The sequence below is a fragment of the Pseudophryne corroboree genome, chromosome 10, assembly GCF_028390025.1.
Source record: "Pseudophryne corroboree isolate aPseCor3 chromosome 10, aPseCor3.hap2, whole genome shotgun sequence".
Taxonomy (NCBI): Eukaryota; Metazoa; Chordata; class Amphibia; order Anura; family Myobatrachidae; genus Pseudophryne; species Pseudophryne corroboree.
Window position 1 is genome coordinate 362,473,820 of NC_086453.1, and position 72,089 is coordinate 362,545,908.

Here is a 72,089-nt window from a genome sequence, read left to right on the forward strand (position 1 = left end):
TTGTTGGGTATGCTCTCAAGTACCTCAAGGTCACAGCAAATCAGGGCTAGTGCCATTTCCTTTAACGATAGGGGAGGTACTTGAGTTAAATGGTGGGAGACCGGTGGACAGGAGGTTTAATATCTCCAGCCCTCCTAGTTTGAAGCTCCACCAATACCATGTGGATAGGTCCCTATTATGTTTCAACATCTCCAATCCCAGAAAGCCGGGAAATTGGGAAGTGTCATGGAGTAACCACACCATGACCTTTTCGCATAGAGCAGATAGAATGCCTACAGATACAGAGCTTGTACGCCACATAGCCAGTAGAGGAACATCTTTCCGGTATAGGTACACCTTAGGAAATAAGATTACGAGAGTTGGAGAAGTATCACCAGGATACTGTGCACATATCGTACAACCTGATACGTGTATTAAGCAGATGGAAGAATTAGGGTTAGGAGATTTCACCTGGAAGGTGTGTAATATGGTTATGTCCTTCTCCGTCCCATATGTTCTCCCCGATGATGCATATTTCATATGCGGGAGAAAGGCGTACAAGTGGCTTGCCCCAAACTCTGAAGGATTGTGTTATATTGGAAAAGTATTGCCTGAAGTAATGACTGTAACACATGACAAAATGAAAGACATACACCGTGGTGCCCAAGCTCCTTATACTCACACCCATTACGAGCACGTTGTTAAAAGGCACCTGATAGAGAAGACAGAGCATCCGGCCTCTGATCTGATAAGTGAATCCACCGGGATTCAATTCTTAATCGCGTTAGATTTCACCCGCACCGCTAGAGGAGTGCTAAATTATAAATACATATCGGCGCTCGCAAATTTGTTAGATAATATCACTGAAATGTATGATGACACGTTTAGATATACGGGAAGGGAACTTCAAGCTTATAAAACAGAACTGGTGCAGCATAGAATGGTTCTTAATTACCTCACAGCAGTGACAGGTGGATATTGTGTTACATTGGCAACACAGTACGGCGTGAAATGTTGCACGTATATCACGAATAGCACAGAGGATCCGGTCGAGGTCATAGACCAAAAGATGGACGATATTCTCCAATTGAAGTGGGAATTTCGCCGAAAACACAATCTCACTCTTGCTGCTGTAGGTAATGAGCTGACTGGTTGGGTGTCATGGTTGAACCCGCGAAATTGGTTCTCCGGTTTGGGAGACTGGGCTCAAGGAGTCATAATGGATGTTGGGAAGTTTCTCCTATGTATCTTAGGTGTTATCATAACGATCGGTTTGATATTTAGATGCGGTCAGGCTTTAATGAGGTGCAATCGTCGTACTAAGGTAATGAGTTTAAGGAGTGAGGAAACTGTAATTAACCTGGATTTGATTTATGACCCAATGATAGAAACAATGATGTGATGAAAATGCGATTTCTACGGTCAGTTTCTTTCACCTGTTTTTCTGGTTTTTCTCCAAGATAAAAAGACCCACTTGGACAAGGAAGTTGACGAGACGCTATACAGACAACAGATAGACCAAAGAAGAAGTTTTGACCACTTGAGATATGGACATTTGATGAACTTTGCCATGGATCCCCAGTTTCCCTAGAATTCTTAAACTTACGCTAGCCCAACATTTTTTGTAAATCTAATGGCATTGACAAAGCTTTTGCTCACACCTAATGGGCAACACAGCGCAAAGAAGACGACTTTCAACTGATACCGAACAAAACTTCAACCGACAGATGTACATTAACCTGACATAGAATACCACCGCATTTACCGTAATTATGTCTTTTCTTCATTTCTACAACCCTCAGGTAATGACACACATAGTATAGGGAATACAGGCACAGATATCAGCAATCACATATTCCCCCATTCATGTATCATCAACTAAAATGTGCTCCCCATTTTGTTCAAAACCCGAAAAGAGCTCGGTAAAGTTTGACAGCCCATCCACAGACCCGTACCACGGGATAAGAAGGAATTCAAATGTATACTTCGCAATACCTCGAAGCTTGATTTACAACACGTACGGCACGATGATACATGACCCCCCCCAAACATGGACTCATACACACATGCTTCTGCTATCTCACTAGGTCATACCCTCTTCCCACCTACTCCTCTCTCCTCCCTTACCCAACCATGGAAATTAATTAACCCCTAACATATATTTTTCTCCTTTTGAAATGTTTTCAGGAAGTGGCAGTTATTATTGACTGCCAAAGGGTGGACTGTCAAAGTCAGAAAAATATCTCTATGCACACTACCATATTTGCACCTCACACAGGTCCGTGCTGCGCATGCGTACGCTCTCCCGTACGTGCGCATACTCACAGTCGCGGGCACCCGCAGGCGCATGGTATGCGTATTTACGGTAGAGTTTATGCGATTGTAGCGTGCGACTCAATCGTAACATATTTTCAGTAATAATGTATTTTGTAGATCATGGTCCCTTTGATAGATTCTGAAAGTTTGGTTAATATAGAATGTTTATGAACAGAGGAATCCCTCTTTGTTTGATACGAAGGGTCAGACAGGAGTAATACAGTGGTGTTTAGTATCCATCGGAAGAATATTTAATTAGAAATATTCCGGTGTTGGTTTGAAGCAGATCAATCGCTCGTGCGAATAGTTATGGACATAAGAAGTTTATGAACATTTACTTTATTTGCACTTTATTACCCATGCGGCGGGAAACCCAGTTTCCCTCCCACCTGAGCAGTTGGAAATAGTCACAGCCCACCTGTATGAATCAACCTATGACCTTTTGTTATAATGCGAAGCCGAATTCCTATGTCCAATGAACAATGAGATTGTAGGGACCATTGAATTGTATTGTGTGTGGGGCATAAATAGGCAGGCCGACCGTATCCAGTTCTCTCTCTTCAACGGTTCTCATTGCTGATAATTGGGAGCTGGATATCGAGGCGCATGCGATCGTTCCCCTTGTGCGTAAGTTTTCTCCGTAATCATATTGTCTTACTGTGAGCCATCTCTCTCCATCTCTCTCTCTCTCTATCTCTCTCTCCCTCTCTTCTCTTTCTCTCGTATTTTCCCTTGATTAGACTTAATTGTATTGTATTGTATTTCCTGTGTAGTTATCTGGTTAGTTGGTTTATGTTATATTGTAGTGTATGCTTTGTACTGTGATTCTTTTTGCAAGTATAATAGTCATAATACATATAATAGGTTTCAGACCCTAAGCCCAGGTATCTGTGTATTCTTTTTAGTGTTAAGTATTCTCTGAGCGTCGGTGACGCTCAAGCAGCTTTGTAGTTAATCAGGTTACACCAGGTTGCACTTACACTCTGTCTCTACACTAAGGTATACTGTGTATCTCACTGTTAAAGGTATAGATATAAAGGTTTAAACGTTGTAAGCGTCTGCACCGCTGGTGATCTCCTCGTGGTCCCGAGCGTACGCTACGCTATAGCGAATCATCACGTTAGTCGGCAGCCAATAGCGTGCCTGCCTGTGATCACTGGGCCGTAAGCGAACGTGACGCTTGAGCGTCTCGACTACGGTTGAGCGATCGCTACACAACTTGCGTACCCTTACGGTACTTCTTACGTAGATAGCGTACAGTGTTCTTAGACCTCTTAAGGTGTTTTATATACGATAAATATTCAGCTTTATCATTACTCACAGGGTCTCTGATGTGGAAGATCATATTGGAGAACTTGATTCTTCACATAGGGCACTTCACAACATAGTCATCTTGAAAGCTCAGGAACTCAGGGCCATGCAGAAAAGGTTAGATAACCTTGACTATAGAGGAATCTCCGTTTGCAGGGAATACCGGAAGATGTACAAGGCCCTGGCTTAGTGGATGCTCTCACCTCTGTCTTCAATGAGGTTATGGCGACTGATTCAGACAACATTATACTTTCTGATCGAGCACACCGAGCCCTCTGCCCGAGAGGTGTCCAAACGGACGCTCCTATGAATGGTTACAGGTATGGTTACAGGTAATTTTTTAGGTGCTAGGGGGATACCAAGGGGGGAAAAAGCACCCCCTTTCTGTCTGCTGTCTGTCTAGTATCCCTCCCCCTTTCTAGCACCTGAAATAAGTATCTCCGGGAATGATAGAGCAACTGCCACTGTTTGTCTGCATGTGTGAGAAAGGCATTGCATGGAGCAGTATTTGGAAGGCATGCTGTTCCTTGTAGTGCTAATAGGAGATCATGGGGGTTTCTCCCAGGTAAGTTAGATCTGTGTCTGGATGTATTTTAGTAATAGCCTTTATCATGAGGCCTTATTGTAGACAAATTACATGGCCCTGTGTGGGCACAGCTGTTATGTAGTGTTAGGGCTGCTGATATCTGAGAGGCCTTGGAGCAGCTCAGCAGCTAAACATGTCTTTGCAAACACGTGTGACCAACTCTTTGAAATTCTTTTACCATATACAGATGGGTCCTCCAATATCTTGGCTGACTGAGGCGTTAGTCGCGATCAGGCATATGCAGCATGCCTTGATGAAAGCAGGCGCACCTAGTCGAAGGGAGGCGCACAGAGCCTTTGGCGTTACCTTTGAGTGTAATACCTAAGATCATCCACCAGATGTCACTTTTTTTAAATCACTAATGCGCATGCGTGTGGTCTCCATTAAAATACAATACAGAATTACAGCATAAGAACTACTTCACTGGTGTGTCTCATTATGCTACATTATGCTACAGTATGTCATACAGTCTATAACAGTAAATACAATACAGATGCAAATAGTACAGCATATACAAATGCAAATGAACAAGTTACAGGTACAGTATGGTCTATTGATGTTAGGGATATGTGAGCGTTCAAATCCCGTAGTTTTACGTAAAATGGGGAGAGATTTAAGCTCCTCCCTAAGTTCCTGGATGCCTGTGCGTATAGTTTATACAGACACAAATGGGGTGGTCTTCAGTATGCCGGCTGTCGGGATCCCGGCGCACAGTATACAGGCATCGGGATCCCGACAGCCGGCATACCGACACTTATTCTCCTTCGTGGGGGTCCACAACCCCCCTGGAGGGAGAATAAAATAGTGTGGTGCGCGTAGTGCACCACTGTGCCCATAGCGTGGCGAGCGCAGCGAGCCCGCAAGGGGCTCATTTGCGGTTGCCACACTGTCAGTAAGCCGGCGGTCGGGCTCCCGGCGCCGGTATGCTGGGCGCCGGGAGCCCGCCCTCTGGCATATCGTAGTAAACCCACACAAATGAACAGGTTAAAACACTTGTGTATGCAGACGCAACTAATGTGTGAAAGGAATAATGTAGCTCATTGATTTTACAGTATGTACAGTGCACAAAATGAACTTTCGAATCCCCTAACGTTATAAACGAACACCAATGGGAAGGAATCGCTCTTTGCAGTACATTTACAAATGAACTTGTCAATCTTCTATGCAGTGTTGTGGGCTAGCAATGAATGCTCCCGACTGCCACACTGAGAGTCCCAGGTTCGATTCCCAAAGTGCCAATCTTTTTTTTGTGTTCCCATGACATTCACTTTATTATAATTTTTTTATTCTGTTTTATCCATTGTAAAACATTCAAAGGAAGGGTGCACAAAGGTTTCACACAAATCGTGGAAAATCTGCAGGAGCGACTCATTCGCTATCTAAAATACACAGTGGTAATGAGCACCTATAGACATACCAGTAACTATAAATTAGTGTATTCTGACACAACTAATTGAGCAACACAGTACTGTAGATCGTCGGTGTTAGAGAATCTGTGTTGTACGTTATAAGCTGTTCATGCTAATTAATACACTAATAGATCATACTGCACAGAAAGCTCCCCCTAAGTTCCTGGATGACAAAACACTGTCCTTAGTATTTCTGTACAGTATATTCTACTAGTGTACTAATTAGCATGAACAGCTTGTAATGTACAGCAGCAAGTTTAATCTTTCTATGTATAATGGAGAGAGATAAAAGCTCCTCCCTAAGTTCCTGGATGCCAAATAACCATCCTTAGTATCTCTGTACAGTATTTTCTATTAGAGTATTAATTATCACAAACAGCTAATTAGTACCCTAATAAAACATACTGTACATAGATACTAAGGGTGGTGATTTGGTATCCAGGAACTTAGGGAGGAGTTTTTATCTCTCTCCATTGTAATCTTTCTAAGTAAAGAAGAGAGAGATAAAAGCTCCCCCTAAGTTCCTGGATGCCAAATCACCATCCTTAGTATCTCTGTACAGTATTTTCTATTAGATTACTAATTAGCATGAACAGCTAATTAGTACCCTAATAGAACACACTGCACAGAGATACTATGGACTGTGATCTGGCATCCAGGAACTTAGGAGGCATTTTATCTCTCTCTCTTATACATAGAAATATTAATCTTGCTGCTGTACGTTACAAGCTGTTCGTGCTAATTAGTACACTAATAGAATATACTGTACAGATATACTATAAACAGGAATGCAAAGTAATTAAAAGACTGTTTGGTGAATAGCAGTCTACCGGAAACCAGCTTATGGAAAGAATGCAAATAATGGGTATCATCGCTGTGGTAATTGCTTGATGTGCAAGACCACAACTAGGGCTAATATAGAAAGAAAAATAGTAGAATTTGTCGTTAATGGGAAATATATATATATATATATATATATATATATATATAATGATTTTATTAGTTGCCATTCTTGCAATGTCATCTATTTACTTGAATGTGGATGTGGCCTTATATACATAGGCAAAACTTCCAGACCCCTGAAGAAAATAGCAGCAGAACATGTTTACAACATATGGAATGGGTTAACTACACATCTGCTGTTTGAACATTTTGATGTTAAACATAATAAATGTGAGAGGCAGATTAAAAAGATTCTTAGGGATCCAACAAGTACAGGCAATTTGGAAAAATAGAAATGTGGAAAAAATGTTAGCCCAGCGAGAGATGAAGTGGATTTATGAACTCAATACCCTGAAACCTAATGGTTATAACGTTGATTTTGAAATTAAGTGGTTCTTAGATTAAAAATGATGTAAGGGCATTTTATTAAGGTTTTGTTTTATTGGTACTTTTGTTTATTTTTGTGCCTCTGTTCATTTTAATATATATTTTTTCTTTTTTATTCCACATAATACATTGGAACAAGTGTGAGTAAAAGAGTGGGAACAACCCTGGCTCTAGTTAGGGAAGGACTATGTGGGAATACATAGTACCAAATTAGATAATTCAGAGCCAGGATCAGTACCACTTTTATAAAAAAAGGATCTGTTGAATCATCCATTACATAAGAATCTTACCAAAAGTTTTGTTCATGGTGGATACCTGTTCAAAAATGGCGACTATCATTTAAAGTAAGTTATAAAGGAATCCTTGCCCTAAGTAAAGATGGCTGTCGCTTCAACTATAAAAATAAATTCTAGATATCTGGCATCAGAGATAGGAGGTATGCAGCTCTATATCAAGTGAACAACTCAAATGGATTACACTAAATAAGTGGGTCATACAAGATTCCTTTGAGACACTTCATATAGTCTGGAATCAACTGTGAACGCCATGGAACGCAAATGGAAGTTCCGGGGTAGAACGCATGACGTCACTTACGGTTCTGGCATGGCGATATTGGAATCACTATCTTTTGGAACGTAAATCATTGTAATGTCACGCAAATAGGTAATTTCCTGTGACAATTAAATGGAAATGAGTAATTAAAGTGCTATTAGGTATATCACTACAGGGTACATAAACCCCTGATGTGGACTTCATGTTATCCATTCTTGAAAAAAGTCATCATAACCGAAACGCATTGTGTCACTTTAAAATATGGTACTATGATGATTGAAAATTGTACTAAATACTTGCACAATGTCACTTTACCTTCATAATTTCATTTGTATATTTTTTATGTGAAATTTGACTGTATATAGTCATTGTAACCAAGTTGTGTTGGATTGTTTTTAAATAAAACATTTTTAATATTAATTTCTCTGCATCAAGTTATCTCGGGAAAACCGACGCCTATTTACAGTATGGAAACATTAACCAGAGCAATCAGAGCGAATCATAACATCCATGGCATAAAAGTGGGTGTCCTAGAATATAAATTAGTGCTATATGCTGACGATTTACTGGCTAAACTCTCTAATCCTGTTGTTTCTCTTCTGGCCTCAATGACTGAATTTTCTAGATTCAATGTTTTGTCAAATTTTAAAATAAACTAAGCCAAATCGATTGCTCTGAATATTAATACATCACAGCGAATGATTGAGGGTCGTTCCCATTTCTATGCATCCTTCACATTTGAAATATTTAGAAGATAATTTCTCATAATTCCTCCGATTTATATACACTAATTCTCCTACCCTTACTTCATAAAATTAAAATGGATTTTAATAAGTGGTCATCCCTTAATTTATCATGGTGGGGTAGAATCAATACAATAAAAATTTACATTTTACCTAAAATCTTTTATCTTCTATAGGCACTATCCATTTTAATACCCAACTTTTTTTTAGAGATCTCCAAGCTACGGTAGGTTGTTTTGTCTTGGGTAAGGGTGGTCAAAGGCTAGCACAGTCAATTCTGATTGGTAATCGTACAGAGGGAGGTCTTCAACTCCCCCATTTGATTAGTTATTATCATGCAGTTCACTAAGCCAGGGTTGTTGAAATGTCAAAATCCCCTCCAACAAAACAATAGTCACTTTTTGTGGGGTTCTCAGCTGGCTTAATCCCTCATGTTTTCCTATGGCAGAGAAAAATTCCTCAATTTAGGCATACTACTTTAGAATCAACAATACGTTGTTGGAGCATTTAAGTTTAAGCATTTGCCGATGTTTAGCCCAGGCCCTTCCTTGCCTATGCCCCTCTTACACTATCCTGATCTTCCTCCAAATGCCTTTACACAGTCCTTATTACTTACATGGAACAAGGTGGGCATATTTAGACTTGATGGAAATCCCTCTTTCTCAATATAAGAGATCACTATTACAATATCTGGTGACACGGCTAGGGTCACTATACCATGATTTTTGAGATCTGCTCAACAACCCCCATATCCTGCTGGTTTCAAAGAGTTGACTTTTATATGGCAATTGAAGAACTTTCTACAGACCCACCATCATCCACTTCTCTCTTTACGGCTACCTTGTTTGAGTGGCTTAGATTTAAATAATCTCCCACTTATAAAAACCATATGACTGAGTTTGTTCCTCCTACGTCCTAATGCCACGATGATTAGTTCCCCTCTCTTTCTTCATTTTAATCCTGCCCTCACATTTATACTCTTTTTTCATATCTCCCCTTATGTTATAAGTTACTATTTATCCTCTTTTCTACTCCACTAGGTATTCAGATACTTGGTGATTTGATTGATTTTTCACACATTACCATGTCGCATATATTGAAACATTTTCTAATATTTTATTACGCGTATGTACTATTGTTACATATCTTTTGTATGTTATCAATGGCTGTAAACATTGAAATGATCAATACCATGTATCATTGTATATTACATCTTTCTTTTAACAATTTTTAAATAAGATTGTGGAAAAAAGAAAGACGTAAATGTATGTTGGCTGGAAGAACTGGGGAGTTACTTAGATTGATCAAAGTTCAAAGATTGATCAAAGTTCTACAGCATTTTGACAGTATATACAGTATATTTCAATTGAAAATGTTTTAAGGTTACATTACAGTAATCCACAAACAGTCTCTTGTTCTCTGTGCCATGAATCCTAATTTATTCCTTGTCTCTATGTCAGATATCAGTGGAATAATAAAATTATATGTGGGTTATTGTAGTAACTCTGATTGCAATGATCCCTGGTGGGTGACAGGGGGTCTACTATGATAACCCAGCTGTCGGGATACCGGCAGCGGGATCCCGACCGCCGGAATGCCGGCAGCAGGGTGAGTGCAAAGGAGCCCCTTGCAGGCTCTCTCTGCTTGCCATTCCATGGGCACGTTGGCGCGCTACGCACACCATACTATTTATTCTCCCTTTAGGGGTGTCATGGACACCCCAAGAGGGAGAATAGTTGTCGGTATCCCGGCAGACCGGGATCCCAGCGTCGGTATGCTGAGCGCCAGGATCCTGACAGCCGGGATATTGAATGTTTCCCGGGTGACAGAACCACTCACAAATCACACATGAATCTCAGACTTTTTAATCAAACAGTAAACTGCAAAAAAAATGAATTACTTTATCTGTTGATAAACGCAATACAAATGTACAGTAATATATGTGATTATTTATTATTAAGGTTTAATATTGCAAATTTACAGGAAGATCTGGTGTATTTATGTCTATTTGCATCTCAGATTTAAAGTAGGGGCTTATCTGAGTCACACGCTGTGAGCGCTTCTTTAAGTGTAGTTGCGACTATATGCTTATGCGGGTATAAGCCCTTCCCCTGGTGTACAAGCTGCGTATGACTGTGCCAGGAGTCAGATCTCCGAAAAAATGGCCACCGTGCCATTTTTTCTGAGACTTGCGCATGCGCTGTAGACTCTGGCACTGTGCCAGAGTCTTTAGCGCTCAGACAGAGAACTAACAGCACTGCTACCAGCTACGAGATGGGAGAGAAGCGGGCCCACACCCAGAGACTGCACACAGTTCCCCTCCTCTCTAGATATGCCCCTGGCACACATGGAACCTGTATATGGGCCCCCTCCTCTCTGAAACCACACCTGGAAAAACCCAATGCATTCTCAGTACACTTCTACGTGCGTGTGTCAAAGCTTCATCATCTCTTTACAAACACAATCAGGATGTATGAACAGTGCGATTTAGACACATGTGCAGTACAAAGAAAATGCTCAACTGCACCTGACACAGCATGTGACTCAGAATCAGGCCCTTATTACTCTCTGTGAGCTTTGATAAATATAACTGCCTCATAGTCAATAAGGTCACTCTCTGCTGTTCTTTTCTGGACTGTACAGTGATCAATAATAAACCCTTCAACAGTGAGAACTTTTCTTGCAAAGTTCTCATCATATTTGCACACGTGTACCTTGTCCTGCCCAACCATTATGTAAGTTGTATTTAAAACCCCTATCAATATCAGGTATCCTTCAGGTTTTAGTAGCTTCACAATTTTTCTGAAACTCCTTATATAATCATCTTGGTCTTTGCTGATGGTATCCAACATCCATGTACAGATGACACAGTCTGCTGGTGGGAGCACCTCTGGGTCTATGAGATTCTCATTGTCAATGTCACATTTCATGATGTTTGTTATTGCCGTCTTCAATGTCATGTCTTTGTCCTGACACTGGTCACTGAAATATACAAACACAATAAAGTTCACTGGTATCTAGGACTTGCCATGCCACCACATGAGAAATAGGATATAGTTTTATATGGAGATTCAATGGGTGGGAAGGTATAATTTAGGAAGGCATTGTTTGTTTTCTAGAAGGGTTCCTCGAAAATGGTAGACATTGGGCATTATCCTACATTTTCAGTCAGACACCCCTTTAATCTTTCAGGAGCATTTTATATGGCAGTGGTGGGAAACAGGTGGCCATTGGATAGCTCTATCCGGAACACCCATCTCCTTCCAGCTTTATTCCTTTATGCCTCACACTTATTCTCTGCATAAAACCCATCTAGAATCAATTGTAAAGCAGAGCATAAGACTGAAAAAGATCAGAGCATCAAAAAAAAATGTTTTTGCTTAACCTCATACAATACATGGGGTGTATGTGGATCTCAGAGCATGTTTGACACTTTTGGGTTAATGGAAGAATTTACGGCATGTGGGCTGGTATTTCTTGGCACCCCAGGCAAGATTTACATTACTGCCCTATTTCCCCAATATAATCCTTCAATCCATTTACATAAAATCACACTTAGTCTATGACAATGGGGGCAGAGTTATTTTTCATATGCACATCCATTTATCAACTCACCCTCACAGCACTTATTAACACATTTGTCCACACTGTCAGCACCTCCTATCCTCCCGTTACCCAGCATTTACTCATCCATTCACCCAGAGAACTCATTAAGCCCCTCACAGCACAATTACCTCCTACCCCACACCTTCCAAGCACACATTAGTAATTTTCTCCAAGTATTTATCAACCCCCCTCACAGCAAAAATTACCCTACATTACTCCCAGAACCTATTTATCCTTTCATGCTCAACACCCATTAACCCTGTCACGTAGCACTTATTAATCAATTCACCCGCAGCACTCATTAACTCCCCTTCTCATAGCACCATTAACCTCAATCACACACTAAGAACAATACAAAAATAATACAAAAATAATGAGACTGCGCATCTAACTTTGATGACAATTTTATAAATAATTAAAACATATACAGCACACAGATACCGGCCAGTATCATAAAACTACACATAAAATAATATAAGCACAATATTAACACACTATTGAACCAAGTGAGTCCCTAAACCTTGGCAGCATATATAGAGAACAAAATGGTGGAGGAGTAGGGGGGAGGAATAGAGGAATAGAGCAAACAGCAAGGGTAGTAACATGGGAAATAAAAAGGGTGTAGGAATAACAGTAACCAATGACAATTATGGGTCATCTTTGCTGCAGAAGAATTATGATGTCCCTACCATAAGGAGAAATACACATCTCAATTTTATGTATGTAAATGCTAGAAGCCTTACAGGTAAAAAAGGGGAACTAGAAATCCTCACAGCAAGCAAGGAATATGATATTATAGGCATTACTAAAACGTGGTGGGATGAATCTCACAATTGGACAGTCAATCTAGAGGGTTACACGCTGCACAGGAGAGACAGACTAAATAAATGGGGTGGAAGGGTATGTCTTTACGTAAAGCCATTTCTAAAACCTGGTATACAGGAAGATATTCAAGAAGGGGCTGTAAATACTATTGAGAAGTTATGGGTAAAAATTGCATGCAAGGATAAAGTAATAAAGAAGTTATTATTGGGGTTATGCTACAGGCCACCTGGTATTAATGTGTCTGATGAGAAATTGTTACTGAATCAAATAGAAAGAGCAGCAGGAGTAGGAGATATAGTAGTGATGGGAGACTTTAACTATCCCGAGATAAACAGGAAAATCAATTAATGTGATACTGCTAGGGGCAATATGTTTTTAAACACGCTAAATTATAATTACTTAGTTCAATTAATCGAGGAACCAACTAGGTACAATGCAATCTTAGACCTGGTATTAACTAACAATGGGGAATAGGTATAAAATATTGAAGTAGGAGAGCCCATAGGTAACAGCGACCACAATATGGTCACATTCAATATCAATTTTCATAAGCAGTCCTATACTGGCTCAACTAGGACTCAAAACTTAAGCAAAGCCAACTTTGACATGATGAAGGAAGCATTAAGGGACATTGAATGGGAAATTTTGTTTCAAGGAAAAATACTACAGAGAAATGGGATGTATTAAAATCACTGCTAATTAATAATACTCGTAAATTTATTCCCACCAGCAGCAAAAAAAGGAATAAAAATCCCAAACCAATGTGGTTTAACAAAAATATAAAGGAATTAATGGACAAAAATGACGAGCATTTAAAAAATACAAATCTGAGGGGGATGCAGAGTCATTCCAGCACTATAAGGACTGTAACAAAATATGCAAAAAAGGAATAAGAGCGGATAAAGTAGAAACTTAAAAACTAGTAGCAAAGAAAAGCAAAGCGAATCCCAAAATTTTTTTAAGTACATAAACAGCAAGAGACTAAAGAAGGAGAGTATAGGCCCTTTAAATGACAAGAGGGGAGTCTTAATCAAAAATGATAATGACATAGCAAACAAACTAAGCAAGTTTTTTTCAATGGTATTTACCAGAGAGTACCAAATGCTGGGTCTAACACAAAATCTCAACAAAGATAATGTCCCACTGCTAAATGCTTATTTATGTGAGGAGGTAGTCTGTGACCGATTAAAAAAGTAAAAGATTAATAAGTCACCTGGTCCAGATGAAATTCACCCGAGAGTTCTTATGGAGTTGCACGCTGAACTAGCAAGACCTCTATATTTGATCTTTAAGGATTCGGGTAAATCGAGTATGGTTCCCAAAGACTGGCGTATAGCGGAGGTAGTGCCAATATTCAAAAAGGGGAGAAAAGCTGAACCAGGTAATAATAGACCAGTTATTATTACATCTATAGTGGGGAAAGTATTGGAAGGTATTCTAAGGGACATTATTCAAAAGTTCCTTGAAAAAGGTCATTAAAAGGAACCAACATGGATCAGTAAAGGACATGTCAAACCAACTTACTTGGCTTTTATGAAACAGTAAGTGCGAACCTTGATCAGGGTAAGGAGGTGGATGTAATCTTTTTAGATTTGCCAAAGCTTTCGACACTGTACCACACATGCGTCTTATCTATAAGCTACAAGAAATGGGGCTAAGGAGCACAATGTGCACTTTGGTCAGTAATTGGTTAGATAATAGGGAGCAGCGCATTGTGGTCAATGGATAATTTTCAAATTGGACTAAAGTACTAAGTGGTGTGCCACAAGGGTCTGTACTTGGACCACTTTTGTTCAACATTTTAATCAACGACCTAACAGCAGGTCTAAAGAGCATGGTGTCAATTTTCGCAGACGATACCAAATTGTGTAAGGTTATAAATACGGAGGGGGATGCTGAGTCTCTTCAGAATGACTTAATTAAACTGGAAGCATGGGCAGCAAAATGGAGAATGAGATTCAACACAGACAAGTGTAAGGTAATGCACTGTGGGGGCAAGACCAGAAATTACACCTACATACTAAATGGGGTAATACTAGGGGATTCTGTACTGGAAAAAGATTTAGGAGTTCACATAGATAACAAATTAAGCAGCAGTACCCAAAGTAGGAGTGCAGCAAAGAAGGCTAATAAGATATTATTATGCATTAAATGGGGAATTGATGCAAGGGACGAGAGTATTATACACCCATTATATAAATCACTAGTGAGGCCACATCTTGAATACTGTGTGCAATTTTGGGCATCATATTGCAAAAAGGATATCCTGGAGCTAGAGAAGGTTCAGAGGTTGGCGACCAAACTAATCAAGGGCATGGAGACGCTGGAATACAAGGAAAGGCTTGCAAGGTTAGTCATGTTTACATTGGAAAAGATGAGACTAAGAGGGGACATGGTCAACATCTACAAATATATAAGGGGTGAATACACAGAGCTTGGGAGGGACCTGTTTTCTATAAGATCAGCACAGAGTGGTCACTCGCTTAGGTTAGAGGAGAGGAGTTTCCGCACATTGAGGCAAAAAGTTTTTTTCACAGTAAGGACAATACGTGTTTGGAATTCCCTGCCTGAGAAAGTAGTGATTGCAAACTCAGTCAACACCTTTAAGAATGGGTTAGATAAATTCCTATTGGATAAAGATATTCAGGGTTATGGTGCATAGGCATGCATTATAGTTATTATAACTAGTCCTAACATAAAAATAACTAGTCCTATAATAAGACTGCATAGGTGACCACAAATAGGTTGAACTCGATGGACAATTGTCTTTTTTCAACCTTAGTTACTATGGTAACCCAAGATTTCTCCACAAATAGTTCTTATTAGATCATGTGGCTCCAAACAAGATGTTTAATTAACTCTCAGTCCCAATGAGGCCTCCGCTCAAAATAATTCCGACGTTGAATACATAATTAATAATGGGATAGTGAAGCACAGTTTGTATGGCATGCAGCTTTCTCCAATTATTTAACACTTTAAAACCAGTTAGTAATTCATTTCTGTGCACTCATGCAATGCAGCATACAGGTTATAATAAGATCCAGCAAACATTTAGGATACACCATGTGATACACTCAATTTAATACCTCTGCCCATGGCTGTAGTACCCGGGATCGCACGATGGTGAATGGACTCCTGCTTTTCTCCCCTTAGCACTGGGGTATGGCAGTGAAGACATTGGCCGGCCGGCCGGCTGGCTCAGAGATGTTTACAACAAGCAGATGAATGCTGCAATAGTTGGAATAGTGTCCTGTCCTGTAAGAAACGCATTTCCCTGCCTCCAATCTTGGTGTCAGCGGCTTCCTCATTGTTATAAAATGCAAAGCGAGCAATAGACAGCCCCTTGTAGTATTGCTGTGCTCACCATGATGCGGGCACGGTGTCTTACTGCACTCACCACAGATTTTATTCTACTTCTATGGGTGTTGTGGACACCTACAGAGGGAGAAAAGCCTGTTGTGCCTGTATTCCAGCTACAGCATTTCACCACCTGTTGGGATTCCTGCGTCAGCACTGTGATCTCTGGGATCCTGACAGGCGGTCTCTTGATTGGCTCCAGTTATGAGGGGACCATAACAACATAAGGCGGCCTTTCCCACATATTGGTGAATTGCTAATTCTGCCTAATATCTACCCAGGAAATGCATAGAACTAGAGATGAGCGGGCTCGGTTCCTCGAGATCCGAACCCCCCCCCCGAACATCACCTATTTTACACGGTTCCGAGGCAGCCTCGGATCTTCCCGCCTTGCTCAGTTAACCGGAACGCGCCTGAACATCATCATCCCGCTATCAGATTCTCGCGAGATTCATATTCTATATAAGGAGATGCGCGTCGCCGCCATTTTCACTCATGCTTTGGAGATTGAATGGAGAGGACGTGGCTGCATTCTCTCCCTGAAAAGCTCCGTAATCTGTGCTCAGTGTGCTGAAAATATCTGTGCTCAGTGTGCTGCAAATAACCTGTGCTCAGTGTGCTGAAAATATCTACGTTCTCTGCCTGAAAATGCTCCATATCTGTGCTCAGTGTGCTGCAAATATCTGATCAGTGTGCTGCATTGTGGGGACTGTGGACCACCAGTATATAATATATATACTTTTCTATAGCTTCTATACTGCTTGTCAGGACACATGGTCACAGTTACACCGCTCTGTACTGATATATACAATAATATATATACTTTTCTATAGCCTATATACTGCTTGTCAGGACACACATGTGTCACAGTTACACCGCTCTATACTACTACTGATATACAGTAATACATATACTTTTCTATAGCTTCTATACTGCTTGTCAGGACACATGTGTCACAGTTACACTGCTCTGTACTGATATATATACAATAATATATATACTTTTCTATAGCTTCTATACTGCTTGTCAGGACACATGGATCACAGTTACACCGCTCTGTACTGATATATACAATAATTTTAAATCATTTTCTATAGCTACTATACTGCTTGTCAGGACACACATGTGTCACAGTTACACCACTCTGTACTACTACTGATATGCAGTACTACATATACTTTTCTATAGCTTCTATGCTGCTTGTCAGGACACATGTGTCACAGTTACACTGCTCTGTACTGATATGTATACAATAATATATATACTTTTCTATAGCTTCTAGTATTACAGTGCAGCATTTTGGTGACCAACAGTATACATATATAGTATAGTACAGCAGGCCATTGCTATTGATATGTTACTGCCATATAATTGCACACATTAAAAAATGGAGAAAAAAAATGTGGAGGGTAAAATAGGGAAAGATCAAGATACACTTCCACCCCGTGCTGAAGCTGCTGCCACTAGTCATGGCCGAGATGATGAAATGCCATCAACGTCGTCTGCCAAGGCCGATGCCCAATGTCATAGTAGAGAGTATGTAAAATCCCAAAAACAAAAGTTCAGTAAAATGACCCAAAAATCTAAATTAAAAGCGTCTGATGAGAAGCGTAAACTTGCCAATATGCCATTTACGACACGGAGTGGCAAGGAACGGCTTAGGCCCTGGCCTATGTTCATGGCTAGTGGTTCAGCTTCACATGAGGACAGTCCTTTGCGAGGAAGATTAAATATCACAGCAGTCATTCTGCTGCAAAGCGGATAACTCAGGTCTTGAAACCTGCGGTGGTATTAAACGTGTGTCCTGTATCCACCATTAATTCACAGGGAATAAGATAATTAATTGAGGTACTGTGCCCCTGGTACCAAATACCATCTAGGTTTCATTTCTCTAGGCAGGCGATACCGAGAATGTACATAGACATAAGTAAAAGAGTCACCAGTGTCCTAAAAAATGCAGTTGTACCCAATGTCCACTTGCCCACGGACATGTGGACAAGTGGAGCAGGGCAGGCTCAGGACTATATGACTGTGACAGCCCACTGGGTAGATGTATTGCCTGCCGCAGCAAGAACAGCAGCGGCGGCACCAGTAGCAGCATCTCACAAATGCGAACTCATTCCTAGGCAGTCTGCGCTTTGTATCACCGCTAACCATAAGAGGCATACAGTTGACAACCTCTTACGGAAACTGAGGAACATCATCGCTGATCCACGTGATTTCCGACAAGTTGAATTCCATGACTTGTCGTATAAAAAATCCGGAATTGAATAGGTTGGAACCCCTTTTGACCTGAAAAAGTCGAAAACTGCAGTCTTTCCGACAAGACGGCAGTTTCGACTTAAATTGAATATACCCCATAGTCTCAAATGCATATGCTGCCCCATAGTCATATTTCCCTCTGTCTCTCCCCCCACATTCTTCTGTGTCTCTCTAACCCCCTCACATTACCCTCTGCCTCAGTGACATGGCAACATTCACCTGTCTCTCAGTAACCCCCCTCGACACATTCCCCTCTGTCTCTCAGTGAGTCCCCACATTCCTCTGTCTCAGTGACACCCCCACATTCACCTGTATTTCAATGACCCCCCTCACCTCATTCCCCTGTCTCTCAGTGATAGACCCCACATTCCTCTGTCTCTCAGTGATAGCCCCCACATTCATCTGTTTCAGTGACACCCCCACATTTGCCTGTCTCTTAGTGACCCCCAAAACATTCCCCTCTGTCTCTTGATGACTACCACACACACACTGACATTCCCCTCTGTCTCTCAGTGACCACACAGTCACACATTCCCCTCTGTTTCTCAGTGACACCCCCCCCCCCCCCCCCCCCCCACACACATTCCCTTCTTGGCGGCAGCATTAATACAAATGTCCTCACCAGTGAAAAGAGGGTGGTATTTAGGTTGCCAGCTGTTGGGATCCAGCGCACAGTATACCGGTGACAGAATCCTGACGCCCGGCATACCGACACCTTTTCTCCCTATTGGGGGTCCACAACCCCCCGGAGGGTGAATAGATAGCGTGGCACTCGCACAGCTGTCATTATGCCGGTGGTCGGGATTCTGGTGCCGGTATGCAGGCCGACGGGAGCCCGGACACCGGCATACCGTACCTCACCCATGTGACACACACAAACAACATTTACTGACAAACACACAACTTACATAGGAGGAGAGGAGACCTCAAGGCCTGGTGTGGGCTGTGACTCACATGGTTTTGCATGCCCCCTCAGCTCTGACATCCATGAAACCAGCTGTCCTAAAAGACAGCAGACTCCTCCCCAGACCCTTGAGGCATTTTTCTGTTGTATTGGGAAGCTGCTGTGGGAATGGTAAACTGCAGCATTTAGTTTATATGGGCAAGGGGAGGGGCCTAGTGTTGTATGGGGGCGGGGCTTTGAACGGGACAGGGGTGGAGCTTCGGGTGGACCTTCAGGTGGATACAGGAAAGGAAAGGCAGGTTTAGTCTATGGTAGGGGTGAAAGGGCAGCCGGAGGTAAGGGAGCTGCTTTGTGTGTTGACAGGAAATATTTTTTTTTTCCTGTCAGCACTGGCTGCCTGTACTGCAGGGGATCCTGTGGGCCTATTTTCAATGGGAGGCTTGGAGCTGCAGCTCCATCCACCCCATTGTTATTCCGGCTCTGTGTATGAGGATTGTTGTAACTCCATCTAGACTGACCTTAGTGATCTCCTCTATTGTGAGAATGAGTTATTAAGCATACCCAATTGGAAAATCATGATTTGGGAAAGGAATCAGTTATACCCCTTTTACACTGACAATTTTATCCCGGGATCTTGCACGTGAACGCACATCATCCCGGGATTTTTGTCACTGTAAAAGGGTACACTTACAATTTCCCGGGACGAGCATCCCGGGATTTGAACCCAGGTCTCAGGAAGCTGTGCATTGTGAATGGGTATACCGGGTCAAGGCGACCCGGCACCCGTTTTCTGCATAAGAGGAAGTGGTGCTTGGAGAAGATTATCTCCAAGCACCGCCTCCGGGAGAGTCAGCGGTGACGTCACCGACCCAGCAATATGCCGGGTAGGGTCGCTAATGTAAAAGGGTCATTCCCCGGAATGTGTCCCGGGAATGACCCGAGCCTGCGAATGTAAAAGGGGTATTGCAGAGATACAGTGTAGATTGAGGTAACTTTGAAATATGTTTTTATACTGTTTCTATTTAATAATAGAGAGTCACACTCTGGAACATTATTGTGTGACTTACCTCTGCCACCTTTCCTACAGGTCAGGATTTCTCCTTGCCCTTTCTGCGAACCTAATGTACAGTCATCCCCATATGGGAGCTTGTCACCTGACTGCTCTCCTCCAGTTGGAGTGCTACTGCCTCAGCTGATCCTAGCAGCCAATAAGGGCTTTGCAGTTTCTACATATTCCCTGTGAGGTCTCCCGCTAATGGCCAGAGCAAACTTTTGCTTCCCTAAATTACTCTGCTAATCCTTGGCTTCTGTTTGAATTGCTGAATATCTGGATGCAGATCTGCAGTTTACTACAGTCTTCCTAGATTCCTGTGTCTTCCTTCATTGCTGGGTTTCACTCTGCAAGTCTCACAGAGGGCTGAAGTTGCGGATCCGAAGGCTGCTCGTACACTGGAGGAATGGCTGTGGAAGCAGGGAGGAACTGGGGAGGCCAGATGTAATTCCTTCTCATATAACTCGAGGTTCTAGGATGAGTAACTGAAGAACAAAACGTAGGGCTAGGCTGTAATACTCTGGAAGGAGCTGTAAGAATGTTCACAGAGAGACAAGGCTGGAGAACTAAAAAAAACACTGCTGAAGAATGAATACCGATGAGGCGCGACTGAAGAACACTGAATGTAACTGTTGAAAATTGAATGCTACGATGGTGTGACTGAAGAACACTAAATATAACTGTTGAAGAACGAATGCTGCGAAGCCGTGAATAAAAAGAACACTGAATGTAACTGTTGAAGAATGAATACTGCAGAGGCGTGACTGAATAACATGAAATGTTACTGTAGAAGTTAGAGGGCGGACAGCTGCAGACTGCGGAACAGAGAATCGCCAGCAGAGGTGCAGTGGAAGGTGACAGACAGGCTTGCTCAGTGGAGTTGGAGACCCTTTGGATGATGGGAAACCACAGGAGACACCTGAGGGAGCTCAGAGCTGGAGCTTCTGATCTAGGCAGTAACATAAAGCACTGGCAGCATGCAAGAGTGGGCTGATCCCTTTTGTAAGAGGAAGCTGCCTCCCATTGGACTCAGCATTCCACAGAGCTCAGCGATTGGACACAGAGAACCTTGGTCTCCAACATGGTGGTTCCCAGCGCTGCAGACACACAGGAGCACTCATCTCCCATACTCCAGCAGCCACACCATCACCCTGCCAGCACCATTGTGCCTCACATGGCCATGCAGCACCACCAGCAGCCGGACGGGTAAGCCACGGACAGCGGCTCAGGAGATAAGCCCCGGGACCTGACAGCAAGGATCTGTGCTGTTGAATTTTGTTACAAGTACAGTATAGAAAGTGCTTCCAGAGTGATCATTCAGCTATGACATCATTTGCTTCCTGCTGTCTGACCGAGTGTGGATCATTGCATCAACAGTATCTAGGTCGACAATGTTTGGGTCGACCACTATAGGTATTTATTGATACCCTCGATGTGGAAACATAACAACATATGCATAAAGTTTTCAACAATTATAAACCTTAAAGGATATCCTTGATATATAAATGTACTGTATTATACTTGCACTAGCAAATGCTATGGTGTATAATGTGATATCTAGGATCTAATCTCCTGTCCCCCCATACCCCCCTCCTTTTCTTTACCTTCTGTACGTCTTTATATTGTTTGTTTATGTTTTTGTTCTATTTTAATAATTGTGATTTTTTATAGTCAGATATTGAGATAGTTGGAGCATTGATTCCGATGCTTGTCATCAAAGCTTACTTTTGTCTTTGGATGAAACCTGTTTATATACGGCCATTATTATTGGATGCTTATTACATTTCTGTATATCTGACACCCAAACCTGTTTCATTATAATATCTGACTTTGTACTGTCTGATTTCTTTATTTGTGCTGAAAAAATTTGAATAAAAATTATATTTAAAAAAAAATAAAAAATCTTCTTGCGGCAGCCAGTGCGAATGAAAGGTTCGCTAGAACCTGTGCACAACCACAACAGACTTTGTACCCGTACGTCGAGCGTGCGCATTGCGGTTCATGTGCATGCTCAGAAATGCCGATTTTTAGCCTCAACGCTGCGCTGCGAAAATTCTGTAGTGAGTGAACAACTCAGAATGGCCTCCATGGTGTTGAATGATGGTTACCTTCCCAAAATCCGAAGGGTCTTTACTGATGGCTTTGAACTTTTCCTTGACAACTTGGAGAACTCTTTCTCTCTGTTCAAGTGGGGTGTTTTCATCCCCAATCTGTATGGTCTTCCACCATGCCTCTGTTTCTCGGTTTGAATCAGGCTTTATCATCACACTGCACTGATTTGCACTGAAACTCGGGTCAATAATATCTTGAAAAGTGTTTAACAGTTTAGCAACTGAGCAATTATGAAATAACAAAATATGGTGGTTATGAGGATTCAGAATTTTTAACGGGACTCGTCCATCTTCCACTTGAACTAGTGATCTTGCAACAACTATGTTGTCCTGAAAATTAATCTCATCGGGCTCCACCAAAGCTTTGTAACTCGCGCCCTAGGGTCCACAACATGCCTTGCCCCACACAAATGTTTTGGAATTAGGCTCTAAAATCAGAGGCCTGTAATCTGATACCCGTAGTTATCCTATCTCTACCTACTGATTGGCAAATTTCTGGTGCACCTGAAGGATTTTTATTCTGCATTGCAATTCTCATTGCTCCATAGTCCTCTTCTTGGTAAATGCATTTTTCAGTGCTCCTATCACTTCATCGGAACAATATTGAAGGACATTCATCCATATTATAACAGGGGTAGCACTGACATCATCTATATTAGTAATGATACATCCTTGCTTAGGCAGCTGAACATTGCCAATTTGAATATCATCTTCCCAGTATCCATGCCAAGATATTCCCATTCCATTACTGGCGATTAACTGTAACCATGTTAGTGGTGGAAGGTGAACTGGTTTGGCTCCCCAATACTTCAGGTAAGTCTGTAACTGAATAGTGGTAACCTGGACCCAGTATCAAGCATGGCTGGTATTTCTATGCCACTGTTTAAGATGTTTATAATTGGACACTATCCTATGTACTCTACTGTTACCAGCACCCTTCTGGTGTTAAGTCTGTTATTGCTGGTTCCCTCGAGGGTTGTCCTCAATCCTCGGGGCAGGGCGTTTAAAGATCTGGCTTGACCACAATTTCTCTCAATATGTCTGCTCTGGTTGCACCGACGGCAGATTGGGCACCCCTGTGAATCAAATCTGTCAGTGGGTCGACACCTCATTGAATGTGGAGGATGTCCACCAGTCAGTCTTCACTCTCCTTTGTTTCGGCTGTCACCTTGCCTCTCGAGTTTCCATGGCATGTTTAGCAAAATTCTTTAATTCCTTGCAAATTTCTGCCATGCCAGCTCTTCGTTCCTCTACTCACCCCGTCAATGTTTGTAGCGGATCAGGGAACGACTTCTGTGCACCTTGAGAAACAGCTTCTTTTGTTCGAGAAGACTTTCCCTTGCCCAACTCCTGAAAGCCTGGCAACTCAGGGAAGGTCATTTTGTTACTCCTGTTTGAGCCCATAAATTTAATTGCTTCCTCATTGAAATTCAAGAAGGAACTCTCAGGAAATTGTAGTCTTAACTAAAGATGTGCACTGGATACTTTTCGGGGTTTTGTGTTTTGATTTTGGCTCTGGATCTCCATTCGTGATTTGGATCTGGATTGGTTTTGCCAAAACCACCCTTTTGGGTTTTGGTTTTGGATATGGATTTTTTTTTTAAACATAAACACAGCTAAAATCACATAATTTTTTCCCCTACAATATTATTATCCTTAATGACATTAATGTCCACTCATTTGCAATCTATTCTGAACACCTCATACCTCAGAATATTGTTTATAGACCAAAAGGTTGCACCGAGGTAGCTGGATGAATAAGCTAAGCGACACAAGTGGGTGGTACAAACACGTGGCACATCTTGGAGTGGCAAAGTAGTGGCAGACAGGATGGCAGTTCTAAAAACTAGGCCGCAAAGAGCACATAATGCAAAGAAAAAAAGAGGTGCAAGATTGAATTGTCCTTGGGCTCTCCCACCCATCCTTATGTTGTTTAAACAGGACATGCACAGTTTAATAAACCCATCATTTCAGCAACAGGTGGTCACCCTGGAAGAAGCTCACCAAGTTATCCGAATCATAGCTAGCTACATACATACCACCTCCATATTTTGTGACTTTACACATTATGAGAAGAGGCAAGAGGAAGAGGACAGTGTCAAGAAGGTGATTAAAAATTAGAGAGGCAGAGGCTATCAGGAACAACACACAGTCTTTCACCTCCACTCCTATATTGGTGTGGAATAGAAAGGACTTTAACCAATAAAATATATAATTACCACATTACTGTACAAAATGAAAAACTAGGTGCCAAAACCTCCGAATTTGTACCCCCTCTCCATTTTCAGGGATTACGATAATCTCGGATTTAATGCCGGGATGCAAATAAAACTGCTGTATACCACAGGATCAAGATTAGATATTTCCCCTCCATGGAGTCTGGAGACATTTTGTGAAAATGTCATGGGTTTCTTTTTTCCATTTTTTAATTGCATGTTTATTTACATATTTTGTGGCAGATGCCTTATTTTCATTTTTCACAGTTCCCAGTTACACGCATGTGAGCATACCTGTTTGTCCCAGTTACATGCATATGAGTATACCTGTGTGTCTTGTTTATTTTATTCCTATTTTATTTTAAAATAAAGCAGGCCTTTAGATGTTTTATCAGCCCCTTGTGTGCCCCCAAAGCAGCCCCACAGCGGATCGGGCTAGTTGAGTTTGGGTGGGTTTGGTACAGGTCTAAGCAGGACTGTGCAGTGATTTTTTTGTTATTGAGGCCCTGCCCAGTGGATCTTACCACTATAATCCAAACTCATTTCATATTACAAATAGGACTGTCAGAGGAAGCAATGCTAACCTCTGTGCCACCAGCATGCCTCAGCCTGGCAAGCCAGACATCTTCCTGGCTGTAAGTCACCACGAGACTCCATACTGTGCCCTTAATCAGTAACTGTATGTGCCTCACAGGATCTCCTGGCCCACCTAGTGCTGCAGTGCAATAGAAAGCTGATGCAAGGCAAGATCACTGAAACTCTGTTCTTCTAACACCGCAAGGTCTTGTGATAACCATACGCAGCCCTTACATTGTACAATTATTAAGGAGACAACATTTACAAAATAAAGGAAAAGGACCATCTACAACAAATGTGTAAATAATTCCAAAATATGGAAAATGTATAAATCAAAATTAAGGTTGACTAATTGGAGCCATTAATTTGAGTCCCTAACATGAAATAATTGAGAATAACCTCTCTTATGCTGGGTACACAGTGCACAGTAGAAGATATATCTACTAGAGATGTGCGGCTTCATATACGGCACCCCTGGAATTATATGGCAGCGATATAGACATAGGTGTGTTTGGAAAAAAAATATTTTTCCGGCAGTTGCCAAAGAAAATGTTGCCATGTCATGTTCCACTGGATTATGACTCTTCTGAGTATGACTGAATTTGGCCACAAATGTGGTATCACCCCACTTTATTGGAAAACACTTCTTCAAACTTTGAATTTCCAATTCCACCTTTGCGGCTATATGTTTTCACAAATCTGGTTGTGATGTTGAAGCTTGTTTCCTATTCTGCACTAGGCTGTAATTTAAACTTTAAACCTAGGATAAAATACAGCAGCACCCCTGGAATTATATGGCGGTGCCTCTGGACTTATACAGCAGATAGGCAGCAACCCTATATTTTTACAGCATACAGGACTTGGTCACAGCATTCCTTTATTTTTACAACACCCGTATATTTGTAAAGCATACAGGACAGGGCCACAGTGTTCCATTACTTTTACAGCACCCGACAGGGAGACAGCATTCCTTTATTTTACAGCACCCCTATATTTCTACACAATACAGGACATGGCCACAGCGTTCCTTTATTTTTACAGCACCCTTGTATTTTTACAGCATACAGGACAGGGCCACAGTGTTCCTTTATTTTTACAGCACCCCTGTATTTTTACAACCCCCCTATATTTTTACAGCATACAGGACAGGGCCACAGCACCCCTGTATTTTTACAGCATATAGGAAAGAGCAACAGCAACCCTGTATTTTCACAGCACCCCTGAATTTTTACAGCATACAGGACAGGGCCACAGCACCCTTGTATTTTTACAGCATACAGGACAGGGCCACAGCACCCTTGTATTTTTACAGCATACAGGACAGGGCTACAGAACCCCTGTATTTTTACACCATACAGGATAGGGCCACAGCACCCCTGTATTTTTACTGCACCTGACAGGGCCACAGTATTGCCTCTTTTTTAAAGCACACAGAACAGTGCCCCTGTACAGAACATGACTGCAGCACCCCTGTAAAGCACCTCAAACAGCACAGGACAACCCTGTACAGCAACCCTGTACAGCACAGGACAACAGAACCCCTAACAGCACAGTTTAACAGCACATGACACCACCCCAGAACAGCAGCACTCCTAACTGCAGAGTACACCAGCACAGGACATCAGCTCAGAAGAGCACAGGACAGCAGCACCCCTAACAGCACAGTAGACCAGCACAGGACACCACCCCAGAAGAGCACAGGACAACAGCACCCCTGTACACCATCACCCACAGACAGACAGAGGTCTATCTCCCTCACTCTCCAAGTTCAGAGTGAAAATTGCATTGACACAAGGCTCCTTATATGGAATTCAAAACCAACAAGAATCCAACAGCTGGATGATGATATTTTACCTCGTTTTGGGATCCGAGTCTGGCGGGAAGTATCTAGTTGGACTCAGATCTGGGCTCGGATCATGAAGTCCGGGGGGTTTGGATCTGAGAGATCTGAACCCACTCATTCCTGGTCTTAACAAATGCATTTTTTCACTATCTGCAACTTCTATGACTTTGATAATTAAGGTTTCGCCAACATTTCTTACTTCGATGTTGCCCACCGCTTCTATCTTCCGTAATGTCTCTTGTAGGCTTAGAGCATAGCCATATAGAGATTCCACTGGCTGTTTCCTGGCATAGAATTTAATTTTTAGAACGGAAATGGAACTAATATCAAAGGTATCTGCTAATCTCTGCAGAATTTGATCAATATTCTGTTGTTCTTCTTGTGGCCATGAAGTAACTTCTCGTAATGCAGATGCCTTTAATTGTCCAATTAGAATTTCCATTTGCTGACTATCCATTAAGGGGTAGAGATGAAACATACTTTTCATCTTGTTCTTGAACTCTCTCAGAGAGTAGCCGTCGGAATCTAGATCATCTCCTGTGTAGGTTGGGAGCCATGGGGCCCCAATGTAAAAGAGTAGCGTTATATGGTTCAGTTGTGACATCACCAAATTGTCTTGTCTTTAATGTTAGCTGAATACCTGGAGGTAGAACTAAAGTTAGATGCACCTCCTGTTGGATGCTGGTCCTGTGACATGTTGTCTGATATTAAATGTTCTTAACACTAGGTCCTGGATCCTATTTCTCCTGACGCCAAATTTGAACTGTCACACTCAGGTAGGTACTAGAGGTAGCTGTTGGAAGGTAAGTATGCATTTATAAGTTGCAGGTAAGTACTCGGTCTCTATAGAAGTACCTTGTCTCTTGTTGACTCTACAGGTCTCTTTAAGACTCTACTCTTCACTGATGGGCAAGGATGGTTTCCACAATAAGGACTTCTTGGAAGATTTTGCTACATAGTGTATTTATTAACTGACGTCGTCTATCAAGGACTCCACAACATATAAAACTTGCAATAGCAATATGTAATTTAAACAGAATTGCAATACAACAATGCAGTAAAGTTTGCATACCCAAAATCAATAAATGAGTTTTATTGTTCTGGAACTCTTTGTCACTGTGTCTTCTTCTACCTGGTTCCGCTACAGTATCTCAGGCATAAAGTGCAGTATCTTTTAGATTAACACAATACACCACAACAATTAACACTGATTTAGCTGAGTATATGATAATTTATCAATTTCACAGTACAATAACAATATCAAAGTTGATCGGGGTACCCCTTCTCCCTCATTGGTGCACATGTGAAGAATTATTTGGAATGGTAATAAAGCTTGCTTATGTCTTTATTAAATGAGTCTTGTTTTCCTCTGAAACAGTTCCTGGTTACAAGTCTCTAGATGGTTAAACAACACTAACTAGGCTTCCCCAATGTCTTTTTACTTGTATAAATCCACAGGGATTTTAGGGGTTGATGGGTTCTAGCAATAATAGCAGATGTATCAATATAACCATTTGATAATCCTGCTCTATCTCTGCCTGTTCACTGAGAGAGTAGAAAAGGGAACAGTGAAGCTGTCTCCTGACTAACACCAGTAAGTGCTGCTCCTCACAGGATTATTTGAAGATGAATGGTTTTTTAAGAGTTCAGTGCCTATAACCAGCAACAAGAAGCTGGGGGTAAATGACAGATGCAAATCACATCTGTTAGTGCTGACTGCTGAGGTAATAGATTGGGAATTTGCAGACAATTAATCTATTATAGCCGGTAGTCTGTTAATTACTTCTTCTGCAATATTACTGCTGTTACTGTCTCTGTACTGTTATTGTGTACTGGAGATAGTGTGTCACTTTACTACAGCCTACTTATTAGCTGAGAATATTGAGCCTAATTCAGAGTTGATCGCAGCAGCACATTTGTTAGCAGTTGGGAAAAAACATGGGGGTGATTCCGAGTTGTTCACTCGCTATCTGCTTTTAGCAGCATTGCACACACTAAGCCGCCGCCCTCTTGGAGTGTATCTTAGTTTAGCAGAATAGCAAACGAAAGATTAGCAGAATTGCTAATAGAAATTTCTTAGCAGTTTCTGAGTAGCTCGAGACTTACTCACAAATAGCGATCAGTTCAGTCAGTTTCGTTCCTGGTTTGACGCCACACACACGCCCAGCGTTCGGCCAGCCACTCCCCCGTTTCTCCAGACACTCCCGCGTTTTCCCATGAAACGCCTGCGTTTTTCCGCACACTCACAGAAAACGGCCAGTTTCCGCCCAGAAACACCCACTTCCTGTCAATCACACTACGATCACTTCAACAATGAAAAATCCTCATTCTGGCGTGAGTAAATCTACTAAGTTTTGTGTTAAAATACTAACCACATGCGCACTGCGAACCATGCGCATGCGCATTTTTGCCTTAATCGCTTCGTTGCGAAAATCATCAACGAGCGAACAGCTCGGAATGTCCCCCCATGTGCACTGCAGGGGGCGGGCAGATATGCCATGTGCAGAGAAATTTAGATTTGGGTGGGGTGTGTTCAAACTGAAATCTAAATTACAGTGTAAAAATAAACTAGCCAGTATTTACCCTGCATAGAAACAAAATAACTAGAGATGTGCACCGGACATTTTTCGGGTTTTGTGTTTTGGTTTTGGATTCGGTTCCGCGGTCATGTTTTGGATTCGGAAGCGTTTTGGCAAAACCTACCTTAAGATTTTTTTGTCGGATTCGGGTGTTTTTTTTTTTTTTAAACCTTCAAAAACAGCTTAAATCATAGAATTTGGGGGTAATTTTGATCCTATAGTTTTATTAACCTCAATAACCATAATTCCACTCATTTCCAGTCTATTCTGAACACCTCACAATATTATTATTTAGTACTAAAATTTGCACCGAGGTCGCTGGATGACTAAGCTCAAGTGGGCGGCACAAACACCTGGCCCATCTAGGAGTGGCACTGCAGTGTCAGACAGGATGGCTCTTAAAAAAATAGTCCCCAAACAGCACATGATGCATAGAAAAAAAGAGGTGTACCAAGGTCGCTGGATGGCGGTCACTGGATGGCTAAGCTAAGCGACACAAGTACCTCAATATCACAGGAATTATTTGTTCTAATCAATAGTATTAGTGGTCCAAATCACTAGAAGAAAATCACAAAATCACTGGAATTAAAAGCCATTATCACAGGATTATTTGTTCTAATCAATGGTATTATTGGTCCAAATCACTGGAAGAAACTGACAAAATCACTGAAATTAAATGGCAGTAATGTCGGGAATTATATCAAATTGCAGTACCACTGGACATATACGGAAGTGTCAGACATGATGGCACTTTAAAAAAAACTTTTTTTTTATATGACAGGGACAAACCTACTGTCCTAACAATTGGCAGGGCTGATTAAACAAACAGCCCGGGGGAATCTCCTGATTCCAGTTTCTAACCCTGGGTAATAATTTTTATTACCCGGGATATAATAATAATCACTAAGGCTCCCCTGTAGTGATGTAGATGAGATCCCCCCTGTGAACCTCCACATGGGAGTCCTTCTGCATCACGCTGAGGACACTAAGAGAGTAGAATCCAAGCAGAGTTACATCTTCTCACAGGTGGTGCTGCGGAAGGATTTGTATTCAGAGTGTCCCCAAGTGGTGTCTCACCTGCAAACGGGGGGGGGTCTCTTGGATTCGGCATCTGCATTCCATTGGTGGATCCAGAGACCTCTGCGAGCCGCTACTGCTATGGAGGATGCTCTAGAATTCATCAGCCCAATGTCCCTCATGGCTTTCACCATGAATTTAGCCAAATCCTTTATTTTACCTAGAATAAAGACAACATCATCCCTATGGATTGTATCAAGGTCTGACCGTTTTATTATATCCCTAGCAAACCAAGTGCATGCAATAGTGGGCCTAAGGGCGGCTCCAGTAGCCGTGTAAATGGATTTTAGAGTTGTCTCTATCTTGCGGTCAGTCGGCTCAGTTAACGAGGCCAAGCCTGGTACAGGTAATATAATTACCCCTGATGGCCTAGACACCGAAATGTCCATTATGGGAGGAATCTCCCATCTCCTATCCTCCTCAGGAAAGGGATATGTCTTAAGTACTTTATTGGGGATGTGGAAAACCTCTACTGGGTTTAACCATGATCTTTCAAATAGGGTATTCAACTCTTCCAAAACCAGGAATGTCACTAATGATTTGCAGTTAGCATACAAGAATTTTTCTCTATTTGTATAGGTATTTCTAATACATCCCTAATGGCATTGATTAACTGCTGAATTTTATATTCCAATCTATCATAGTGCCCCCTCTAACTTCTCTGTCGATCCCTGTGTAGGCATCGATGTCTGCGTTGGCCTGCAAGACATGTGTATCAGGAGCTGAGGGGGTCCTAGATGAAATGGAATGATTCATATCTAGAGCATTATTCGTAGCTTTTTTCCAGTAACTTAATAGAGTATGCCCTAATGAACTCTGATGAATCTTATTTCCTAGGCTATCCAGGCATGCTGTCTCCATCCTAATGGGATGAAACTGCTCAAGGCAATCCTGAGTACCTGGTACAGGCTCCTCTGAGGAAGACACCTCCACAACCTACAAAACATTTTGTTCTGACATGACACTGACCAGTGATACTGAGCACTGTTCAGGATACTAGAAGTGACATGGAGCAGCAAGATACAGCAATGGGCTACTGTACTGTACTACTATATACTAGTCACCACAATGCAGCACTGACACTGAGCACATATATTGAGCACTGTTCAGGATACTAAAACTGACACTGGGCAGTGAGAACAGCACTGGACTACTGTACTGTACTACTATAAACGGGTCACCACAATGCAGCAATGAAAATAATGAGCACAGATATTGAGCACTGTTCAGGATAATAGAACTGACACTGGGCAGCGAGAATAGCACTGGACTACTGTACTGTACTACTATATATTGCTCAGTGGTCACCACAATGCAGCAATGATAATAATGAGCACAGATATTGAGCACTGTTCAGGATAATAGAACTGACACTGGGCAGCGAGAACAGCACTGGACTACTGTACTATACTACCATATACTGGTCACCGCAATGTAGCAATGATAATAATGAGCACAGATATTGAGCACTGTTCAGGTTAATAGAACTGACACTGGGCAGTGAGAACAGCACTGTACTACTGTACTGTACTACTATATACTGGTCAGTGGTCACCACAATGCAGCAATGATAATAATGAGCACAGATATTGAGCACTGTTCAGGATAATAGAACTGACACAGAGCAGCAAAATATAGAAATTGACTACTTTACTGTACTACTATATACTGTTCACCACAATGCAGAACTGATACTGAGCACAGATATTGAGCTGATATTTAGCTGATGTTGGACTATTCAGGCAGAGAACTTAGCCATGTGCTCTCCGCTCAATCTACAATGCACAATTGAAAATGGCAGCGACGTGCAGCTCTTTATATGGAATCTAAATCTCGCGAGAATCCGACAGCGGGATGATGATGTTTTCCCCCGTTCAGGTATTGCGTGTAAGGCGGGAAGAACCGAGGCTGCCTCGGACCCGTGTAAACCACGTGAAGTTCGGGGGGGTTCGGATCTCGATGAACCAAACCTGCTCATCTCTAAAAATAACCCACCCAAACGAAACTCTCTGCACATGTTATATCAGCCACACCTGCAGTGCACATGGTTTGGCCCAACTGCTAACAAATTTGCAGCGTTGATAAACTATGAATTACCTCCATTGGGGGTCTTTCCGACCCAATCGCATGCTGCACTTCTTAGCAGCCATGCGATCGGTTCGGAACTACGCATGCGCTGCGGCCGCATTTTGCAGGCGCGCCGTTGCCTGGTGACGGCCGGTGATGGGCAGCGACGACGCTAACGAAGAAAGCAGTTGCAGTGGCGAACGCAAGAAGATTGACAGGAGGAAGGCGCTCCGGGACATCAACTGACCGTTTTCTGGGAGTGGTGTGGTGAACGCAGACATGTCCAGGTGCTTGGAAGGCGGATGACTGATGTCAATTCCGGGAACTAAAACGCTGGAATCATCGCACAGGGTAAGTAAGTTATACCGTGGTCTTGTTTTGCACAAAACTTTATTTGCATAGCAGGGCTGCACAAGCGCCTTGCAATGCAAAAAAAGCACTACCCCATGGCGGTCATTCCGAGTTGTTCGCTCGCTAGCTGTTATCAGCAGCCGTGCAAAGAGGGCGCCACCTTTTCACTGCCTCCTAGTGTGACTACTGCCGGAAACCCGCGCTTCCTCTCTGCCCCACTGGGCAATCACCAGGGTAGCTTCTCACTGCTGCCATCAATCAGGGAAGCCCTGCCTCACTGCCGCCAGAACTGCTCTCTGTCACGCTGCCGGGGAGACACACAAATCCCGCTGCTATGAACCTCATAAACCAGGGGTTACCAGAGCTGCACACTTTGTCCAGCCCGGTCGTTGTTGGTGGAGCACACACCTACACTGCCTTCCCCATTCCAGTGATAAGTGCGTACTTCCCCTAACTGACCTTTCAGGGTGCCATGAATTCCGGTGGGGCTGGCGTGTGTGGATAGTCTACCAGTTTCAATCAAGCACTGGCTCCTTCCCGTCCACTGCCACCATTGTACAGTGCATATAACACAGGTCACACTCCCAGTGATGCAAGTAGAATTTTTTTCTTAGTTGTACTAATAGTAAAAATGGGCGTGGTCACGCATCATATGGGGGCATGGTCACACAAAACTAGGGGAGTGGCTACATGACAATAGAGCATGGCCACATTATGCAAAATACCGTAATGCCCCTTATACATTATGCCAAACACTTATGCCAATTACACATTGTGCCACACACCGGAATGATTATTACACATTATGCCAGACACTGTAACACCCATTACACATTATTCCACACACCATTATGCCCATTAAACATTATGCCACACACTGTATAGCCTTACATATTATACCACACACCATAATGCCTATTACATATTATGCCACACACAGTTATGCCACTGACACCATTTCATGTCCCACACAAAAAAAAATCCCCTTATAAATGATGCCCCAGCTGTGGGCTGGTAATACTGGTTATCACCACCCTATTTCTTAATGGTAATTTGTACCACCCCATACCACCTTATTTTCAGCACTGCAATCTCCTGTGCACTGTCACTAATGTACAAGGAGCACTCTATACATTTGTAAAAATGAATAAATAAATTTACCACAACAACACAAGACAAATATATGAGTACAAATAAGACTTTCCACAGTGAATATGAAAAGGGAAAGTGTTCTTTTGGTGGGGTACCACATATTTCCTGACTGTCCCCTCCATAGCTGCCTCATTTAGAGGTCCATTTATTAACATTATTTTTACTAAAAATAATGTGAAAAAGGCTTTTCTGTTTTCACACCCTTTCACATTATATTAGTATAACCTGAATGTATTAAAGTGCATTTGGGGCAGTCATGAAAAAATTACTCCGAACCCTTTAATTCACTTTTTTTAGTAACTCACATCACATTCCCCATACTTATAATGGGAAATGCGATGTTGCCAAATTTACTAAAAAAAAAAATAATAATAATAAAAAGTTGAAAAAATACTGCAGTGTGCCCTGTGATAATTTTGCCAGCTCAGGCTGGCGAGATTATAGGACAGCACTGTGATAGGCAGTCATTTGGCCAGCTTTCACTGCACTTGGGAGAGAAGGGGCAAAGAATAAAAAAATACCCCGATGATGCTGCAGAGTGTCATTGTAGGGACAGAGCTTGCTCGTAAACAGTGTCCCTGCATGTGATAATTGATACATCCCTGTGATGTAATCAATTATTGCGGTGTGAGTTTGGGTGATTTTATCACATGGCATTCGCACCCAAGGTTGGTGATAAATAGGCCCCTTAGTCCTCCCTGCATATATCCTCAATTTTCTCCTAAAAAGCTTTCTCTTATTACCCCCTCTATAGCTCTCAGTCTCAGTCTGTTCCTTCCATATAACACTGAGCCCCTTGCAGCACTCTCTGACCTCATAGCTCACCCACTGACCCTTTCCCTCACAGTTCACTCACTTGCCGTACAGCACACACTGGCCTCACTGTACCAACAACAGTACTTACTGGCCACCTCAGAGACACCCTCACTGTCCCCTTGCAGCATTCACTTTCTCCTTCACGGTCTATCATGTATCACCCTTGTCTCTTTCAAAGTTCACCTCACAGCCCTCCCCTTTCCTCTACTATCCACTTCACAGCACCTCCCTTTCCCTGGCCCCTTCTAACAATCACACCTCAGCACCACGACCCCTCAATATCCATCTTGCAGTACTCCCATCGGAGCCTTCACTGTCCTTCACAAGCACCCCCACCTTTAATAACTACCTTACAGACCCCCTGGCCCCTACAATGCACACCCCCTGGCACTCACCCTCCTTCAATGCCCACGACAAAGTACCCCTCCCCCTTTTTCTGTCCATCTATCACAGAACTCCCTGTTCACTATCCACCCAACACAGCACCCTCTACAATGTCCATCTCACATCACTCCCTAACTCTTTCACTGTCCACCTCACAGCATCTCCCTTCAATGCAGGGCTGGCTCCACGCATGTTCCATTAGAGCGGCCGCGCAGGGCACCACCCTTAAAGGGTGCCACACGCTAGCACTGTCATAATGGAACCTGACTGGAGCCAGGAGCAGGACAGGTCCTGCAGCACTGCACTGGCTGTGTCTGTGGCAGATGCCGGCGCCGCACAGCACGCATAGAGTAGCTTTGCCTTAGTCCACCTACAGCACTCCCCCTCATCAACACACAGCCACTGATAGGAGCGGGCTGTGGGATGGACGCTGCTGCAGACTCAGTGCAGCTGTTCCATGGCCGAACACATGCGGGGGCATTGTGTATCTGACACTACGGGGGCAAGTATATCTGGCATTCTTGGGACAAGTGTATCTGGCACTCTGCGGCACATGTGTCTGACACTCTGGGAGCACGTATATATGGCACTGTGGTGGGCACATGTAGCTGGCAATGTGGGGGCATTTAAAGTGTATCTGGCACTGTGGGGTCATATAAAGTGTATCTGGCAATGCTGGGGGCATATGATGTTTATCTGGCACTGCTGGAGGCATATAATGTGTATCTGGCACTGTACTGCTGGGGACATATGTGTATCTGCCACTGGTGGGAGCATATAATGTGTATCTGGCACTACTGGGGGTGAATGTGTATTTGGCAATACTGGGGACGTGTATCTGGCACTGCACACTATACTGGAGACATTATGTTTAAAGTTCATTACTATGGGTGTTATGTGTAAGGCTGATAATTGTGTGTGTTGAGGGATGTGAAAATATATTTATAGTCTGATTATCTTGCAAGGCCGAGCGTGCCTTTGGGGCCCACTTTTCCAGCACCACCCTACTTTCAGCACTGCACTCTCCTGTCCACTTTCTCCAATGTTTGAGGGGCACTCTGTATATTAAATAGACCACAACAACTCATAAGACAAATATATGAGTACTAATAAGACATTCCATGGTGAATATGAAAAGGGAAAGTGATCTTTTGTTGGGGTGCCACATATAACCTGACTGTCCCTTCCATAGCTGTCTCATTTAGAGGTCCATTTATTAACATGTCTGCTCAGCTCTTCTTGTCCAATGATAGCAAGCTCCCCAGCAGCAGCACACAGCAGGCCGATGCACATGCATAGTCACACCTGACTGTCAGTGAGAGAGGAGCTCAGGGAGGCGGAGCTGCCCGGCCAGCTACTCTTATTGTGTTATAGTGCAGAGCGGCCAGGCAAGGAGCATCCCCTCTGCCTACCTCCTTCCTGCCTCCCACAGCTGGCCATGTACAAGCAGAGCATGGCTTTAGGTGGCCCAGGAGCTAAGGCAGCAGATGGCACCATGCCCGCCACTGGTTGTATCCCACTTATAAAAGTAGATGCCAGTACTTTAATTGATCTGACTTAATAGTATGCTCATTCATTGACCACAAGAGGTCAATAACGAACACCCAACAGAATGGTTTCCCATACTGCAGTCAGACTCATGATGGTTTTGTGCTTTAAGGCTCCTTTTAATTCATGTCTGTATTCTGCAAAGAGCAACTTCATGTCCCTCAGTAAAGGGATTTTTATTTTTACCTATTGCTCTCCTTCAGGAGAGAAGAGAAGAAGAATCCATATGGATTTAGGTGATGAATGAAATAGAAACCCAGGGATTTGGGCAAGTTGTTTATTTCAAATGAAAGAGTTACACAGTAATGGGATTAGTAAAATTATCTAAGTCTGGTGAAATACATATAACAGGAGACCATGGAGGTCATTCATATCTGATCGCTGGGCTGCGTTTTTTGCTGTCCTGTGATCAGATTGTCGCCACCTACAGGGGGAGTGTATTTTTGCTGTGCAAGTGTGCGATGCTATGTGTACGCCGAGCTGCTAACATTCTGTGTGTGCCGTCTCTGCGCAGCCCAGAACTTACTCTTCCACTGCGATTGAATCTGGCTGATTAGGGCCAGAGCTGACGTCAGACACCCTCCCTGAAAATGATTGGGAATGCCTGCTTTTTCCAGAACACTCTCAGTAAACGGTCAGTAACCACCCACAAACTGCTTCCTCCTATCAATCACCTTGCGTACGCCCATGCAAATGGATTTTTTGCACCATCCCGTCGCTAATCGACATTGTTGTTGTCTAACACGCATGCACATTGCAGTGCATATGCATGTGCAGTTAGGATCTGATCACCCGCTGTGCAAAAACGCACATCAGCTATCAGATCTGAGTTACCCCCAATGGCATGAGCTGTACAACAGATATTTCTTTCATCCCAGGCAGAGCCGGCCCTAACCAATATGATGCCCTAGGCAAGATTTTGGCTGGTGCCCCCTAGCACCACCGCTGGTTCTGCCTCTGACCTTGCACCTCTTTCCCAGCACCATCACCCCTCACCCATAGCAGTCCTTATTCTCCCTATATTTTAAATAGGAACAGTTTGCACATTTGATGCACAGCCCAAAAAGGGGCATCTTCTTGCTGGCAAGGGGCATGGCCACACAATAGTAACCCCAATTCCAATTACGCCACACAGCACTGCAACTTTATTCACATTTTATCTTGCGATCGTGTCCATAATTCACATTACATCCCACAGTAGTATCACTTTACCTTATAAACGTTACTCCTCACAGTAGAGCCCCTTATTCACATTACATCACACTGAATTGCTCCTTATTAACATTACACCACACCTTATTGTTCTTTATTCACATTAGATGACACAGTAGTGCCCTTTCTATATGCAACACCACATAGTAGAGCACCTTATACACATAATGCCTGACATTAGTAATGCATTTATACACAATTCCACACAGTAATGCCCCTTACACATATGAGACACATTAATGTCTTTATAAACATAATGAGCCTTACACATTATGACAACCTTTATTAATGCCCTTTTACACATAATGTACCTTACACATATGGTGCACATAATTAATGCCCTTATACACATAATGACACACATATTGCCCCCTACACATTTGCTGCACATTATTAGTGCCCCTATACACATAATGACACACATACAGTAGTACCCTGTTACACATATGCCGCACATTATTAATGCCCTCATACACATAATGACACACATAGTGGCCCTTTACACATATGTTGCACATTATTAATGCATTTTTACATGACACACATAATGCTCCTTACACATATTCTGAACACTACTGCACAACCAACCCACTCACATGCCCACAGCACTCACACTTCCACTAACACTGTGACCTCTACCTCTGCTTGGATACAGATGTGTCCTCACAAATCTTGCATCAATGCTAACGTTGGGCACCTTTTCTTTATGAAAATGCATCTTATTTGCATTGCTATGTGGCTAGGATGCACAAGCAGCTTCTGCTGATTAAACTGATATGCAGCATGCCTATATACTGTGTGAGACTGTGGCTGTATCTGCATATGAAATGCTACATACAGAATATAGGCATGCCGCATATCATTTTAATCAGCAGAAGCTGCTGATGCCCCTAGGCATATCAAATGCCCTAGGCAATTGCCTAGTTTGCCTATGCCTATGGCCGGCTCTGATCCCAGGCTTAAAGCATTTGGAAAAGTTTACTGAGTACTGACACTGGGTTTACGCTTGATAGATGTTTTGGAAAATATGTTTTCTTACCTGTTTCCTTCTGTACATGTAATATATGGCATTATGTGAGACCAATCAAATGCTCCGGTATGTGTGTTAATCCATTTGTTCACCTCCATAATACATCGCTCAGAGCACTTCAGCACAAGGATCTGTTTGAAATATCCACTGGCTGTATACAGATGATGAATGAAGGATCCAGTACTGATGTCAATCAAAAGGTCTCCCTTAATGTGACCTGCAGGGAAATATCCCAGTGATTACAAAGTGTAATATAATATATAGCATCTACAGTACTCTACTATGCATCATTCTGTAATGTCACATTACAGGTAGAGATCTGAGGAATCGGATGTACCCTTTTTTTTTTGCCAAATTTATTTCACACTCGGATTTATCCAGATTTATCTTATTGGTTTATCCAAAACACGTGAGAACCCGCACATCACTAGATACAGGTAAGACACTTCCTCACAATACACCTGTTGCTGCTTCCCTGTAATGTATGAGGTATGTAAGTACTTCTCTGATCAGCATTTCCAGTAACTGGAGCCACTTTTCCTTCATATACACAAGACATTTACAGACCTCAGAAGCAGACCTGGCGCTACCCGCTCAGCAAAGGGATGCAAAGCAGGTAGGTGCCAGGCAGGAGAGCCGCTCTCCCTGCTTTGCATTCCTGTGTTGTGCCTGGGACCCTACTGCTGCCAACTGCTCTGCCTGTCAGCCTGTCACCCCGTTTGACAGGCAGCGGCGCCAGCAGCTTGAAGCCCCCCCCCCCCCTGCAGTGTCCTGGCCGAAAAAGGGGTGGCGCTACACTGCACAAAGGGGCGGAGCTACATGGGACCAAGCTGCAGTGCACAGGAGGATAGAAACTGCTAGTGGCAGTTCTATTACAGATACGGCCAGCCACATGGTATGTTGAGGTAGAGAGTGAGTGAGAAAGTGTATGTGTGTGTGTGTATCTACAGTATGTATGTGTATGTTTGTGTGTATCTACAATATGTGTGTATATCTATTTGTGTGTGTGCGTGTCTATGTGTGTATGGCTGGATTATGCAGATGGGAGCCCAGGACAAGACCCAGGGATGTATTAACCTACATTGCTGCCCCTCGACGCCCTTCGCAGCGATGTAGATCACATACTGTATGTACTAACATATGCAATCAACATTGCAATGCTGTGATACCTGTGAGAGGGTGTGCAGGGGGTCTCCATCACCTTCCAGGGCTCTGTACACTCCTCACTGGCTACGAAGCAGCAGCAGCAGGCTGTCCCCGGCACCTCCTCCTCCTCCCTGCAGTGGGAAGGACCTACGGTTGCGTTGCATGGGGGAGGAGGAGTTTACCTTCTGGGTCCAGGCTTCCTGGAGGAAGATGTCGTAGTCGAAAATATTATACCCACATGCATCACGTGTAAACATCACACAGAGTGGCCTCCGTGTGTGTGCTTGTTCGGGTGGTCTTCATTATGCTGACTGTCGGGATCCTGGCGCAACCGGCGCTGGAATCCAGACAGCCAACATACCTACAGATATTCTCTCTCGTGGGGGTTCACGACCCCCTGGAGGGAGAATAAAATAGCGTGGCGCACGTAGCACGCCACAGTGCCCGCAAGGGTCTCATTTGTGCTCGCCATGCTGTCGGTATACTGGTGGTCGGGCTCCCGGCATCGGTATGCTGGTCGCCGGAAGCCCGGCCGCTGGCATACCACACTACACCGCTTGTTTTGCTGTGCGTACGCATACCTGCACGCTGCGTACATTGGCTCACGAAGCCCTGTGTATTAGCGCGTGGTAAGAGTAAATACGGTAGCATACACATTCGCATGGAAAAGCCACAAAGTCATATCAGCTATTTAATCCACATAGTGCATAATTTACACATAGTCTACATGCACCACGCCAGCAAGTTACATTTATTTCAGGAAAGGAACAATAGAGATATTCAACTTTACAGTATATGAGGGGACAGAATTAGGTTAGGAGGTGGTGTTTGGTATCCAGATATACTGTATTTCAAGGGCAATATTCTGATCGCAGGTTGCAGAATGTAGCATGCTCCTGCACATAGATATGCGCAGGAGTACAATATTAATAACTCACTGTATTTACTGTACTCCTGATATTCGGCTGGAACCCAGTGGAGGACACCTGCAAGTGCACCTGGACCAGGCATCGCCAACCTATTCAAGCCGACCTATGACCCCTCATGTACTGTAAATGACCAACCCTCTGACCTATGAAAGAAGAGCTTACAGTTTCCTTTGTACTATGTTTCGACAAATGTATAAAATCCTAGCCTTCTGACCGGTCCCAGTCTAATTCTCTGTAGGTCATCTTTCTAGACTTACTGAGGACCGGATCCGGGTGGCGCAGGCGAACAAACGTATGTAATGTAGAAATAAAAAAGCGCTTGTTATATATAATTATGTGTATGCGCAAAACCTGTAAAAAAGAAAGATTAGTAAAAATGTTTACAGCCCCTTTTGGACTATATAAGATTGGATTGCAAATCAGCAAATAAAGGGATCTGGATAAATATCTATCCCTCTCTAAATGTTGATCAGTCCATATGATGTTGAAAAACTGGTATGTATATAAGGAGTTTCTTACCCCTATATAGCAGAAGTCCAGATATTCATAGCGCTCGTTGCTGTTTTCCACTGGTAGCAGTGATCTTGCTGCTGTTTAATTAGCAGCTGAACGGCTGGCGGCCGGCTGGCGGCTGGCGGCTTTGATTAGCTGCCAGCTAACTGATGTCTCCCCGTCCGTGCTGCTAAAGGATGGATAGCGGCTGGCTGGCGGCTGGCGGCTTTGATTAGCTGCCAGCTGACTGATGTCTTCCGTGCAAACTAGGGGTTCCTGTGTAGACCAACGCGTTTCAGGCATAAGCCCTTCATCTAGGGGAACCAGCAAGTCAGCCAGCCGGCAATTACAACCGCCAGCCGCTATCCATCCTTTAGCAGCACGGACGGGGAGACATCAGTTAGCTGGCAGCTAATCAAAGCCGCCAGCCGTTCAGCTGCTAATTAAACAGCAGCAAGATCACTGCTACCAGTGGAAAACAGCAACGAGCGCTATGAATATCTGGACTTCTGCTATATAGGGGTAAGAAACTCCTTATATACATACCAGTTTTTCAACATCATATGGACTGATCAACATTTAGAGAGGGATAGATATTTATCCAGATTCCTTTATTGGCTGATTTGCAATCCAATCTTATATAGTCCAAAAGGGGCTGTAAACATTTTTACTAATCTTTCTTTTTTACAGGTTTTGCGCATACACATAATTATATATAACAAGCGCTTTTTTATTTCTACATTATATGATAAATTATTTAATTGAGCTGCTATCAAATCCCTTTCAAAGCGCAATTTAGTACTCTTTTTACGAACAAACGTATGTACTCTTGGTTGTAACTGTTCTTTTGTATTATTGTTGTATTTCTCTGTGAACCCCCTTTTAAGTAAATATTTGTTGCTGCGTTGGACCACAACATAACATATAACTACTGGTGTCGCATTCCATTCCTGTTAGGGATTTAAAGTGTATTCAGCCGCACGTGTAGCTACATTGTGCTCACAGCGTGTCGGCATGCTTATGCAACGTGTATGCATTCATAGAGGTTTATCCCACACACTTAGCGGCCGCAGCGGCCCGAACACTTGTAAAATAAGGTATTTATTTTTCCTTGAAAGTTAAACGTACTTAACAAAGGTATGCCAGGGGGAGGAGGGTCGGCGTCAGTGGCGGGGAGGCAGCAGAGGGAGCGGCCGGTGATAAGATGCCCAAAGGCTTCTATAGGGTATCGCCATCCAAAGATGGCGATACCCTCATGGGTGGAAACATGGTGGCCAGGTGTTAGTATATCCGAAAATGTGATAAACCCCCCAGAAAATGGGGGATTTATTGCATTTTCCCTTTAGTACAGTACATCCTACCCTGAGTGTGAAGGAGGTAGCACCGCCCTGCCAGATCCTTATTGCCGGGAGAGGTGGGAGCGCTCAGTGCCACATTATTCAGCAGCAGGAGAGTGAGATGAGCGGCGCTGCTGTCACTGCTGCCAGGGAGAAGCCACCGCTGCTGCAGCAGGATACACTGATATAGAGGGAGCAGGCAGGCAGCCAGGGACGGCACTCTCCTCTACACAGGACTCTTATATGACAAGCGGGACACTGGGACAAGCGGAGGGAAACTCCTCCGATTCCAAATGCGCTGTGTGTTTGTGCCCCTGGACGGTTGCCACTGTCACCTTTCCCTTAATCCGGCCATGTGTGTATGTATCTATTTATGTGTGTGTGTGTGGGAAGGGGGGGCATAATTTGTATAAATGGCACTTCTGAGGGCATTATATGTAATCAACACTACTACAGGGGCTATTATGTGTATAAACTGCACTACTACAGGTGCTATTGTGTGAATATGCGGCACTACTACAGGGGCTATTATGTGTATAAGCAGTGCTACTACAGGGGCTATTATGTGTATAAGTGGTGCTACTACAGGGGCTAGTATGTGTATAAGCTGCACTACTACAGGGACTATTATGTCTATAAGCTGCACTATTACAGGGGCTAGTATGTGTATAATTGGTGTTACTACAGGGGCTATCATGTGTATAAGCAGTGCTACTACAGGGGCTAGTATGTGTATAAGCTGCACTACTACGGGGGCTATTATGTCTATAAGCTGCACTACTACAGGGGCTAGTATGTGTAAAATTGGTGCTACTACAGGGGCTATTATGTGTATAAGCAGTGCTACTACAGGGGATAGTATGTGTATAAGCTGCACTACTACAGGTGCTATTGTGTGTATAAGTGGTGCTACTACAGGGGCTAGTATGTGTATAAGCTGCACTACTACAGGGGCTATTATGTCAATAAGCTGCACTATTACAGGGGCTAGTATATGTATAATTGGTGCTACTACAGGGGCTATTATGTGTATAAGCTGCACTACTACATGTGCTATTGTGTGTATAAGTGGTGCTACTACAGGGGCTATTACGTGTATAAGTGGTGATATTACAGGGGCTATTATGTGTATAAGCAGTGCTACTACAGGGGATAGTATGTGTATAATCGGTGGTACAACAGGGGTTATTATGTATATAAGCGGTGCTACTACAGGGGCTATTATGTGTATAAGCAGTGCTACTAGAGGGGCTAGTATGTGTATAAGCTGCACTACTACAGGGGCTATTATGTCTATAAACTGCACTATTACAGGGGCTAGTATGTGTATAATTGGTGCTACTACAGGGGCTATTATGTGTATAAGCAGTGCTGCTACAGGGGCTATTATGTGTATAAGCTGCACTACTACAGGTGCTATTGTGTGTATAAGTGGTGCTACTACAGGGGCTATTATGTGTATAAGTGGTGATATTACAGGGGCTATTATGTGTATAAGCAGTGCTACTACAGGGGATAGTATGTGTATAATCGGTGCTACAACAGGGGCTATTATGTATATAAGCGGTGCTACTACAGGGGCTATTATGTGTATAAGCAGTGCTACTACAGGGTCTAATATGTGTATAAGTGGTGCTACTACAGGGGCTGTTATGTGTATAAGTGTCACTACTACAGGGGCTATTATGTGTATAAGTGGCACTACTCCAGTGGCTATTATGTGTATAAACAGCACTTCTATGCGCGGGGTAATGTGAATAAGATTGTGCTACTGTGTGGCATAATTTGAAATGGGAGTACTAATGTGTGGCACTGCCGCCTCCTTGTGAGAGGTTGCAAATTTCTAGTTTGCAGAAGGGCGCCGAACACCCTAGCACTGGCCCTGCTCAGAAGTGTCCATAATGCAGCGGTGCAAGTGGGCGGGTACATGTGGGTATGGCGTACACTTAAGAATTTAGACGTAGGTAAACCGTAGCCACCGCCGCCGGGCTGCCGCTCCCTCACTCCACTGCTGCTGCTTTCCGCGCCGCTGCTGCTTGAGGGGAGGAGAGTGCAGAATGCGCCTCTCCTGCCTCTCAGTGTCTACTTTTAATTCAATCAGAACTCGCGGACCGGCAGTCAAGGCTCCTGATTGGCTGCCGGACCGCGAGCTTTGATTGATACCTGCACCGCCGCCAGAGACTGAGGGGCAGGAGAGGAGCATGATGCACTCTCCTCCCCTCACACACAAGAACAGGTAAGCAGCAGGGGAAGGGGGGGGGGCATGTGTACCTGGCACTGGGGGCATATCTGGCACTGAGGGGACATGAGTATCTGACACTGGGGGCATATCTGGCACTGGGGCATCTCTGTATCTGGTACTGGGGGCATATCTGGCACTGGGGGCATATCTGGCACTGTGGGGGCATTTCTGAAATAGGCACTGGGGGGACATGTGTATCTGGCACTGGGGCATTTCTGGCACAGGGGGCATCTCTGTATCTGGCACTGGGAGCATATCTGACACTGTGGGGGCATTTCTGTATCTGGCACTAGGGGCATATCTGACACTGTGGGGACATGTGTATCTGGCACTGGGGGCATTTCTGTATCTGGCACTGTGGGCATACTTGGCACTGTGGGCATATATATATATCTGGCACTGGGGGCATATCTTGCACTGTGGGGGCATTTCTGTATCTGGCACTGGGGGGCAATGTATATCTGACACAGTGGGGGCATTTGTGTATCCGGCACTGTGAGGCAATGTATATCTGGCACTCTGGAGGCATTTGCGTATCTGTCACTGTGAGGAAATGTGTATCTGACACTGTGAGGCAATGTAGATCTGGCACTCTGGGGGCATTTGTGTATCTGGCACTGTGGGGCAATGTGTATCTGGCATTGTGGGGCAATGTGTATCTGGCACTGTGAGGCAATGTATATCTGGCACTCTGGGGGTATATGTGTATCTGGCACTGTGGAGCAATGTGTATCTGGCACTGTGTGGCAATGTGTATCTGGCACTGTGGGGCAATATAGCCTCTTAGGTAACATGCACACTTAGAAATCACTGACGCCTGGTGGGTGTGAGTTACCAGTTCCCTCTGCTAGTGTCTATTACAATACAATGCACCTAACCCGTACCAGGAGAGTGTGCTGATTAATATAATATGTAACACTGTATATCTGTTATGCACACCAGTGCCTGCAGGAATGTACTGGTGTCTGAACTGTTATGCACACCAGTGCCTGCAGGAATGTACTGATGTCTGATCTGTTATGCACACCAGTGCCTGCAGGAATGTACCGGTGTCTGAACGGATAGGGATGCAAAACAAATGAACTCACAGACAGACTGGGGAATATGACATTACATACACAGAAGGTGATAGGGTAACAAAATAAACACAAAGTGAACAGAGAAGCCCAGAGGCTAAGAAACTGGGTGTCTCCCTAGTAATAGGAATGCACAGATGGAAAAAGCAAGATGTTGTGTTTTAATACGTAGAGAACCCGAAATGCTGTTGCTAAGGGCAACAGCAAAACCCTAAAGGGTTACCAACGGGTGTGGCAGTAAACTCCTTGGTCAGAGATGGAATGATAGACACAAGGAGAGTCTCCACAATCCTAATCCTCACTTGCAGTGCACAGGTTCAGCTTACTGCCACTAAACTGACACCTGACACCTTGCACAGTGAGAAAGGATTTAGGCAGGCAAGTCTGAGAATACAGCCGCAAACTTGCTAAGTTCACAGAGTAGCAAAAGAACCCCAGCAAGTTAAACGACTGACTCCAGTCTTACTGCTAGGTCTGGATTGGCAGAGTGTAGTACCAAACCCCCAGGCCTATTTGCAGTAAGCAACAACAAATACAAAGCTACACAGTACTGGCTAACTTTCAGGAACTAACTAACCAACAAAGATTCAGTAGCATCTGCTTAACCTGAGAAGAGGGTTTATAAAGCAGGTGCTGTCCACGCCCCACTCAGACCTCACAGACTGTGAGCACAAAAACCAGCACCGAATCCCCTGCCGTGCACAGAGCCTGTAACCACTGCACAGCAAAAGACCCGAACCGGAGTATCGGCTGCGCTTAGGTTACTCCGCTAGCACTTGTCTCCCGGTTGCCATGACGACGTGGCAGCACAGGGCAGGAGACCCTAACAGTACCCCCCCTCTGACGAGGGGTCAAAGAACCCCTACCACCGGGTTTATCGGGGAACTGCGAGAAGAAAGAGCGTATCAGTCTGGGGGCATGAAGATCACAACTGCGCACCCACGACCGCTCCTCCGGGCCATACCCCTTCCAGTGCACCAAAAACGACAGCCGACCCCGAACCATCTTGGAGTCAAGAATCCTTTCAACAACAAACTCCCTCTGGCCACGTATCAGAAGAGGGGAAGGTCTTCCACTGGAAGAAGGATTACTAATCGCCCGTTTTAAAAGGGAACAATGAAATGTTTTATTGATACCCAAAGAACGGGGCAGATCTAACTGAAATGCCACCGGATTGATAACCCTGGTGATCTTATAAGGGCCGATGAACTGGGGGCCTAACTTATGAGATGGCTGTCTCAACTTCAAATTCTTGGTAGACAACCAGACAAAGTCTCCTAATTTGAAGCTGCAGGGTCTTTTCCGCTTATCAAAAACCCTTTTGGTCACTAATGACACAGACACAAGGGCTTTCTTCACTTTCCTCCAAATACCTCTAAGGAACGAAACCACAGAGGAACCACCAGGCGTGGAGTCCAGGGGGTCAAAAGAATTGGCCTTAGGATGATGCCCATACACACAAAGGAAGGGAGAGATCCCTGTAGCAGAGAGAGCCGCGTTGTTATAGGCAAACTCCGCCATGGACAAATGAGCAACCCAGTCAGTCTGACACTTGGAGACATAACACCTGAGGAACTGCTCCAAGGACTGGTTCACCCTTTCAGTCTGCCCATTAGACTGCGGATGGTAGCCTGACGACAAGCTGACAGAAATCTGGAGATCGGAACAAAATGCCCTCCAGAATTTGGCCACAAACTGGGATCCGCGGTCAGAGACCACATCAAGTGGCAACCCGTGGAGACGCACAACATGCAGCATAAATAATTCAGACAGGCGTCTGGCCGATGGCAGCCCAACCAGTGGAATGAAGTGCGCCATCTTCGAAAACCTGTCAACGACAACCCAGATGGCTGTCATCCCCGAGGATTTGGGCAAGTCCACCACAAAATCCATTGAAATGTGGGTCCACGGCTTAGATGGAATAGAGAGTGGATGTAATGGGCCAACAGGAACCCCTCTAGGAGTCTTATTTCGGGCACAGATGTCACATGCCCGAACCCACTGATCCACATCCTTAGCCACGAGGGCCACCACACCGCCCTAGATAGCAACTCCCGAGTTCTGGCAATACCCGGGTGACCTGCCGACTTCTTGGCATGGAATTCCAGGAACACTCGCTGTCTTAACCTAAGAGGCACAAACAAAAGACCTACCGGAAGGTCTGGAGGAGCCTGCTCCTGTGCTCTAAGGACTAATGACAAGAGGTCCTGGGTAATGCCCACTTTAATACATGATGGGGACACAATGGGCAACGGCTCCTCGGTGGTCTCCTGGATAGGAGCAAAACTCAGCGAGAGCGCATCAGCCTTGATGTTTTTTGACCCAGGGCGATATGTTATCAAAAAATTAAAGCGAGCAAAAAACAAAGCCCATCGTGCCTGCCTGGCATTGAGACGCTTCGCTGACTCTAAATATGCCAGATTCTTATGGTCGGTGAGAATTGAGACCACAAACTTAGCCCCCTCAAGCCAGTGTCTCCACTCCTTGAGTGCATCCTTAATAGCCAACAATTCCCGGTTACCCACGTCATAATTCATCTCGGCAGGCGAAAATTTACGGGAAAAGTAAGCACAGGGATGAAGGCGATTATCAGACACTCCCATCTAAGAGAGCACTGCCCCAATACCCATCTCAGAGGCATCCACCTCTACCACAAAAGGACGCTCTGGATCTGGGTGTCGCAGCACCTTGGCCTAGACAAATGCCCTTTTGAGATGGGCAAAAGCCGCTTTAGCCTCACAAGACCAGTGAGCAACATCCGCCCCTTTCTTAGTGAGTGCCACCAAGGGCGCCACTATAGACGAAAATCCAGCGATAAATCGTCTATAAAAATTCGCAAAGCCCAGGAAACGCTGAAGCGCCTTCAAACTAGTGGGCTGCACCCAATCCAGCACTGCCTGTACCTTGGAACCCTCCATTTGGAAACCTTCTGGGGAGATAATATATCCTAGAAATGCGATTTGCTGAACTTCAAATTTGCACTTCTCCAGCTTCGCCCCAAGCCGGTGGTCTCTGAGTTTCTGGAGGACTAAGCGTACATGCTTCCGATGTTCCTCCAGGGAATGGGAGAAGATTAGGATGTCATCTAAGTATACAACTAAGAATCTATCCAAATATTCCCTGAGTACATCGTTCATGAAATCCTGAAAGACTGCCGGGGCATTACAGAGCCTAAAAGGCATCACCAAATATTCATAATGCCCTGAGTGGGTATTAAAGGCAGTCTTCCATTCATCCCCCTCTCTTATTCGGATTAGATTGTACGCCCCGCGTAGGTCAATCTTAGAAAAAATGGTGGCAGTACGAAGCTGGTCAAACAAGACCGAAATGAGAGGCAGTGGGTATGAGTTTTTAATCGTGATACGGTTCAATTCCCTGAAGTCGATGCAGGGTCGCAACGAACCGTCCTTTTTACCCACGAAAAAGAACCCCGACCCGACTGGAGACTGTGAAGGTCTGATAAATCCCTTAGCCAAGTTCTCCTGAATGTACTCTGCCATAGCCTGAGTCTCAGGACGTGACAGGGAGTACAACCTGCTCTTGGGAAGCTTAGCATTCGGCAACAAAACAATCGCACAGTCATAGGGGCGATGGGGAGGTAGTACCTCTGCAACTTTTTTGGAGAACACGTCCGCAAAATCTGCATAACACCCTGGCAATCCTGGCAAACTTAACTGCGAGAGCCTGACTGGAAGGCTCAAGCAACTCCTGAAACAATCAGTACCCCAACTAAGAATCTCCCCAGAGACCCAGTCAAATTGAGGATTGTGGGCCCTTAACCAGGATAACCCCAACTCCAATGGGGCAAAAGTACAGACAGTCACATAAAAGGACAATTTTTCAGAGTGTGTGGCTCCAATAAACAAAGAAATCTGGCTAGTGCAAGAGGTAATTTTACCTTGGGATAATGGTTCCCCGTTTAACCCACAAATCTCAATTTCCAATGCCAAGGGTACTAAGGGAACAGAGTGTTTCAGGGCGAATTGGCGGTCCATAAAAACCCTGTCGGCCCCACTGTCCACAAAGGCCTCAGTCTTGACAGTTTGACCGAGGATCTTCAAGGTCACCGGAATGATAAAAGTCTTCTTGGGAAATTCTGACTTCTGGCCTGACAGGATATTTCCCATCACCTTCAGGCCCTGAAGTTTTCCGGCTTTTCTGGGCATGATACTACCACATGACCTTTATTTCCACAGTACAAACACAACCCCTGCTGTCTCCTCCGCGTCTTCTCACGCGAGGAGAGGCGGGTAGCCCCAATCTGCATAGGCTCCTCGGAAAATTCCTCAGAGTCTGAGGTTCCCTTGGGAAAGAAGGAAACCTCGGTCTCCCTTTCAAGCCTATGCTCTCTCAGCCGTCTATCCACCCGGATCGATAACTGCATGAGCTGATCCAAGCTATCAGGCAAGGGATATTGTACCAGTTGGTCTTTTATCTGGTTAGAAAGACCTCTTCGGTACTGGTGTCTCAGGGCTGGGTCATTCCACTGGGTATCATGGGCCAACCTCCGAAACTCCGTACAGTAAACCTCAACTGGCCTTCGCCCTTGCTTAAGGATCGAAATCTGAGCCTCGGCTGAGGCCGTCTTGTCAGGATCATTATACAACATGCCCAGTGCCGTAAAAAAAGCATCAACACTTTTAAGCGACGGACAGTCAGGCTGCAACCCATATGCCCAGACCTGTGGGTCTCCTTGTAGCAAGGAAATCACTATGCCCACCCGCTGAATCTCCGACCCAGAAGACTGAGGCCTAAGCCGGAAGTATAGCTTGCAGCTCTCCTTGAAACAAAAGAACTGCGAGCGATCTCCAGAAAAACAATCCAGGAGATTTACTTTCGGCTCCTTAACCCCTGAAGGTGCTGCTGCTGCGGGAGCTCTGCCAGCGGCCTGGGAGGTGTGCATTTTAATGGACAAATCATTAAATTGTCGAGTCAGGACCTGTACCTGATCGACCACCTGTTGCAACGTATTTTGAGGGGTATGCTCCATATTCCCACAAAATTTCAACAGGAGTATTAGGCTGCTGAATATGTTATGCACACCAGTGCCTGCAGGAATGTACTGGTGTCTGAACTGTTATGCACACCAGTGCCTGCAGGAATGTACTGGTGTCTGAACTGTTATGCACACCAGTGCCTGCAGGAATGTACCGGTGTCTGAACGGATAGGGATGCAAAACAAATGAACTCACAGACAGACTGGGGAATATGACATTACGTACACAGAAGGTGATAGGGTAACAAAATAAACACAAAGTGAACAGAGAAGCCCAGAGGCTAAGAAACTGGGTGTCTCCCTAGTAATAGGAATGCACAGATGGAAAAAGCAAGATGTTGTGTTTTAATACGTAGAGAACCCGAAATGCTGTTGCTAAGGGCAACAGCAAAACCCTAAAGGGTTACCAACGGGTGTGGCAGTAAACTCCTTGGTCAGAGATGGAATGATAGACACAAGGAGAGTCTCCACAATCCTAATCCTCACTTGCAGTGCACAGGTTCAGCTTACTGCCACTAAACTGACACCAGACACCTTGCACAGTGAGAAAGGATTTAGGCAGGCAAGTCTGAGAATACAGCCGCAAACTTGCTAAGTTCACAGAGTAGCAAAAGAACCCCAGCAAGTTAAACAACTGACTCCAGTCTTACTGCTAGGTCTGGATTGGCAGAGTGTAGTACCAAACCCCCAGGCCTATTTGCAGTAAGCAACAACAAATACAAAGCTACACAGTACTGGCTAACTTTCAGGAACTAACTAACCAACAAAGATTCAGCAGCATCTGCTTAACCTGAGAAGAGGGTTTATGAAGCAGGTGCTGTCCATGCCCCACTCAGACCTCACAGACTGTGAGCACAAAAACCAGCACCGGATCCCCTGCCGTGCACAGAGCCTGTAACCACTGCAGAGCAAAAGACCCGAACCGGAGTATCAGCTGCGCTCAGGTTACTCCGCTAGCACTTGTCTCCCGGTTGCCATGACGACGTGGCAGCACAGGGCAGGAGACCCTAACAATATCTGTGTGCAAATGAGTCTATATGTAAAGCATAACAGATCTTGGCATGGAAACAAAGTGTTGCTGCTGCATTTTAGCACTTCAAAAACAGATTTAGAAACTCATTACCTGGGCACAGGCTTGTCTGAGGGTACTGGCAGAGGCATGGGCCAGCTGGTGAGGGGGATGAATGCTCCTGTCCATAGTGTATGCATAGTGTTCCTCATTCATTTTTTTTAAGAGGTGCATGGCCAAACCTCTAGGATTTGGCCACACCGCTTGTATCTTCCGGGCCCCACATATGTTTTCCCAGCCCTTCCCATCTCAGCTTTACTCTAGGTAAAAAGCTTTTGAGCATTGTTTTTCATTCTGTTATGGGGACCATGTAGCTTAAGGGGGGCTAAAACTGTACATCCTGCAGCCGCTTCTTTACTTCTTTACCAAACTCAGCAAACTCTCCTCCTAGACCTTCTTTCCCACACTCACTATTTACCCCATCTGTGTCACCCTTGTCTATCTGCCCCTCCCATTTAGAATGTAAGCTCTCATGAGCAGGGCCCTCTACCCTCATGTGATTTCCTTCTCTTATTTAAACTATCTTCTACTCCAACCTCCCTAGTGATGGTCAGTCCCACATCCTGCTCTGTTAGCATCATGGTGGCCCTGTTCCTGCCACTGACCTGACTTTGAGCTCTGAGCGGGGACCCAGATGGTGTAACCAAAAGTTATATCCGACAAGAGAACCAGCTGGTGAGTTACAGTAGCTTGCACATGGTCTGGTGGCTACACATAGGTGAGGAGATTCTGCATCATGTCTTGGGGACTGGTGCTGAGCAGCCATGGATCCTGTGACCCTGGAGTAAGACCTGGGATTGTCATGGCTGCCAGGGATCCTCCCACCCTACTGTAAGACATGGGAGTATCATCGCTGCCAGGGATCCCCCCATCACAAAATCCCTCTTTTTTCAGTGCATTCTGTCCTTTATAAAGTGTGGTAGGGAGTGGGAATGATATTCATTTTATGTCAGTAAAGGGTGTTGCCAAATTGCTGCCTTGCCCATGGTGACAAAAATCCTAGTTTTGGCCCTGGTCAACCCCACATACGTTTTAGTAAGACCTGGGATTATCATGGCTGACAGGGATCCTCCCACCCTACTGTAAGACTTGGGGGAATCATCACTGTCAGGGATCCTCCCACCACACAATCCCTCTTTTTGCAGTGCGCTCTGTCCTTTATAAAGTGTGATAAGGAGGGGGATGGATAATAATTTTATGTAAGAAAAGGTATGGGGTGCCAAATTGCTGCCTTGCCATGGGTGACAAAAATCCTAGTTTTGGCCCTGGTCAACAGCACCTACTTTTTAGTTGGTCTTGTCAAGTGCTCAACTTTTCAAGTGCTCAACTTGCCCTTCTAGCCCTTGTCATCTGACAGTGTGATTACACAGGGTTCTTCAATCCTCACTCAATACAATGTAACTACAGTATGTAAGTGGGCAGATATAATGATATAATGCATACAGATGGAGCCTCGCTCATCTGTCCGTCTCTGGCGTTTTATGTATGGCATTACTGGCGAGTGTAATACTAGTGATCATCCACCAGATTTTGCTTTTAAAAATCACTGTTGTGCATGCATGTGGTGTCACATAAAATACTATAGTGCAAGAATCACCATTGCAAATGCAAGAGGTCTCCATTTAAAAAACACTATAGCGCAAGAACTACTTTACTGTACAGTACTGTATGTTAAATAGACATGTCAGTGTACATATATAATGATGTAATGCATATTCCTAACACTCAATGGCAATCAGTATGTACTGTACACAGTCATGTTCCGTCATCATAGAAAGAGTCATAGACATTGCATTTAGCAAATTAAAAAAGTAATTCTTCACTATAACAACTGCATAGAAATATATAATCTTAGATCCATCATAAAGAATAATTATTACAATTTATTTATACAGTCCGAGCATTTTATACAGAGCTGTACAGAGAATATATTTGGCATGCACATCAGTCCCTGCTCCATTAGAGAATACAGTGTAAATTCCCTAACACACAATGTACAAGCAGTCACTCACACTAAGGTAAGTTGGTCAGTACAGTATACACACCTTCACTGAATGCACGGTGTAAACATTCCATTGGAAATGTAATTGTATCGTCTCCAAAGACCATATCTGGTTTGTTAGAAAAATATGTTTCCAGATATTCTCTAGAATCAAAGCCGTGTACAGGATAGAATTTATGGGCGCTGGAATCCATCTTGTATTACTGTGTCACAGGCTGTCTGACTCTCACGTCTATTAATTTACTGGCTCAGGAATTCTGTTTATATTCACCAGGACCCAGTTATTTATATTCATCAGTAACCAGGATGTCAGTGTTATCACATGATGGTTTATCAGCCTCAGGAGCTGTCATGGGAATGCAGGAGACAGCGTGATCATCTCCTAAAGCAGAATAAATCATTATACTAATTATTTTTTAATTTATATTTAAATTTTGTAAAATATTTAAGCAATTTAATTAAAAAATTTCTAGTGTAAAATCATACTGTATACACATGTTGGGCCTGTCATTGTAGAATCAAAATTCGAAGCCATGGTCATTTGTTTAAAAAATAGTTTGAACAGTTAAAGTAGAATACTAATAATAGATGTATGCCAAACAGGATATAATTGTGAGAGAGAGTGGGAACAGGTGGGGAATACAAAAAGAAAAAAAAGGGAAAAAGAGAAGTAAGATTAAAAAAAGAAAGAAAATATAGAAAAGAAAGAAAAAAAGAGTACGAGCATATACAAATAATATAAATTTAAAAAAAAACATAAGAGATCATGGTGATCTCTCCACTTGTTACAGTAGTTATCAATAAACCTTAATTTTGTTTCTCAGCAGTATTTTTTATGCATGAAGATAAGTGAGTACCTTGATGTTTTGGCAACCATGTATTGGGCTTTTTTGATCAGTATATTACGGTACCCCCTCTAGCATAATATCTTAGCCAAGTCCTTGCTTTTTATTTTAAAGGTGAGATCATTGGAGCAATTTCTCCATAATCTTATAAACTCACCTTTCAGGACATTTTGTATTGGTGGTGGAAAGTGATGTATTTTGTAGTGTAGAAGGCTGTTGTTGCAGTTGGCTTCCTATATAGGTGAGAAAAGGGATTGCCCTCTTCATAAATATTAAGTAAAAGGTCTAGAAAATTAATGGCACAGGTGACTTTCCTGTTGAGCTTCATCACAAAGTCGTGGAATTTCTGTTCTGTTCCATTCCAAATAAGTAAAATATATTTTATGTAATGTATCCACATTGGTATAAGTGTGGTAAATTCATCATTTGCATCACTGAAGACATAAACATGTTCCTACCATCATATGAACAGATTTGCATAAGTGAGTGCGCATGCAAAGCCCTGGTTTGGAGGAAAAAATTGTTATTGAAAACAAAATAATTTCTGTTTAATATGAATTCCAGCAAATCCAGAATTAACTTATGGAAGTCTGATGTCTTTTCTCTATCCTGAAAATAAACGATGGCTTCCATTCCCTGTAGATGAATGCTGATGGTGTAGAGGGATTTGATGTCTATACTGGCTTGCATGAGTTCATTGTACAGTACAGGGTTTTTTATCCTCTTTAGAAAGTCATCATTATCCTGGGCATAAAAGGGTAAGGTGGTTACATGATGCCTGAAATGTGTATCCACAAGGATGATCATCTGTTTTGAGAGTCCCAGTATGCCAGACACAATTGTCCTACCCGGTGGACTGGTGAGATATTTATACATATTTAGCAGGATGTAAAACATGGGTATCTTTGGGTGGGCTACATGGTGAAATTCATTTCCAGGTATTGTTATAATGCCAACTGCTTTGGCCTTATTGATGATCTGATAATAAAGGATGGAGAAATTCTCAGTGGTGTTAAAGGTAATGTGTCGGTAACACAGTTTGTCCTCTAATTGATGTTAGGCTTCCTTGAGATATAGTACTTTGGACCATAATACAACATTGTACCCTTTATCTGAAGATTTTATCACAACATCAGGCCATTCTTAGATTTTTTATTTTAATTAAGGGCTTTCTGTTCTCCTTATTAAGATTGTGAATCTGATATGCTCAAGATCTCCTAGTCCTATTTATTACAATATTATTTATGTCAAAATTAAATTATTATACTCACTTCTGAACAGATGTTTGTTTTGGGAGGTACAATCAGAATTTTCTTTTGCATTTAAGTCATGGATCTGTGGATGGTTCAGAAAATAATGGTGTCTGTGAAGATCCTCTAAATTCCTCCATGGCTTCATTCCTGAGGAGAAGTTAAAAATAATTAATGTGTAAAAGAAGATTCTGAATGAGAAAATCAATAATCAACTGTTCATTGGTAATATAGGGGTAGATGTATTAAGCCTGGACAAGTGATAAAGCAGTGAAAAAGAAGTGACATTGAGGATATCGACACCACTTCCCTATCCTCCCTGCTCGACTCCCTTCTCTCTCCTATACTGTCTCTCTCATGCCCTGAACAAGCCACTTCTTAAACACTGCTCAAAAAAATAAAGGGAACACTAAAATAACACATCCTAGATCTGAATTAATGAAATATTCTTATTAAATACTTTGTTCTTTACATAGTTGAATGTGCTGACAACAAAATCACAGAAAAATTCTCAATGGAAATCAAATTTATTAACCCATGAAGGTCTGGATTTGGAGTCACAATCAAAATTAAAGTGGAAAAACACACTACAGGCTGATCCAACTTTGATGTAATGTCCTTAAAAAAAAGTTAAAAAAATAAGGCTCAGTAGTGTGTGTGGCCTCCAAGTGCCTGTATGACCTCCCTACAATGCCTGGGCATGTTCCTGATGAGGTGGAGGATGGTCTCCTGAGGGATCTCCTCCCAGACCTGGACTAAAGCATCCGCCAACTCCTGGACAGTCTGTGGTGCAACGTGATGTTGGTGGATGGAGCGAGACATGATGTCCCGGATGTGATCAATTGGATTCAGGTCTGGGGAACGGTCGGGCCAGTCCATAGCATCAATGCCTTCGTCTTGCAGGAACTGCTGACACACTTCAGCCACATGAGGTCTAGCATTGTCTTGCATTAGGAGGAACCCAGGGCCAACCACACCAGCATATGGTCTCAAAAGGGGTCTGAAGATCTCATCTCGGTACCTAATGGCAGTCAGGCTACCTCTGGCGAGCACATGGAGGGCTGTGCGGCCCCCCAGAGAAATGCCACCCCACACCATTACTGACCCACTGCCAAACCGGTCATGCTGGAGGATGTTGCAGGCAGCAGAACGTTCTCATTGGCGTCTCCAGACTCTGTCACGTCTGTGACATGTGCTCAGTGAGAACCTGCTTTCATCTGTGAAGAGCACAGGGCGCCAGTGGCAAATTTGCCAATCTTGGTGTTCTCTGGCAAATGCTAAACATCCTGCACGATGTTGGGCTGTAAGCACAACCCCCAGCTGTGGACGTCGGGCCCTCATACCACCTTTATGGAGTCTGTTTCTGATAGTTTGAGTAGACACATGCACATTTGTGGCTTGCTGGAGGTCATTTTGCAGGGCTTTGGCAGTGCTCCTCCTGTTCCTCCTTGCACAAAGGCAGAGGTAGCGGTCCTGCTGCTGGGTTGTTGCCCTCTTACAGCCTCCTCCACGTCTCCTGATGTACTGGCCTGTCTCCTGGTAGCGCCTTCATGCTCTGGACACTACGCTGACAGACACAGCAAACCTTCTTGCCACAGCTCGCACTGATGTGCCATCGTGGATGAGCTGCACTACCTGAGCCACTTGTGTGGGTTGTAGACTCCGTATCATGCTACCACTAGAGTGAAAGTACCTTCAGCTTTCAAAAGTGACCAAAACATCAGCCAGAAAGCATATGAGCTGAGAAGTGGTCTGTGGTCACCACCTGCAGAACAACTCCTTTATTAGGGGTGTCTTGCTAATTGCCTATATTTCCCACCTGTTGTCTATTCCATTTGCACAACAGCATGTGAAATTGATTGTCAACCAGTGTTGCTTCCTAAATAGACAGTTTGATTTCACAGAAGTGTGATTGACTTGGAGTTACATTGTGTTGTTTAAGTGTTGCCTTTATTTTTTTGAGCAGTGTACAATGCTTCACTTACTTCTGCTTTTAACTCTCCACAAACCACTATTCACCCTCACAGATAAACACTTGAACCCTGGCACACCAAATGCTCCATATATCTGCAAAAATGCTCACGTACTGCTGAGGGACAGTGGAAGAAGTCACGCTCTAATGCAGACTTCCTCCATTTCAAACTTATGCTCTCACCCATCAGTGCTGCACTTTTCCTTGCTAAACAGTCATAATTCAAGAACCTAACTTCCTCCCAGTCTTCAAACCCATGGCGCCTCTTTGACACCCTCAACTCCCTCCTCTGCACTCCCCGACCTTGTCTCCCCTCCTTACTCTCTGATCTTGACTTTGCCACTTACGGCACTTCCAAAATTGATTCCATACGTCAGGACATCACATCCAACCAAACCATCAGCAAACAGCCACCTCCTCTCCCTTGCCATCAACCCCCATCCCTCTTACGAACTCTGACATCTTTCTCCCATGTATATAGTGAGGAAGTCATGACCCTTATCAATTTATCCCCTCCACCTCCTCACTTTACCCTATCCCCTCATGCCTCCTCCACTTTCTTTGCCTGTTCTTATCTTGCCCACCTCCTCATTCTCTCCCACTTATCTGGCACTGTCCCTAAAGTCTTAAAGTATGCATTTGTCTCCCCTATTTTAAAAAAAGACACCCTTGATTCACACACTCTCTCCAACTATAGACCCTTCTCTCTCCCCTCTTTTGCCTCCAAACTCCTTGAACGTATAGTCTACAACAGCCCTACTGCTTTTCTTTCTTCTCACTCACTGCTTGACCCATTCCAGTCTGGCTTCCATCATCTCCACTCCACTGAAAATGTGCTCACGAAAGTCTGCAATGTCCTCTTTCTGCTAAATGCAAGGGCCACTACTCTCTGCTTATTCTCCTTGACCTCTATGCTGCTTTTGACACTGTGGACCCCCTACTCCTTCTGCAAATCCTTCACACCCTTGGTCTGCATGATACTGTCCTCTCCTGTCTATCCTCCTTCCTCTCTGACCATTCCTTCTCTGTCTCCTCTCATGATTCCACCTCCCCACCACTTGCATTACCTATAGGTGTCCCACAAGGGTCTGTTCTTGGTCCTCTTCTTTTATCTCTCTATACATCCTCTTTAGGTGAGCTCATTACCTCTTTTGACTTACCATAGCATCTAAATGCTGATGATACTCAAGTTTACCTTTCCTCCCCTGACCTCTACCCTGCTCTCCTCAGTTGTGTATCCAATTGTCTCTCTGCTATAGGCAAGTACACACTAGCCGATTCCCACAGATGCCGATATTGGCGGTGGCAGGGACCCGGTTGGGAGGCAGCATTGGCAAGTGCATACATATTTGTCAATGTGGACAGTACAGGCAGTGATGGCGGGTGGGTGCCCGGGGTAATAATGGCCATGCTGCATCTGCAGCATGGCTGTCGTTAACGAGGCCCTTCCTCGTCTGTACATGTTCAGACAAGGGAAGGGGTCATTAATGATGTGCACAAGCATGCATCATTAACGACATTTAGTGTACACACTGGATGAGCTTGTGAAAGATCTTGCTCAGATCGACCATTCTGAGCGAGATCTTTTTAAAATCTCATCTAGTGTGTATGGGGCTTATCTCTTCCTGGATGTCCCAGCACTTTATTAAACTTAACATATCTAAGACTGAGCTGATCATCTTCCAACTCTCTCACACTATCTCACCTCCCACAATTTGATTATCTATTGATGGCACTACTATCTCTTCTAGCCCCTAAGTATGTTTTCTTGGTGTAATCCTTGACTCCTCCTTCTCCTTCAAACCACACATTCAGCAGCTCTCTCAAACCTGTAATTTTCATCTCAAAAATATTTATAGGATCAGACCCTTTCTCATCCAGTATACCACTAAAACCCTTATCCTTTCACTGTTCATCTTCAGACTAGACTGCTGTAATCTTCTATCTGGCATCCCTGGCAAATGCCTCTCTCCACTCCAATCTTTCCTTAATGCTGCTGCCCGGCTCATCTTTCTCACCAAATGTACTGCATGCACCTCCCCTCTCTTAAAAGTCCTTCACTGGCTTCCCTTCTCCTTCAGAATCCATTTCAAGCTTTTCACACTGACCTACAAAGCCCTCACCCACTTCTCTCCCATGTACATCTCCGACCTTATCTCCCTTTTTACTCCTACCCATCCTCATCATTCTGCTAATGCACCTCTACCGCCAAGATTTTTCAGGTGCTGCTCTATTTCTCTGGAATGCTCTACCTCTCCCTCTCAGACTCTCCACCTCTCTACAAAACTTCAAACGGGCTCTCAAAACCCACTTCTTCACTAAATCCAGCTGTCTCTCATCCTAAGCCCTCTGTCCCACATTCTATTTCGGCCCTATCTGTGTCACCCTTGTATGTGTGCCCCTCCCCTGTAGAATGTAAGGTTTCATGAGCAGGACACTCTTCCTTCATGTGCTTTTCCATCTTTGACTTAACCTATCTTCTTTTCAATACTCCGTTCGATGGCACCAAATCCCCCAGTTTTCTGTTGCCCTAATATTTATTTCAGCATTGTTTGCTGATGCAGCTATGTTTATATACCCTGTACTTGTCCTATATTGTATTGAACTTTAAGTCACTGTTTTCTTGCTTTGCCTATTTGGTTATGTACTCTGTAACTGGGCACTGCAGATCCCAAGTTGCGCCATATAAATAAAGAATAATAATAATGATAATGATAAGTGGAAGGTGATAATGCACTAGCCAATCAACTACTAACTGTAATTTTTTTAATCCGTAATGATTGGCTGGTTCGTTATCACCTTCAACTTATCACTGCTTTATCACTTCTCCAGGCTTAGTGCATCTGCCCCATGGTCCCCAGATACTTCAGGGATATGTCTGTCTCCTTGAGGGCATACACGCATGCCAAAGGGTTTCCAGAGTACCTAGAAATGCCCCTGGCTGCCGATCCATCGGAGCAACAGACCAATTTTTTTATACATCATCACTGAGCCTCAGGCAGGTTCTAGGCAGATCTCCCAGTGGTGCTTTGCAAGAGAACTGATGTGCCAGTGAACAAATGGTCTATATTCCCTTCATGATCAGGACCAGGAAGTGACAGCACGAGAGGGCAGAAGAGAACTTCCGCTCTTACAGCACCTTAATGTTTTATGCATTCTCCGTTTGTTTGAGGATTTTTTGTTTTATCTATGCACCATTGTACCCTCGCAGGCTCACACAGCTCTGCTTTACTCGCCATAGGTTACTATTCCAAATAGTTGGTGACATGATCCCAGGGGCTTATTGGAAAGGTTCTGTCCATGAATGGTAACCAGACGGGTGTCTGTCATTTATCACTTGTGGGAGTGTGTGTGTGTGTGTGTGTGTGTGTGTGTGTGTGTGTGTGCGTGCATGCGTGCAGATGTTATAGTGAGTCGGAATGGGGCGGAACTGTATTCCGTCAGTTCCAATTGGATATGGAATGCAGTTCCACCTCCTCCGGCTCACCTAACCAAGAATGTGAGCCTGGAGCTGCATGGGGATGCCAGGCGCCCGCTGAGGTTGTGTTACCAGCAGGCACCGGCTCCTTCCCCTCAGCGGCAGCCGGAGCTCAGGAGTGAGCTCCTGCTTCTGGCTTTGTGTGGCTGTCTGCAGCTGTGTGCGGCGCTGTGGGAGAGACATCATGATGTCTCTTTCATAGTTCCGAGGAGTGGGCGCAAGGCGGTAGGCAGCTGTGGTCTAGAGCAGGATCAGGGCTGGTCAGTATTGTTTGGGGGGGGGGGGTGTTCTGTGTGTGAAGTGGTGCTACTTAGGGGGTAGCTCTAAAAGGGGGCATCTGTACTGGGGGCAACTCTACTAGAGAGCATCTGTACAGGCGGCAGCTCTACTAGGGGGCATCTGTGCTGGCAGTGGGGCATCATCTCTACAAGAGCATATCTACAGGGAGCATCTGTATTGGGGGCACAACTACAGGGGGCATCTGTACTGGCAGTATAACTACAGGGGGCATCTGTACTGGTAGCATATCTACAAGGGATGTCAGTACTGGGGGCAGCTCTACAGGGGGCATCTGTACTTGGGGCATATCTACAGGGGGTGTCTGTAATCGGGGGTAACTCTACTGGGGGCATAACTACAGGGGGCATCTGTACTGGGGGCATATCTACAGGTAGCAGCTCTACTGGGGGCATAACTACAGGGGGCATCTGTACTGGGGGCATAACTATGGGGTGCACCTGTACTGGGGACAGGTCTATGGGGAAATAACTACAGGGGGCATCTGTACTGGTTGCATAACTACAGGGTGCAGGTCTACTGGGGGCAATACTACACGGGGCATTACCACTGGGGGCCATATGTACTATGGGCTCTACGTAAGGGGCACTACAACTTATGTCAACAGTCATTAGGTTGACCACTATTGCTCGACATGCAGTAGGTCTACAGGGTTGCTAGGTTGACATGGTCTATAGTTTGACATGAAAAAAGTTTGACATGAGTTTTTTTATGAAAAAAATTGTGTCATTTTATTTGCAGAGTGACCGGGAACCCCAATTAGTGTACTGTGTCCCCTCGCATGGCTTGCTTCGCTTGCGATGCTTTGGGCAAGGTGCCTTGCTGTGCTCAGCAGAGGTTACTGTTTTCAATTTTAGTCCACATGGATCATAAAGTATGAAAAAGTTGGAAAATGGAAAAAAATTGTGGAAAACTCATGTCGACCTTTTTTCATGTTGACCTAGCACATGTCGACCTATAGAGCATGTCGATCTAGCAACCCTGTTGACCTACTGCATGTCGACCAATAGTGTCGACCTAATGACTGTCGACCTAACGACAGTACTTCACTGGTAAGTGTATCTCAGCACCACACCACACTATCTCTAGAGGGGTGGCTATTCTCTTTCACGTCAATTTACAATATTCTATACCCAGGAAGCATTTAGATCCTGATGGCAGATTTGTTTTACTTGATGTATTTATTGACTTTACTGTTTATAACCTTCTTAAGCTGTACACTCCCAACATTTTTTCTGACTCTATTTTGCAGCTGTTTTGATGATGCTCCTCTCTTTGGACAGTCAGAACCTGATTGTTGGCAGAGACTGTAACCTTGTCATCGACCCATCCATGGATAGATCTCAGTTGAGTACCTGCACTACTGCTCCTCTCTCACCTTTTTCCCACTCCCATATTGACTATGTCTTTACTTCTACAGAACTTGCTTCTAAGATCACTTTTATGTCCATTGCTGACATTGTGATATCAGATTATGCCCCATATCTCTACATATTCAGTTAGCACTGTCCCACCATTTTTCTACATGTTGGCGCTTCTCCGCATATCTATTCCACTCCACTGATTTTCTTCTTCACCTCAAACAGACTTGGCTTAATTATGCTTTAGATAATAGTGAACAGGAGGCAGATATGCTGTTGTTTTGGGGTGCTCCTAAAGCTGTCCTGAGGGGACTCATTATCTTTAACACTCATTCCAAAAATAAAAAATGATCCTCTCAATTGCAAGAACTGCGCGCGACACTTACCTCATCGTACCACCGGTATAAACAATATGACACCCCTGCTCACAAAGAAGCTTATCTATCAGCCACACAAATTTATGACAGTTTCCTCACTGAATGTGTCCAATTGTCTTATGATTATCAGAGGAATAGGTTTCACAGATGGGGTAACAAATGGAGCAGATTATTGGCTAACTTGATTAAGGGACCTAAGTCCCGCACATGGGTTAATGTCATTAATAGTTCTGGGAAAATTGTTTATGACATAAATGGGGAAAGAGAAAGAAGACTCATGGGTGGGTGCACTCTTTATAATTATAGATAGTACAAAGGTGATGAGGTAGATATGTTTCAAGTGATTAAGACATAACCTTTATTGTTACCTTTCATAAAATAAATTGTCATTTTTGTATCCCATTGTTTTAAATTAGTGGACATGAACAAATCATTAGTCCAAGGAGTTGTCTAAAAGTCAAACTTTTCTTTACAGAGAAAATTTGTATTGTATTCTGGTTTCTCTATATCCACATAGATAGGTGGAAGAATGTGTGCACTGACAGTATCACATCCGTATTCCAGCACACCAGTATAATCTAAGCCTGTATGTTGATAGAGATCTAACTTGATCTTGCCATTGCGCATTAAAAGAATAGCTCAATTTACAAACAAAGTATATTCCTTAATGGGAAAAATTGGGACCTGATAATTGATGTTTTGCCACAGTGTTGATTTTTGTTAATCCTGACTCCAAAGTATAAACCTATTATAGAGTGAAGGAAGAGTAGATATTGGTGATGCTGCTGTTAGTGTTTCTGTCAGAATTCCGAAATGACGTACTACTGACACCAGATATTTCCTGGGGGTCACCATTCCAGGTACTAACCTGGCCCACCACCATTTGCCTTTCAAGATCAGACGAGATTGGGCAAAAGCGGTGAGGTATGGTAGTAGAACAAAACGCATATATTATGTCTCTGACACACTAATGAGAGTGCACCGAGTAGAGAGGTTGGGTTTAGGATTGTATAGAATTATAGAGATTGGATCTGCTGTCCATGTTAGACCAGGAATATCCTGGAATCGCGGATGAGAGTCCTAGAAAAAAGTTAAGAGTAGGAAAATATAGGTTTTACACAGTCGGTGTAGGTATTTCCTCCACCAGGGTGAAGTTACCTAACTGAGTCAGTGGCTGCCCCTCGGTATTGCACACACTTCCTCAGAATCAGAGAAGCTCAAAGAGGCTTTAACAAAAGATCTGCCAATATGTAACTAGGATCTATTTTGCAGCTGGTGCAAATATTAGCTTTACTTATGTGTAGTTGTTTTTGCAGGATCGGGACTCACCCCTAAATGTTTGCTCACAGTTCATCAGAATCAACACGAAAAGAGATTAATTAATTAATTAATTAGATGCACTGCTAACAATAATAATGCCAAAACAATCAATTAGTTGTATCATATGACAATATGTGCTTATCATTTGCATACAGAAGTAGCATGAGAACAAGACCTGTAATTTATTACTCCTAAATACAAGATATCATATACACTGCGCTTCAGGCTTGAATCATGATGGTAGTGCCTGCTAGTTTAAGATTTAGATTCTAAATGACCAGTGGGTACTGAGTCTCCACCCTGGTAATAATGGGTGATAAATATCTCCTTTGTTCACAATTACATTTACATTGTGGTCTTGTATGGATCTATAAAATTATACCAGCAGCTGCCCATGTCCCTGAGCAAGCTGATGATCACAATCAAAATCCTGCCATGGATTGAGTTGTTTAAAGATAGAAGAGGAAGACGCGTTTCCCCCGTGTAAAACGGGCTTGTTCACTTCCAGTTGTAACCAGACTGTCGTCTGGAGTGGTTTAAAACCCCTGTGTATGGCGATCTGACCAATGGCAACGATGACCTAATGAAATATGGTAATTACGTGACGGGAGGGGGTCGTGATACCAACCTCTACCATGTGAACTATTCTACGTCACATCCGTAATGGATGAGTACTCCCATTCCCGCAGCTCCGGACGAGATTCCTCACTCCGTTCGCTGCTGGGCAACAGACCATGTTGTATTTTGGTCCGTTGCCATGGTTGCACATGTCAGTTGGGTCCCGGCAGAAGTTGAATCCACCACTTTCGCCACGTTGCCAAGTTACCATTAGACGCTCACATCGCGTCAGAGTTAGACTAATAAAACAGTACTATCTGTATTGTTAAAGAGGCAAAGATTAGAGGACTATACCAGTAATAAAATCCTGATTTTATACTGAGCTGGCTAATTGGTTTATTATTATTGCAAAGAGACAAATGACACATCCCATGGGGCATAGAGGAAAATGTTATCCTCATACAGGTAGCCAATTGCCAGATATGTTTGGTCACATCTATACCTGGGATTGGCTTTGACCGAGGGATTTTATGGCTACGGATCAGATTTTATTATAGTGTAAAAGCTTATATTATAAGATTCAGTGTATGACATACTGCTCTACCATATATGATGGGTGTGCGCAACCATATATGGTATATAGTGGGTGTGTACTGCTCCCCACAGCGGGCGTGAGACCTGAACTGTCAATCATTGCTGGGCAACGGATCCTATTATATTTTCATCCATTACCCTAGATACGTCAATCAGATGCGGCCTTGCTGTGCTTAAACTACATCCGAAAGTTAGGTATCGGAGCAATAGTCATCAGTGGGTGAAAATATGATCAAAATATGTAAGTAAAGATTGCCTTATTTTGTGATAGGACTGTGACTAGAAAATGGCCACTTATGGCCATGAATATCTGGTGAGCTAATCCACCATAAGTACAGACCGGGTTCCCGAATTATTCCTGGATTGTTGCTATTGCTGGAGTTGAGTTATTTTTGTAGGGACTTATAAAAATATTGAAAATATGATACATAGCATTAAATCAAATTAAAGACTATGTGCCAAGTGGTGATAAGAAGGGACGAACCCTAGGCGAGGACGAGAATGTGTGTGTTGTGTGATCATTAAAATAGGATGTATGGGGACCCAGGAAACTGTATCGTTAATAGTGAGCAAAATGAGTGAAACTAATAACCACCAAGGTGAGAGTGAACAAAGTGCACAAACTATGTGGGATTGGGGTGGCATATATGAGGGAACCAACCTATGGTTGTGATGTAAGATGTGAGAGGGAAAAGAAGGCTAAGTGATGGTGTGGAGAAGTAAATAAACCCTCTAGTGAGGTAGTGGGGGGAATGTTAAACAAAGGAATTGAAATGTGGTGCAGGAAGGGAGAAAAAGTCCTCAGTGTAGGGGGAATAACGGACCAGGACTAGGGTTGCAGAAGCTGATTGTAACCTGTGTGAAGCAAAGTGTGAGAGGGGGAGAAGGCTGAGTGATGGTGTGGAGAGGTGAATAAATCCTCTAATGAGGTAGTTGGGGGAAATGTTGAACAAAGAGAGAGAAGAGGTCCTCAGTGTAGGGGGAATATCGGGCCAGGACTGGGGTTGCAGAGGCTGATTGTAAATATACCGAGTTCTTATAGGAAGACACTGTAGTTGGCACCCTCATTCAGGCCCATTGGCCTGAATGTATTAAGCTTAAAGATCCAGTCTGTCTCTCTTTTGAGGAGTTCTTTAGTTAGATCCCCCCACTGAACCCCAATTTGATTTTGTCCAAGCAAAAAAAACGCAGATCCTTAGAGATGTCTTTGTGGTGAGAGTGAAAGTGTCTTGCGACTGAAGTTAGTTCCTTCATGCGGGAGATGTCTGATGCTGCATTGCGGTAATTCCCCATATGTTCTAAAATTCTTTCTTTGAACTTGCGTGTTGTTATCCCAACATACTTGAGATTGCAGCTGCACATTATGCAGTAGACTATCCCCTGAGTATTGAAGTTGAAGAAGTGTTTGATATGCTCTCACCATATCGGTCTGTCACTATGTTCATCTTGAGAATCTGTGGACAAGCTTTACAGTGTCCGCATGGTACTGAGCCGGTGATATTACTGGGTTTGGATAATCCTATTTGGAAGTGACTATGTACCAGAAGATCTTTGATATTTATTGATCTTCGCCAGCTCATTTCAATTTTGTCACTTATATATGGTGATAGCGCCGGGTCCGACTGTAGTATAGGTAGATGTTTTTCAATAGATGGATATAAAGAAAAAACACCCTAGGGTGAATTTACTCCAGGCGCTGATGAGGGAGATGCACCACAGCAGCTAAAACACATGGGGTTGGTCAGACCCCCAAAACACAAATGGATAAAGAAAATTAAAGCGCTGAATGGTCACATATGAGAGCAGAAGGTCACATGAAATTACACATTTATTGTATGTAAAAAAAATTTAAATTAAAAGGTTAAAAAGAGCAATGATGTATGAAATAAGCAATGGAGGCCACAAAATAGTATCACTGTGTATCTCTCAGTCCTGATAGGAGTATGTAGACAGTTCACACCTGTTCCAAAACACAGTCCCTTAATTGATAAGCTCAAGGTATCCCGTCACTGTTCCATCATGTATAATAGTTACCACCAGCAGTTGTCCAAGGTGTTTAAGCGGATAGGCATCCGCAACGGCTTATCCCTTGTTTGGCTGTGGGTGATGGCTGTTCTTCAAACGGGTCCGCAAATTGAGCCAGTGATGGAGGACCTGGTCCAGGTGGAGAGTCTTCAGGAAAGAGTAAGTTGATGGTAGGCACACACAGAACAGTGACGGGATACCTTGAGCTTATCAATTAAGGGACTGTGTTTTGGAACAGGTGTGAACTGTCTACATACTCCTATCAGGACTGAGAGATACACAGTGATACTATTTTGTGGCCTCCATTGCTTATTTCATACATCATTGCTCTTTTTAACCTTTTAATTTAAATTTTTTTTACATACAATAAATGTGTAATTTCATGTGACCTTCTGCTCTCATATGTGACCATTCAGCGCTTTAATTTTCTTTATCCGTTTTTCAATAGATCCCTTGAGCAGCCTCTATTCTGAGTAGAATGTTCCAATGAATCTAAGTTTGTCTTTTTTCACTTCATCCGTCCCTGTTTTGTTAGGAAAGATTAACAATTCTCTTGTAATTTTGTTTATTTCTCTTTGGGCTCGCTTGAGGGATCTCTTGCTGTACACCCTCTCTACCAGATGTGTTGTAAGTTCTTGGCTTTTAACCTTGAAGACCCGATCTTCTGAGAAATTTCTGCAGTCTTAAAAATTCCCCTTTCGGAATGCCCTTAATGGAAGGAGGAAAGTGGGCACTCGTCTGGAAAACGAGGATGTTGGCTGTCATTTCTTTGCGGTATAATTCCGTTGCTAGGGTCCTCAAGGTGGACTTGTAAACATTTACATCCAAAAAGGATACCATATTTGGGCTGACAGCATGTGTTAAATGGATATTTAAGTTGTTGACATTAAGAAGTTGGATGAATGTGAGAAACTGATCTTGGTCGTCATCCCAAATGATGAAAATATCATCTATGTATCTTAACCAAAGCATTATATGCTTGGTATACTCCTCATTGGCATCATTGAAGATGTGTAGTTCGTCCCACCAACCTAGGAATAAATTTGCATAGGTTTGTGCACACGCTGTCCCATTGCTGTGCCCCTGATTTGGAGGTAGACTTGGTCCTGAAAAGTGAAATAGTTTTTTTGTAGTACAAATTCCAAAAGGTTATACAGTAGATCATTAAAATCCCCCTTCTCCCCTGAATCCAGAAAATATCTGGTGGCTCGTAAGCCAGCTTGATGGTCAATACTCGTGTATAAGGCTAACACATCAAGGGTTGTCAGGAGAAAATTATCTTCAAAAGAAATATCTTGATTTTTTTGTAGTAGGTCTGTAGTATCCCTCAAGTAAGATGTTAGATGTAATACAAATTCCCTTAGATGTAGGTCTAGGAAGCGACTCGGTAGCTCCAAAAGTCCACCATTACCCGATATGATGGGTCTCCTGGGCGGTTTTCTGATATCCTTGTGGACTTTCGGAAGCAGATAGAAGGTAGGTGTCCTTGGTTTTGTCACTGTTAAGTACTCTTGTTCATGTTTAGTAATCGTTCCTGATGTGAACGCCCTTTCTATAAGATGGATGTGTCCCTTCTTAAAGCGTTCTGTTGGATTTTTGAGGAGTTTCATATAGCATTGGGTTTGCTTTAATTTGCGCAATGCTTCAGTTACATACTGTACATGTTAACTGGCCAAAGGACTATATTCCCACCTTTATCGGATGGTTTAATAACCATGTCCTTCCATGTTTGTATTTCCTTAAGTGCTTCTCTTTCTTTGGACCTCAAATTCTTGGGGAAATTAGAAAATTTCTTTTGAGTATTTGTTTTAATTATGTCAAAATCCCTGGATACCATATTCATGAAAACTTGTACTTCAGGATTGTTGTTCTCCGGGGGGGGGATGAAAGGTTGATTTAGGCTTGCACTTCAGACGTTGTTTGAGCTGGTGTATTGGAGTAAATTCTAATTCTGATTCCTCAAGAGTGATCAGGGCATCAATCTCCTCAGGATTCAGGGCGGAGTCCTCCATGTTGTCGGTTTGATTATTAATTTGTCTGCTGGTGAATTTCTTTAGTAGAAGTTTCCTCCCGAATAGCTTCAGCTTTTTTTCCCACAGAAATCTATTGAAGGATCTAGTTGGGGAGAAGGATAGACCCTTGCTTAAAACTTCCCTTTGTTCCGGGTAGATGGTCCTATTCGTGAGATTGATTATTGTCAATTGTTGAGAATCGATAGGATCTATCTGGGTTTCATCTGACGTGCTGGATATCTTGATGTCCATGGGGTTTCCCAGCCTGTAATCCTTCCGGTGTCTCTTCTTCCCCCCTCTCCTTGTTTTCTTCTTAATTTGACCCAGATACCATTTGTGCAGTTTTATCAGTCTCTCTACACCAAAGGTTATGATGAGAATATTGAGGGTTGTACCTTTCTAGAGGAGGCTAAACTCCCTGCCCTTTCCCAAGAGGAAAGTGACTATCTGGATGACCCCATAACTACTGAGGAGGTCATTGACACAATTTAAAGATTACCAAACAATAAAGCCATGGCCCTGATGGATTCAGTGCTGAATTCTTTAAAATGCTACATGTTGAAATGGCTCCCACTTAAACAACCCTATAGAATCATATTCACACCTCCACATGGACCCCACTCAGGTTTAATGAGGTCAAGATTATTGTAATAGCGGAACTTGGCAAGGACCTTTCCTTGAATAGCTCTATAGGCCAATTTCCCTCCTCAATCAAAATTTCCCTCCTCAATCAATTTCCCTCCTCCAGATTCCGACTAAATTATTGGCTACTCGCCTCTAATTATGCCTTTCTTGAATTGTATTACCTGCACATATGTTTTTCTTAAATACAGACAGTCGGTACAAGGTGAGGGTGATTTCTCCTATTGGCGCTGGTCCTAAATTTGTGACCCCACCCCATTTATTCGGGGGGTGAGTGTGGTAATAAAGATGTGAATGTCTGAATAGACGGGTGGTCAATGTAAAAATGTAAAGATTTTTGCACAAAACTGACACAGACTTACAGGCTGTCCAGAAAATCACTTAACCTGTATTTTATCACTTAGTATTTTTACCTCTCACTGGTAACCTAGACTTCCAATACACAAAATGGAAAGCTGCTCAATCAGATTGTAATGTCACTCAGGTGCTAAAAGGGGAGGGGTAATTCTGTGTAGGAAAAAAACTGTGTTCCCTAATGCACACCGAGTGAATAATATTACTACATAATAATAGTCAGATTATACGGAGATCTTAGTTGCGTATATCTGCAGATATAGGGTTAAGCCCCCAGGCCGATCAACAAGGCTTCTCCATCACTGGGGGTCCCTAATACTAGGTATGGGCCTGGGGTGCAGGACCCCACGATGTCGGCACAGGTCGGCCACCCCAGGTCAGCACACAGATGAAAATTAATAGGGGTTAATAAGAAGCACAGAAGTGCTATGTAAGTGGTTTGATTAAAATAATATATACAAAGTGATAGGAAAAATAATAAGTGTTAATAAAGTGTTAGGGTGTGCCGACCTGAAGCAGCCCA

General features: G+C 43.5%; 1 protein-coding gene across 1 annotated transcript; it reads right to left on the bottom strand.

The window, feature by feature from the left end:
- Positions 1 to 10,785: 10,785 nt before the first annotated feature.
- Positions 10,786 to 54,675, bottom strand: LOC134965666 (nicotinamide N-methyltransferase-like). Its single transcript, XM_063941993.1, has 3 exons — positions 54,525 to 54,675; positions 39,202 to 39,409; positions 10,786 to 11,207 (listed from the first exon to the last, which is right to left on the bottom strand). Exons 1-3 carry the CDS (start codon positions 54,673 to 54,675, stop codon positions 10,787 to 10,789), a joined length of 780 nt encoding a protein of 259 aa, XP_063798063.1. The 3' UTR covers position 10,786.
- Positions 54,676 to 72,089: the final 17,414 nt, after the last annotated feature.

What these genes read in the sequence shown, in the direction of transcription:
- LOC134965666 (XM_063941993.1), bottom strand. Translation starts at nt 54,675, where the DNA reads ATGGATTCCAGCGCCCATAAATTCTATCCTGTACACGGCTTTGATTCT. An exon ending in ACACCGTGCATTCAGTGAAG is followed by an intron (nt 39,410 to 54,524) that starts GTGTGTATACTG and finishes ATTTCCCTGCAG; the next exon opens with GTCACATTAAGGGAGACCTT. An exon ending in ACATGTACAGAAGGAAACAG is followed by an intron (nt 11,208 to 39,201) that starts GTAAGAAAACAT and finishes TGTATATTTCAG; the next exon opens with TGACCAGTGTCAGGACAAAG.